This window comes from Neolamprologus multifasciatus, chromosome 17 (genome assembly GCF_963576455.1).
Source record: "Neolamprologus multifasciatus chromosome 17, fNeoMul1.2, whole genome shotgun sequence".
In the NCBI taxonomy this organism is placed as follows: Eukaryota; Metazoa; Chordata; class Actinopteri; order Cichliformes; family Cichlidae; genus Neolamprologus; species Neolamprologus multifasciatus.
In genome coordinates, this window is record NC_140455.1 from 197689 (window position 1) to 269777 (window position 72089).

The following is a 72089-nucleotide window of genomic DNA, read 5'->3' on the forward strand; positions in this document are numbered from 1 at the left end:
GTGGAATTGCTAGGCTGGCTTCTCTCACTGGGTCCGCCTCTGGGCAGCATTTCCTTATAGTTCCCTCCTTCGTACACCTGCTTCACATTTGCGATCGAGTGCTGGGTATATCTGGCTGGTGGATTCACCGGTTCTTTGCAAGTTTGTTACACATAACAGGTAATGAAGGTGGCTCAATGGGCGCCATGAGGGTGATGACAATCTGTTTGTTTCCTCCCAGTTTCCTGTCTTATCTGTTGTGGAAACTTTGGCTCTTTGGAAATACAAACCTCCTCCATGACTCCATTCAGCTGCAAAACAAGTAAGACTGACACAGTTTTCACCTCTGTCAACAGTGTCCCACTACTGGACTGCTTTTAGCTCCCCATTTAAAGGCAGTGCTCACTAATGAACTGCAGAACCTCCCGACCATCTATCCACTACTTCTTCATTCAGTCGTTGTCAATAAAATAAATCTTAAACTTCCCAGCTGTTCTTTGAGTCTGCTCTCTGGGTCTACAATTAGCCACATTATTACAGGAAGCAGTCATCTATAAAATTTAATAAATGTCATTCATCTTTATGATCCTGTACATTAAACATAAAAGTTTTTAATTAAACGTATTCGTGTCAAGGTGTCAACTTTTGCACCATATCTATAAACGGCATGTTGCAATTAGAACGTCGCTCATGTGTGCCGGTTTTGTTTTTAAATACAGAATGTAACCCGCAGCTCAAAGGCTCTCAAATAGTTGCAGCTCTGCTATTGAAATACATTTTTAGGTCAAGTCCCAGACATGCACTCCTTTCCATTAATCTGAGAGCATTTGATCAGATCAGCTTCATGTCCGAATGTGCACACTTGTCGCTCTTCTATAAAATTAGCGACTATAATCTTACAAGGTTGATCTGGCACAGTAAGACTGTAGCAACATTTATGTGTCGCTGTCAGCACAGCACATGTCACATTAATACGATTACAACTGCAGGTGTCCTCTGCTCAAACTAGTTTAAAGGGAGACTAATATTTTTTTTAAAAGCAAATATCAACAGATACTGCCCAGGACAAAGCCTGAACGTGGTGCATCTGGCCGTTTTTTCCACATTTTGGCAGCAGCATTGTTTCATAAACATAAAAGTGCAACAGTCTGGCACACGCAGAGCTTCCAAAATCCCATAACGGTAACTTGGCTTAGTTCATCAGTGTTGTAGGTGTGTTTGAACGAAAGCATGAGGAGCATAAACATAAACTATCAAATCCCTGAGCTATGCGTGAGTAAGTGTATAGTCTCTGAGTTTCATACAGGTGGATTCTGCCTGGCCTGCAGTGCTTGTTTGATCACTGAAAATGTGGCACATACTTTGAGTTTAACAGTCTTACTTGAACTGTTATCACCTAATGATGGTCAACATTGCAAATATATTTATGTAATATACATTACATTTACAATAAAACGCTTTAAATATATGGTACCAAAACTTTACTTCAATTCAACATTCGCCTCAAGGTCCTTTATACTGTACATTCAAGACCCTACAATTATACAGAGAAAACACCAACAATTAAATGATCCTCTATGAACAATCTCTTGGTGACAGTGGGAAGGAAAAAATCCCTTTTAACAAGAAGAAACCTATGGTACAACCAGGTTTATGGAGGAGCAGCTATCTGCTTTAAGTGTCTGAGGGTATAAAATATTACTATTACACTGTACTAAGTGCTGAAGTATTAATGATGAGTTGTAGATATAGAAGATTTAACACTCAGCTGGTTTCCTTATGATATGATGATGCTCACCCAAACTCCTACCTCTTATGCCGATGTTGTTGACATCTGCTCTGCTGTGTTATGTTCCTACCTTGTGCTTTTATTAGCTAATATCAGTAAGTTAGCGGCCACTCGTCTGCACTGCAAAGATGGCAGTTTTGCAGTGGCCATAAAGATGCATAGCATAACCAACATGCACAAAGTACAACAAACATAGCACTCGAACACCAAACGTCCAGAAATGCACACGGTGAATGCAGTCATAAGGTAGGTAGGCAATATTTATGCAAAGTTTCATTAAGATCTGACTTCTTCCTCGTTTGCTCTCTCCTTGTCTCCCCTCTCAGTGAGCATGAGCGTGTGTCTTCCAGGAATTGGCCCAGGCGCACCTGTTTTCCATCTGTAGTCACTGGCAATATTTAAACCCAGCTTTCATCTCCACATTTCGCCAGATTGTTAACCTACTTCATGTGGCTGTGAAGTGCAGGCCGCTTGCATTTCAGATTTATGTTCTACTTACCTGCTGTTAACCTGTGCTTTCACTTACCTGCTTCTCTCCTCTTAGTCTTGGAATAGCATACACATCTGTGTGAATGTGAGTGTGAATGGGTGAATGACTGAATGTAGTGTAAAGCGCTTTGGGGTCCTTAAGGACTAGAAAAGCGCTATACAAATGCAGGCCATTTACCATTTACCATCTACATACCTGCCTGACCCACTATCATCCCAGACTAGGAGTCGACCATGTATCATCGATAGAGGACAGAAAGGAAAGACACTACTGATTCAGTGACGAGTTACTTACCTGAACAAAACATTCAGGTGACTGCAGAAACCTGTCTGATTTTCTAACAAGAAGCCTACCTGGGTGGCTTATTCACGTTTCTGAGACATCCCAGGAGTATCACCTGTTTCTTTGTTGTAAAATTCTCACCTAAGTTGAACACCCAGCTTTTAAGAAGCTCCATGGTTAACTTCTGTTGCTTTTGTAAAACCATCTTGGCTTTTTTCATTAAACGTTGTGAATCTGTGATCAGCAATCTGCGTGTGTCCTCAATGCGAATAGTGACACTAAAAGTGATCTGCATGTGTTTTACCTGCACTTTAACAGCGCGGAGAACCCAGCAATGTTCTGTGCCTGAAAAGGAACTCGGAAAAAGTAGGTCATCTGGCTTCATGTTCATACACGTGTTGCACTGTTGGGATGTGCAGTTTATAATATCTGCCTGCAAATCCTCTGGTCTCAGATATAGCTGCTCCATTGACCAGCTATGGTGTGACAATAGTTCACATGAACTTGTTACCTGACAGAAAAAGCCAAAGTGATATAGAAGCGGGCGAAGATGCCAACTTTTGGATGGTTAACTCGTTGAGGTATTAGAGACTTCTTCAGAGGACCATAACTCTGGGACTTACTTACCTGCTGACAGATGCTCCGTCTAATTACTGCCAGTGTGGTTCAAGTATTCATAATCACTGTCAGCTGAAATGAGCCGACTCTCATGAGATGATTTATAGCATTTCTGTGCTGTTATTCAAAACATGAGACAACACATGACACGTAGCACCAAAAAGGGGGGAAAGAATGTCGAGCTGGCCTGTAACACCACACACAATATTTTCTGACCTCAGTGGGCACGTTGGCTAATAATAAGACATACTAAGAATAATAAGAAGCATTATTTTACTCCATTATTTTTAATGCAATCAATCACCCATGCTATTCCAAAATATTGTTCTGCCCACTGTTATCAGTTGTACTGCGCATATAATAAAGAAAACCATCACTTGTCAATGCAGAGCCCCTACGAAATGGTTTCTCTCCCAAATGAATGCCTGCTGAGAGGTGAAACCTGAAGGCGGATAAAGTCGAACCAACATCAGCTTCCTCTTTCCATCCTGTAAATACGGGGCAAGGATGTAGCAAAGAACAGCAGGTCAAAAAAGCACACTTGGAATGTTTTCATAAACAGACGTATTCAGTGTGTCGTTTCGGTGATGTATGAGCTTTCAAATGTAAAACCAAAACATGCACAAAGGTGCACAGCAACAAACTTGAAGTGACAGCTGATGAAAATCAGTTAAATGAAGAAAAACGGCCTATCTATATAAAAATCCCCACTCACAACTGTAAGCAGTCTTCCTTCATGCTCGGGTCCTCTACCATAAGCCTGGGAGGTTGAGGGTGCTGCTCAGTATCTTTGCACTTCCTAGGACTGCGCGCTTCTGGGCGGAGAGCTCAAATGTCATTCCTAGTATCTGCTGGAGCCACTCGCCTAGTTTGGGTGTCGAACAAGCTATAGGTTCATGTAACCCCTTCTGCTGGGATTACTTGTGTAGTAGCATTCCAACAGCTCCCTATTCCCATCTCTTGTCTACGTTCTTGTTCCAGTAGCCCACTTCTCATCAATGTGCCCTGATTTCTTAACACCTGATGTGGAACTTGTTAATCTAGGAGATGTTCGAGCCAGCATGGCATTCTGTGTGGTTTAGGTAGCATGGGGGGCCTAGCCAGATGGACATCATGGTCGAGATTGGAATCCCCACCCTGTTCTGCTATATATATAGTGAGACGGCATTGGGCGGCAGTGAGCGGCAGTAAGCGGCACTTCTCTTGGGGAAAATGTCTGGACTATGCCTGAGGTCAGAGGAGAATGGACAGACATATTTAAGCTGATAGGAAGGCAACAGTAACTCAAATAACAACTCATTACACCCAAGCCTGCAGATTACCCCAGCAAAGACCAGGAAACAGTTTGCACAGGTTCACAAGTTGGACAATAAAAAACCGGAAAAAACGCTGCCTGATGGGCTGAGTCTTAATTTCTGCTGTGACATTCAGAGTTTGCCATAAACAATATGAAAGCATGGATCTGTCTCCTGCTGCTGTAATGTGTAACGGTGTGGGAGATACTTTGTTGGCACATTTTGCCAACTGAAGTTTTGTTCTAACATGCACTAACCAGTGTCACAGTCACCAGATCCCAATTTAATAGAGCACTTTTGGGATGTTACACGGGAGAGTTGCACCATGAACGTGTAACTGATAAATCTGCAGCAACTCTGTAATGCTGTCACACCAAAATCTGCCAGCAATATTTCCAACACCTTGCTGAATCCATCCCACAAAGGCGTAGATTTCTATGCCTGCTGTTAAAACTCAGGACACTAAGATTTAATGTGTATTTGTGTAATATTTATTTCTTTTGGGGGGGAAGTAGTTAATGCAAGGCAGTAAAATAATACAATGGATAATAAATGCATGGCAAACAGAGGCGACAGTAAACTGCAGCTTCCTCTAACTTGGCCACCACCACAGGAACGCCCAAATGATAAGTCCGTTCCTGGCCCTGCTCGCTTTAAAAACAGTGAATTGCACTGAACTGGCAGCGTGAAGCTGTTTTTTCTCCAACAACGTGGTCAGCCAGAATGTAAACAACGACTCCCTGTCATTAAACCTGTATTTATCCTACCACTGCCCAAACATAATATTGAACACTCATTATGAAATGGTTAAGACTAAAACGCCTGTTTCAGGTGGAAAAACTGGTAAAAGACTGACTGAGCGACTCCACTCAGACCGTCACTTTCTGAGCTCTGGGCTGTTTAAGTGTCTCCTCAAATCAAATGAGGTAACTGGGGGAAGAAGGAGCCCCCAGCAGCGGTGGGTGTAACACGACGCTTAAAGAGTTGCTATCATCACATGGCAGATGGAAATTTCCATTCAGTGTCCTTGCTTGTTAAATGGGAAGGGTCTGAAGCGCTCGTTTCCAGTAGTCCGCTTCCTCCTGCGCCGCTCTTACACAGTAGGTAAGACCCCGACATTTCCATGAACATCTGCTCTTTACTTTAAGTTTGGTTTTTTTGTTTGCTTTTTTCATCCTTCTTGTGATTAGCTGCCTAATCATTACCCTCCCTTTCTGATACTCTGGAAGCGGGCAGTTTGACTCGGAGGGCTTCCCCCCCCCAGCCTGGTAAGCAGTATGGTGAGGTTTAATGACTAAAATTAGAACATGTAAGTCAAATCATAAATAATAATAATGACAGAGAGCTCACTTGTGCGGGGGTTTATTTGGGTTTGCATGCATGCTTATTCGTTGTTTTTTTTAAATTTCTTTTATCGGGTTTCTTTCTACAGTAAAGCGTGTCTTTAGATAAGGAGCGTCTGTGTGCGAGGCTTCCTGCAGGGTGGTGCCTGAAGTCAATAAACAGCGCCAAACGTGTCTTTATTTATAAGAGAAAATTGCGCTTTTTTCTTTCTTTTTTTGGTGTGAGCATTTATTGTCTTAACAAGATGGTTTCTCGAGCCACCAGTTGATCGCATGCAGCAAACGTGGATTTTGCGTGGAGCTTGTGTGTGTTTTGCGTGCTTTTCCGCGTTCACTGAAACCGCAGGAAAAAAGCTACACAAAGGCGGCTAATAACGTTTCAAATTTGCATCTCGCTTTTTATTTAGTATTTCCCTGCTTTTTTTCACTTTCCATAGTTTCTGTGACTCATAAAGTCTCTCTGTATATAATACAATTCCAGTAATGATTTTTGAAGCGGTGAGCAGCTGGAGAAGATGCTTAAAGAAAGAAAGGATTGTGGTTTATGTAACAGCGGAGCGAGGCACGCTCAGCGTGGCTTGAGGAAGCCCTCTGAGGACTAATAGATATGTTATGACTGCAATCACAAGCTCATACTGTCCCCATGCTTTGATGGGGATGCTTATATGATTAATCTCAGTTTATTTTGACGAGATTTCATGTCCACGCTTTTTTTTTTTTTTTTTTTCTTTGTCTGTCATGGTGTGCCCCTCAGTTTCCACCTAGAAGATCATTTTTTTGACTGTGGGCATCATAATAGATTACAGATTATAAAGAGTGAGGTTTTTATAATGGGATGCTTTTCACTACCCACTTTACTCTCTTGAGCGTCTTTTGGTTTGAAATTGGAGAACACTGGTCTTAGTGGCAGACAGCCAGGTGACAGCACAGGACTGAAAACAAAGACTTAGATTGAGCCTGGAGAATATGCAGGCTTGGGTGTATTTAAGTGGTGACTTAAGGTTCTGTCACTGCCATTCTGAAAGCTAAAAATACCCAGTTGCTACACAGTGACTGTACACTTTCAAACCAAGGCCTAGATTTTTATTTTCTCCCTACTTGCATAATAGAGGTCTGAGTATGACTCCACCTACATGGATATTTAAGTTTCTAGATGTGGGCGTGTTTTCTTTGAGGAATGTGGTGGTGGCAGTGGTAAACACTCGTGTCGTAAAGACTGTGGAGACGTAATGGTTATCAGTTATTGAAGAGAATTTATTACCTGGCTGCAGCTTTAATAATTACTACAGAGTAAATGTGTAACCTAAGTTTATTAGAAATTTGAAATGACCCATTGCCTCAATGGCAGTGGGTCATTCCAGCTCTTGAGCAGAAGTGCACTTTAATGAAGTTTGACAACTTCCTAAACTGTAACTTTTTTTAAAGAGTATGGTCAGAGTCAAAGGATTGTAGAAGCATAACATAAGCGTGTTTCCAGCTTGGAAAAGGTTTTGTGGATCACGTACCAACTGAGCAGTTTCCAACTATTTCACCAGCTGCAAACTAACCTAAACTAACCTCCATGTTTAATATCAGTGCAGTGTCTTTCAGTTTTACACCAGCTGTAAAGGTCCCTGTGAAAGCAGCCATTACAGTTATTTTAACTGCTTTTCCAAGATAAAGGTTGGAAGGAAATTCCTGCACATGTTAGAGTTTGGAGCTCGTGAAGCCTTACTCCTCACTGACTCCATGGATACCTGAATGACACATGTAGGTCAGATCCTGCTGCGCAGCTGGGAGCTGAAATATTGCCTGCACTGGCTGATCTAACTTGGAGTATGAGCAAATGATCCACAAGCCAGATGCCGTGTCAGTTTCAAAGGAATGGATATCATACAAAGATGCATTGAGCCAGTGCCACAAAGCCCAGAAGCAACTGGCAGTTTTCCAGAATGCTGTCGGCACATTCAATGGGAATGTGAAAAGGTATAATGTGTGAACTGAATGATTGCATAATTCACAAACCTGGGGTAACCACCTGCCTGTATGCAGTAATCCAGCTTTTTTCTAATGTAAAACTTAGCAGAACCCTGGAGGGAATTTCCCCCTTTTCTTTTTCTCGCCAACAGGGTGGTCAGGGGTCAGCTGCAGGGGTTCGGTGTCCTCTAAGCACTGTGGGATGTTTGCCAACACAGCTGCTTGAGCACTTTAAAAACTCCTGTGGAGGGAATAAGGTGTGATTCCTGATTAGGTTTTTTTTTGTTTTGTTTTTTTGTAGTTTTAGGGGGCATTCCTCAGTTGACTGATTGTGCTACAACTGGGGTAAATGTCAAGGAGAAAACCACAAAAGGAAAAGAAGGCAAAGAGAGGGAGTGATAGAAACTTGTAAACTATTTTTTTCAGCTAGCAAGCATATTAGGTGTCAGTCACATAGCCCTGGAGACCTGTCGACCCATGTATTTCCCGACCGTTTGACAAGTGATTGCTGGAGTTTGCTAGCTTTCACCAGGTGAAACTGGTCATAAAAAGGGTACTGCTTCAAAAACCTCCTTAATTGTTATCCATAGTTGCACACGTCTTTGCAACGCAATTTCATGGTAGTGACAGTGCAACCACTTGCTAAGCAGAATACACAGCAGGACAGGTGACTGCCAGCTCTCAAGGCCTGTGTGAATGGGGCTTTAGCAAGTGATATCACATTGACTGCTCTCAACCACTCGCAACTTGTTGGGGAATGTACATTTTCCCCTCATGATCAGTGGTTTCCTTGCAGTTAACAACCTGGTTATAGGCCTGTGTGACTGGGGGCTTAGCTAGGCTATCTGTCTCCCCATGCTTACTCTGCCTTCATATTTGTCCTGCAGACTTGAGAGTTTTAGAATATTCTCATCTAAAACCTCTGAAGAAAGGACAATATACAGACTTCCCAAGATACTTCTGCCTTTCCTAAAAATGTAGCATTTATAATTTACCCAGAGTAACTCTGAGTTTACCTAATGTTAGCAAGTCCCTAAAAAGGTAAACACGAGTTTCATGTAGGCAACACTGTGCATGAGAGAGGTAATATAATTAAATATTTTCTTTTTTTATCTGTCTGCCAGGAATCGGAACTATGAGTCAGTGCCTTAGCAAGAGATTAGTGCAGAGCACTTGATATGATTGTAGTTCTAAATATCCCACATAGCGCCTCTGAATAATCACAGAACACCGGGTTCATGGTCACTAAAATATTCTCCATTTTTCTTCTGCAATTCCTTCCTTAGACCCAGTTAATGTAATTAAAGTGACCTGAATTCATGCTTGTGTAGTGTAAAGACTATTTTTCTGTTTCTCCCAATTCAATATTGTATGCTTCAATTACATTTTATAAAGCTGCTAGGGACAAAGGTGTCAGCTTTACATAAGCAGCCAGAGTAGTTCTGTGTTAAAGTGAACTTAAAATGCAGACTGTTATGTGGAAAGTTCTTACTATGGCGTGATGAAGATATCCAGAGTTCAAAATGGTGCCAAGTAGAGAAACATGAAAAGAAGCGGGTTATTTTGTAAATGTGTTCTCCTACTGAGAGAACAGTCTGTCTCCTCTGTGCATCGGGTAGTGACGTCTTTATGCAGGTGACCTTACAAAAGTAATTGGCTCCAAGCTCTCAAATTACACCCACGGGTTATTTTTCATGGTGGAAAAGACCACAGATGGAACTGGTTTTAGCCTTTTAGCTTAATTTTAGTCAAACTGAAACTGAAGACATCGAGAACTGAGCCTTTGATGTAACAGGAAACAAAAACCCTTCTCTGGCCCATTAGCCCCTTCTGAAGTCATCGTCTACTCCTCCAGCTAGAGTCAACGGTGAAACCTTGAGCTTGTGAAGAATTACACATTGTTACAAAACAAAATGCTGTCGTCACTATTAGCAGACATGAGCTGGCAAATCAATATTAACTGATAAGATGGACAGAGAGAGAAAGTCTCCAGGGTTCAAACAGGTTTGGACACACCAGGTTTATGTCCAGAAGGTCAATATGGTGTTTACTTTGGGTCTAAGGTCAAAGTTTTTTGTCAATATGGGCTTTTTTTTGGTTGTTTTTTGTGTGTTACTTGTTTGATATTCGTCATAGAAATCTCCATCTTTATGTAACAGTTTCTTTTGAATAAATGAAACGATTTGTTCCTTCACTTCCGACACTGCTGTCACCTAACAGTGGACGCAAACTGGTATCTTAAATGTCACCGGCAATAAGAGCCGTTCCATATTGTGTTAGACATAGGTCACACCATGTGCTGTTTGGCTACGTCAAAAAGTGTTTGCAGTTGTTTTCAGTGGCCACATACGTCACTGTGATCGCATGAAATGACAGAGGTGCGTTCAAACCCCGTCTTCTTCTTTACCTTCACACATCTAGCCCATCACTGTGAAACGATAACGGGAAATGAACAGAAAATGTTGGAAAACAGTTGAGAGGAATTATCTAACCAGCTAACCTAGCACTTTGGATGTAGTATAAAGTTGCCCTTATTCAGGAGAGTCGTTGTATGTGATTATTTGTTCCAGACTAGAGGGAATACCTCAGGAATGAGGTTGAAAAAAAAGTTACCAGCCACCACACCTTTTCTGGGAACACTCAGCCCTCTGTGCTTACTTTACCCTACAGAAGCAGAACATTAAAAATCAAACTTCTCTATGGAACATCAAAATCAAGAAATAGATTCCTAACCCTTCCATATGGTAGCAGTTTCAAACTAGATATGAATAGCATGAACGCAGCCTTCCAGGATAGTCTGTTCATATGCACTCAACATGTGAAAATGTGATATTCGATTCCAGCGCAACAGCAAGGGAAATTTACAGAAGGGAGGAGGGAGTTGTCGTCCACATGTCACACATGATAAATTTGTCCCAAGTGCAAACAATGACAAACTGGATGATCTGAAGGAGCATGCGTGCCTCTCTCACACTCTCTCATATGTGGTTATAGTTCTTGCTGCAGGGACACAAGTGAATGTTAAGCCATCCACAGATGACACGCCTCACCAGTAGCTATGGTTAGGCTGTCATAATTCTTTGCAGATTCAGAACGCTTTGATTTCTGTCACTGTGCTTAGGCAGCAGAGGCAGATGGACTTCACTGGTTTAATGGACAGTTTGGTATTTTTTGCGCTCATAAAAAAGAACTTTTAGCTCCATGAGCTTCACCTGTCGTTATCTGTTATCAGTACATATTCGGATTGTTTACAAAACGAGTTGCAATCATAGCAAGATCTCTCGTTGGGGATTCCAGTCTTGGCTGTATGGCTTTTTCTCTTCACAGATAAGACTTTAGAGATAACACTTTATTGTTCATCCATCTATCATAGGATTTCATGTTTTGGCAGTTGTGAAATGACTGGGAAGTGTAAGCAAACCTAAGGTTAGCAAACCTGTTGTGTGTAGAAAGCAGGGATTGTCCGAGGTAGTAACACTGTTCTTCTAGGTCTTGGTGATATTTCTGGTTGGAATGTGGCGTTTGTTCATCGGGTGTCATCGTGTTACTTAGCAACCTCTGACCAACAAGTTAAAATGGCTAGTTTCTGGCATTTATGAATAGTAACACCTTATAAAAGTGTCATATGATACTGATTTTATAATAGTAACATCTAATTTAACAAATATTGAGTATACTCATTTTTGACATCTCCAAAGTGTGCCATATTAGTCCAGTGTTAGTATTAGTATTACATCATTTCACAGGGTAACTTAATAAGTCAAGTTAACTGTATTTAGGAACCATATCAAAAGGTTGTCAGATAACTATATACATGTATTTTAGGCTATGTGATCCAGTCCAGCTTTCAAAGTCACCTTTGTCTGGTGCATTTTGCTGATATGCAGGTAAACCATAATTAAACCATAACTTAATGAAAATTAAGGTATGAAAATCTCCTTTCCTACATGGATGTTTATTTGATTGAGGAAAATCTTGCATTCTAATTTTTTATTATGCACTCAATGGAGGTGGTCAGTGTCTGACTGAGTGTAGTAGTTGACCATTGATGCATGCATGCAGGTAAATAGAGTTTGCTGCATGTAAACATACAATGAGGCCCATATTTATGTCGATTTCTATAAACAATGTCTACCACCCTGTGGATCTGTGACAGACTGGCGACCTGTCCAGGGTGTACCCTGCCTCTCGCTCTATGACAGCTGGGATAGGCTCCAGCACCCCCCGCGACCCTGAAAAGGATAAGAAAAGGAAGCGAATGGATGAATGTCTACCACCCCTATTTTTTTCTATATGTGTTTTTCTATATGTGATTAAATATATCAATTTTCCAACAGACCAAACAATACTGTAGCATAGACATGTACTCCTGTATTAAACTCACCATACAGTTTGTTATTTAATCTGTTACCCAGAATATTGCTTTACCTTCACCTAGTGGCAGGATACCCAATTGCTTCTTAACAGTAAGTTTTGTGGCTGGTTGTAGCACAATTTTTAAAGCAAAGTGCATCATAAGAAGAACAGTTTGATTCTTAGAGACTCATTCTGTTGACCTGCAAACAACTAGCGGTCATTTCTGCTGACTGATAACGTTTTGTTCATTTTAATCGTTTAAAGCCCAAGAGAGGCTGGCAGACTACTGGTGTCAGGTACCAGCTGGTTCAGCTTCTCTTTAACAGCTACCGTTGTACATCCAAACGGCCTCATTAAATTGAATTTGTGGTTTCAGGTGGAGGAATGTGGTTGCAATTTGCAGCTACTGTGACGTGTGTGACTTCTTTTTGACGTAAGCACGCCAGGACAACTTTGCGCTAACTTTTAGAATGTTTACAAAAAAGTGTTGAAAGTAACTTTAGTCATTTGAATTAAGCTTATATTTTTAATGTATGTGTTATTGAATATTTTTGAGATTATCTTGAAGGGATCTCCACAAATATAATTGCTAAGTATCATATGATGTACATTACTGCACTTACTTAGAAACACGTGCTGACAGAGGGCAACTAATGATTTACTTGCAAGTTGTTTGGTATTTGCATCCAGTCACATGGAGTTAAGAGGTTTGAGCTTCACAAACAACAAAGATACAGAGAGAAGTTAAAGTTGATGGTGCCAACTAGGGCTGCTCGATTATGGCAAAAATGATAATCACGATTATTTTCACTGAAATTGAGATCTCGATTATTTGACGATATTTATTTAACAATAACAATGTGTTGAATAATGACTTTAAAGATTGTCAAAAATAATATAAAATAGTGTGCAAATACTGATAACAGTGCAAATGTTTGCAATATAAAAAATAAATGAAAAATGTAAACATCTATGTTTAGTGAACACAGTGTTGCTCTGTGGTGCAGCTGCGACACTGTAGCAAAGTTTACACACTGTCTACTTGATCCACGTCTGACTCCGCGAACCCATAATGTTTCCACACCACTGAAGTTTTTTTTTACCTCTCTTTTCAACCAACAGCAGTCACTCTCCTCTCCAAATAACTTCTGCTTAGCTTTCCAAGCTTCCCTCGGGTCCTCTTCATTGTTGTGACACGTGTTCGAAATGCAGAAAGGTGCGCTCGATTTGCCACATGGAGCAGCGCGAGAGTAAAGCACGAGGGAGGGACTAATAATCGGCTCAGTCATTTTTAATGATCGTTGAAAGCCCAGACCGTAATCGTGATTAAAATTCGATTAATTGAGCAGCCCTAGTACCAACGATGTTTTGGTCAAAAGGAGAGGTTAATAAACCCTCGATCCATGATGGAAACGTCCCTCGTGGCATCTTGTCAGCCATCTGATTTCAACATACTTTGTTATTCTCCCGCTACAGACATGCAATTAAAGTGGGAGAGTAACAACATGTACTCTCTAATCTGGAAGAACCACATGGTTACCTCATCTCTTATTTAGGCAATCACTTTAGCAAACTTTATGATGAAGAATTAGACAAAGAATAGCCAGAGTGTGGTGGCAAACACCAGCAGTAGGTGGGCTCTGCCAGTTAAATGACAAACTGTTCCCAAAACATTGACTGGGGACATGCTAATGGCTCAAAATGTGGGTGGAGATAACAGCGTGAGCAATGATCAACCTTTACTGAACCCAGTGAGAAGAGAACTGAGAACATGAACTCTTACACCCTGTTCTGCACAAACCTATCAGTAAACAAGTGAAGTTTCAATTCCAGATTGTTTATCATTATTACTATTACTCAAAAAAACACCTAAAAGAAAGAAGAATCGGAAGATTCAAAAAAGGATTTTTAGATACTGACATATTTCTGAATATGATAAATATCTGTATTTGTAGATGCTTGTAGCAACTTTGTAATATTTTCAGCCACATATTTCTTACCCCAATTTGGTAAACTTGTATAGAGACATTATAGTACATAAAGAAAGTTTTTGTTTTTGTACTTTTTATACTAAAAACCTTCATTTTAAATGAGCAGAGTTGGTGGACTGGTCCTTTAGGTTTATGTTTTTATAGTTGTAGGCTGGAACTGAGGCAGATACAGATCATTGAATGGATTGGCTGAAGCCAGCACGTGTCTTTGCCTCCAACGGATACTTCAAGTCTTTGTTTTGTTTGCGGTGCTAATCATGTGACCTCAAACTCTGACCTCAGACACTTTTGTTGCTAGTTGCGTTTCAGCTCAGCTCAGAAGTTTCTTTCCCAACCCCCGAATCTGTCTCTTCGGGGGTTGATGCTTAGTCACAGGGGATTAGCCGAGCATGTGTGTGAAGACACCCCCCCCCACACACACACACACACACACACACATCAGAGACTGTGGTGTCATATAAGGAAAGTCATTGTAGCCATGGGGCTAATGGTTGGGGGATACTGATTGCAAAAGTTTAGCTTTCACAGAAATTGTCTCTCCTGTGCATTTTTCTGGTTCATCATTTTTCTGATTTGTGTCAAACTTTTGGGATGAATTTGATTTTACCTGCATTTAAAGTGAGATTATTATTACTGCTTTCTTGCTCTGGTACATTTTGAAGTTTCTCACACACACATTGGTCAAGATTTGTCAGGTTGTGCTCGCCTTGCTAACTACTAGACGAGTGGTAGTGAAACGTGAAAAAGTGCAACAGAGACGGTAAAAAGTTGAGACGATAAGAAGTAAAGTTGTGCAGAGCTGCAGGTGACATATTTCAAAAGCAAACGGTCCCTGTTTCCCATTTTAGGTTATACTTTTCACAGTTTCACTACAAACTGGACAGCAGCTAGTCCTTATTTGCAGCCAAGTATTCAATTCAATTCAATTTTATTTATATAGCGCCAAATCACAACAAAAGTCGCCTCAAGGCGTATATATGCAGACTAATAATGGCTCGTGTGGGCTCAAGTTAATTTTCTGAATTTATTTAAACATTAAAACACAGTAAAGTATCGTATAAACGAAGACTTTGTAGCAGTTCAGCATTTGGAGTCTATATTTTAAAACATGTTTTCATGTTCAGCATTTACAAGCTCAATGCCTGATGTTCTGAGGAAGAAAATAGTGTCTTTATACCTTAAGTTATCTGTACATGTGTCTGTTTTCTTCTATTTGAACTGCATTACAAAGTTAAAAAAAAAAACATTTCTGACACAAACATGACCTTGGGCACGCCGACATCCAGACAGTGAGCCATCTGATTGGTCAGCCTGTGGCACGGCCTACTACTGAAAACACTGACAGTCGCCTATAGTATGTCTGTGTCTGGGCATCTGTGTGCCTGCTGCATGTGCAAGCAATTGTGTGTGTGTGTGTGTGTGTGTGTGTGTGTGTGTGTGTGTGTGTGTGTGTGTGTCAGAGACCAGTCCAGTCGGCAGTTTTCTGTGAAATCATACAGACCACCTGTGTTTGATCTGTATGATTTAGGTCCATTTATAAGTGGTCATGTGTCCTGTCATGTGGTCGTGTCTTGAAGCTGCTGAGGGTATTTAAGAGTTGGTGCACGCTGGTATCTTCAGTCCGATGCCGATGATCAAACTGGCCACGTTACAGTGTAGCTCTATCCGTCCTTCAGTGAGTGTATATAGTTTATTCTCCGTGTGCTCTCCTCAATTATATTTTTTGAGTCGGATGTGTATATACATGTATGCAAGTGGTGGTGTTGGTGGAGATTGGGAGTGAGCTATCAGGGTTACGACCCTGCTCATGACTGATCAAAAAAGGAGGAGTCTGAGCAAACTGCGCATCCTGATTGGCTGACAGAGGCCCTCCTTCCTCTCTTTTAAAAGCTTCCTGTCTTACCTGAGTCACAAAAGGGCCAGAGCACCTCACCCATCCACTCGTCTGTTTTTCTTCAAATCTATTCATTCAAAAAGAGAGGACAAACAAGGAACCTTCCTAGAACCGCTTTAAGAAACCTTTCAGTAAGTGAGCTTGTTTGTTTAGGGAGATTTTTTTTCTTGAAAAAGTGAGCCATGCCATGCACAGCAGGTAGGACCTCTGTTGTGCAAATGTTGAGGTGGGGGGTAAAACAGAAACACGTGTAATGTTTGCTTTCAAGGAATTTTCTGTGTAACACGTAGCAGTTTAGAGCATTGACTTCACTCACTTAGCTATAAAGGGGTGTGTTTGCTCGTGCCAAGACTTGTAGACCGTGGCTGATGCAACAGTTTGTGTGTACACTGAAGGCGAATGGTTTCAGACTAAATGGGTAAAGGGCTCTCATTCTAAATTTACAAATTACTGTATTTTTTTAAGCCTGGCTTCTTTTCCTTTTTTTGCCAAACACTTTAGATAAGACCAATGTCTTATCTTACCATGATTGCATACAATCTATAGCACTATAGCAAACATTCTATATATGAGAAGAAACTTAAAATGACTGCTGCTGTGTGATTTGCCTTGAAACATGTTGAAAGAACAAAGTCGGTGCTTGTTCATGTTTTTAGCTATTAACAACAGGAAGGGTGATTACTGATATGGCCATCTGGTGCCTATCTGCTATCTAAAACTCAAGGATTCTGCTTATATTAGTGAGCAGATTGATCATTAATGCCAACATCTTTAAATGCATATTGTATGAACTGTGTGTTTTCTCTGGAGTCTTTAAAAATGTTTTGGTAGCGGTTTGAAGTGTCTGTATGTGGCTTTACCTAGCATGGCCTCAGGAGTGAGATAGATGGTTCGGGTTTGGAAAAAAAATGAACAAATTCCAGCAACCCATAAAGATTAATTTTACCGATGGTGGGAAGTACTTAATGTGGGTTTCTATAAGTAATGGTTGTATCAACACATCATTTTAACCCAGCTTGACAGGTTAATCCTCTTGGCTGCAGAGAGCGAACCCCAGTCTCCATTTCCCACTAACAGCACGGCAGACAAGGACTTTGAGAGATTAGGTGTAGCAGCGTGTGTGATGTGGCTTTTAACGATGACACAGCCACCTAATCTCTGTTGGCTCAAAACTATTATGGCTTTGCTTCACAGAAAGTACAACAACCTGTCAGTAACAATAAGTTTTTGTGAAAGAAGGTCTCAACTGCATCGGCCAGGACATTGAACATCCCTGGTAGTGTATCCAAAAGAGCTCAAGTTTTGACTGCAAACACTTGTTTACACTTTGAAGTGGCTCAACCGCTTCCCTCTTTAGAAGCTGTTGCTTAAGTTGCAGGTCTTTGTATTTCTATCAGCTGTCCTTAAGACTGACCACTTTCGGATGGATGGTAGCTCAACTATGTTTTTACTGCTCTACCTGATCATCATCAGGTGGTTGTGGGAAGGTTTTTGTTCATCGTTGATGTTACAGTTGTTGTCGTATTGTGGCATTATCAGAAATTTGCATGAAAAACCCAATGATTGGTTTAAAACATAAGACCTTTTTAAACAGAGAGAAACACTGTTTGATTCAGTGCAAAGAAGCAAAGCTATCATTATGCATAAAGGTAATCAAGGTAGAATAAAGACCTGTCCATATCTACGTATTTGCTCATTAGGCTTTGCTTTTGTAACTGACGGTCAGGCACTGCAGACACTTCGGGTCTTGGTTGTGAATGTAATGTTCAATTGTATTTACTACCCTGATGTAAGTCAAATCAAACACTGGCAGTCACTCCAGTCATTCACCTCAAAATTGAGTCAAGTTTAACTCGGGATCCACCTACATTGTGTCGCAAGTGGTTTTTTCACCAGTTGTTGCTGCAAGCTGTTGGATGGGCTTTAGAAGAGCAGTGAAAGTGTTTGGGATATTTGGGATACAGGCATGAGAGTTGCATTTATTTTAATGTGTGTGCATTAGATGGTAGTGTGACTCATTCCCTAATCAGAAGGTTGGTGGTTCAGTTTACTCCAGCTCTTCCAGTCTGCATGTTGACTCATGCAAACTGCCACAGTTGCACATCAATTAATCCATTAGTGCAGTGGTTCCCAAACTTTATTTGCTGGGCCCCCTTTGTATTACAAGAAAAATGTTCGCGTGCACCCGCACACGCACGCACACATCCTCCAACCACACACGCCCATATTTTGCTCCATTGCGGTTTATTTCACACCTCAAACATTTAGTAAACAATTAAGCAAATACAAGTAATCTGCAATAAATTACAGGTAGTAAGAAAATAAACTACTAACTAATTTAAGCTACGTCCACACCTACACGCAGCTGTTTCGTCCACACGTAAACGACGTTTCAACTCCTTTTTTTGCGTTTACGTGTGGACAAGGAATACAGAGTTCATCACGCAACGTCAAAAGTATGTGCCTTTTTTCACGTCACGCTGTGCGCCACGTTATTGTTTACATGAGATGAATTGCACAATGGTAGATAGAGACAAAATACTGTTAACAGGTTTTACACGCTTACATATACACATGCAGTTACTGTCCCTCCATTTACAAAGGCAGAGGCGTCACAATGTGATTATTTTATGTGTAGTTGTTTTTTTTCTGTGTAATAATATTCAACATTGCTATCAATACATTTTTCAAAAAATGCCTCTCTGTGCAAAATGGGTTCAAAAACATAAACAGCTGTGGGATACTGTTTGTCCGTGATTTAGACGAGGGGAACAAATCGTGGCAGGATTAGCCTGATGTTATTTGTATCCCACTGTAACTTTACTGTATAAAGTATAGTATAGTATGTGTATCTCCAAAATGTCAGGAGTAGTTAGTCATTACAAGAAGTGTTTGTGAACTAAAAATCACGAATGTGGGAAACTGTTTTTCCGTGATTTGAACAGCCCAGCGCTGCTCCCGACGAAGGGAAAACCAATCCTGCAGGGAGACCTACCTCGGCACTTGTGCAGGTGAAGCCAAAGGGAAGATATGCTTCACCATATTTTCTTTGGCTTAGAATGAAGTTGGTTTGGAAACATATTCAGCGATGCTTCATCTCCTGCTTTGCGTTTCTGTGGGCGCCCGTGCTAGCAGTGTCCAAGCGTTTTGTTTTTTTCCTCCCCCTTTTCATCCCGCGCCCCCCCTGCCATGGCTCTGCGGGCCCCACACTTTGGGAAGGTCTGCATTAGTGTATGTTAAGTTCATGGCAGAAGAAAGAGCTGTGTGAATAGGTAAATGTGGTTTGCCGAGCTGTTCCTTTAACTTTACATTAACATATTTGTTCTTCTCAATGCATTACACCACATCATTACTGCTGCGAGTGCCGTGAAACAAAAGAGGATGTCAGAAGTGTCCTTTGTCATGGGTTCATCGGTGTCACGGCTCTGGCTGGTCCTGTACACGTTGCATTAGTTTTTCATTAGTGAGTCGCCCTTAGGATCTTTTCTTCCAACTCAGTCAAAGAGCTCTTTGTGTGAGGGGGGAAAACAGCACTGTAAATCACGTTGCTGCTATTTTCGTTTATAATCACGTCTTCTTTCAGTGTGTTGACCTCCTTACATAACTTAAACACTACAGAAATTGAAGGTGGTGCCCCTAAGTGGAGTGTCATTTCTTTTCTTTGATGTTAAGGGTTAAGTTGTGTAAACCAGCTCATGCATTATCAAGGGGGCAGCTGATGGTGGTCCGACGACCCCACGGACATGCTATATCCATGACCTAGTTTCACTTCACTGGAGCTGACTCCGCTCAGCAGTCATTATGTACGTCAGCACTTGGTTGTGATATCTTCCTAAAGAGACAAGAGATACAAATAACTTTAGTCATTAACACAACTAATTGAGCCTGTGTGAAAGTGTGGGTTAGGGTGAAAATGTAAAAGGCAATAAAATAAACACAAGGTCACCCTTCCTGGTACAGGTGAAGCTGCATAACAAGTGCCAAGGCACATATAATCTCTTAGGAAGCCCCTCAGTTCCAGGAAATGGTTTCCAGAGTAGAGGGCTCCATTTTTACCTTAAAGGATTTTTTTATTCTTGTGGGAGTGGTCTTCCCCCGGGGCTTTCTACAAGAAACCCTTTCTGCCATAAAGTACTTGGACAGTTAAAGGTTAAACATCATGGTTAACCATGTTTAAGTTGAAGTTTGCCTTCAGGGCTTTCTGCCAAAAAGGCTTTCTGTGTGCCTTCCTCATCAAGGCCAAAAACCTGATAAGGGCAGATAATAAAACCACTGACAGCCCCTGTAATCAGTTATTCCAGTTCTTAGAACAGTTTAAGACCAGCAAAAAAAGGAAAGCAACATATAAACAGACAAAAAGCCAATTCTGTTACTGAAACTTTGTCTTGTTTCTCCTTTATTGTTTCAGGACTTTTCTCAACGGTAACAAGATATAGCTGAGGTAATTGACAAGGTTTTTGTATCCTGTGCCGGTGAAGTCTAAACCCTGAAAATCCTAGAAAGGTACATTTCTCTGCCTCTGGTCCTGCTCTCTGTACCACTATGCCGGGAATTGTGGAACGCATGGAACTGAGGAAAGTCTCCACAGTGGCTGACGACGACAGCCTTGATGAACAACTCACAGAGCCCACCGACTGTGAGAAGGCCACCATGAGCAGGTCAGTGACCGTGATGTCTTTCTTAATATCAGTAGACTAGAGAAGGCTGGATTTTTGTGGGCAAGCCTCTAGTTATGGCAATCTAATCACAAGCTGATCTCTGAACTCCTGCTTTACCATGATTGGGTATAAATTGGTGTGCATTGGTGCGTCTGTAAGAATAAATGACAGAAGTTGTAAATTGGTGTCAAATAATCAGACAAATCTTTCACCAACAGCACCAAAGCCTTTGGTTTGCTGCACATTGACAGTGTAAACTTAAAGCTAACACTAATGAAATAAATATAAGTCTTTGTCTGGTGAAGGTTGGTGTGTTTGAGGACAACCGCTTGACAAAAGCTATAGACTCTACTTTCTTTTCTTTTGCTTGCACTTAAGACTTGCATTTAAACATAAACACTACAACAGCTATTGGCAGCTGGTTACAAAAAGATGTACCACAGTTGACGTATATTTGAACTGAACCATTAGCTACATTTTCATCTCCTAACGTATAACTTTCAATTCAATTCAATTTTATAGAAGACCCTACAATAATACATACATACATTCTGTTGCTTCCTCTATTCTGCCAGTGAACATGGATGATATGTTCCTTCCAAATGAGATACAAAGGAGGAAAAAGTATGATAATAAATAGTTTTTCCTTCTATCTGGCGAATCTTTCACCACCAGCAGTACCAGGCTTTGGTTTGCTTGCACATAGCATCCACTAATGAGTCATAGAATAAATATAAACATATTTTATTACTCATTTTAGGTTGGTTTATACAGATTATTACAGATTCTTGTCCATTCTTTTCTTTCTGGGCATAGGTTGGCGTCCAACTTCTTTTCTGTTGCTTCCACTGACACTTGCATTTTAACATAAAGACTACAGCTGATGGCAAGTGGTTAAAAGCAAATTGTGGGGCAGAAAGTTGATACATATATGACATTAACCATTAGCTGTGTTTGCATGTGCTAATGTATATCTTTCTCAATCCTCACAGTCAATTTATGGATGATAATGAAGACGGAGAAGGACAAAGGTGATAATAAGAACTTTATAAAACTAGCACAGGACTATGGGAGGGTGGATTTTTCCTTGTGTCTGACAAATCTTTCACAGAAGGTTTAGATTCATAACAAATAACCAACATAGACAGTCCAGTACCTTTTCTGCTCCCTGCACTTGTGCTTGCACTTGTGAAGTTACTCCTCATTTGGCATGTCTATCTTTTGGCTTTAAGACGGCAGATTAATTGCATGTAAATAATGTGTTTATCAGGGTGAGGCACACTGGTGGTTATTGAATTGGGAAGGTGTTTCAGCCCAGCTAGCTACTTTCTGCTTCTCCCTTGCCACAGCGGGTAGCTACTTTTTTAAAAAAAAACTGAGTTGTTAGAGTTGATGCGTTTTTAAGAACAAATGAAGAAAGGCATAGATTGGTGTAAAGAGGTGCAGTTACAATTTTTATGTTTACATTTAAAACCCTGACACACACAAATGTCGTCAGATAACCAGCATAAACAGTCCAGCTTCTTTTCTGTTGCTTGCATTTACACTCGCACTTAAACGTAAAGACTACGGCTACAGATTTAGGTAGTTAACAGTAAATTGTAGCACATAAAGTTGATACAGAGGCTGCATGTGCTAATGTATATCTTTCTCACAGTCAGTTTATGGATGACCATAGTCCTGGATGGAGGACTATGTGTTGGTAGATTGTTTTTCTTGTATCTAACAAATCTTTTATAAGTGGCACCAATGTCTTTGTGTTTCCTGCACATTGCCAAGTCAAGGTACACTGAATGCTAACACTAATAATTTGCAAAAGAAAATCTACATATTTCATCACTCATTTGAACTTGGTTCTACTTCAAAGGAAGTCTCTGGGTTGAGAGCAGGGTAGATTGGTATAACCAGTATAAACAGTTGAGCATCTTATTGCTTGCACTCACGCTTGCACTTACGCACAAAGACTGCATTTGATGACATGCAGTTACATCATAAAATATAGCACTGAAAGTTGATACACATTTGAAGTGAACCTCTCACTGTGTTTGTCCTAACGTGTATCTTTCTCAATGTTGACAGCCAATTTAATGGGGATGATAATGACGATGGAGAGAGCCACAGGTTCCTGTCAAACGGGATACCAAAGAAGAAGAAATATGAAGAAGAATATGTAAGGATTTAGTCACATCAACTATGTAGCTCCTTTTGACTCCCAATATAATCTGTTATATTATTTTCATATTCGGTTTTACTCACCATATAATGCATATGCACATGTCAACATTTCATCATCCTGTCTTCATAATTCAAGTAAATGAAAAGTATTAATTATACACACGGACGCACTTACTGTTCTACATAAATTTTTCATGTGTTCAGTTCACTGCTCATTATTTTAAATTAGACCACATGGCAGACCACAGTCTCTGAGATGTTAGCAGTTATGAGATGCTGTAGGAGAGTGAGGTCAAAACCATAAGAATAGTGCAGAAGAACTGCAGCTTGTCTCCTAAAGCTTCTATCTGTCTGTAGGTGGCTTGCTATGCCAAATGTTTAGCTCTTTTCTTTTTCTAAAACAGGGCGCATATGATGCTAACATTAATGATTCATGTAGTAAATATCAATAGTTCATCACTGAACTGAAGATAGTTTTACCTTAAAAAGCTCTTGTCTTTTCTTTTGACTTTGGGCAGCATCCTGGCCACGCCTCATTCGGCATGTCCGTCTTCAACTTGAGCAACGCCATTATGGGCAGCGGCATCCTGGGCCTGTCCTTTGCCATGGCAAACACTGGCATCATTCTCTTTACGTAAGTATGTTTGGACTAGCGGGTATATAGTGCATTGCGTTACATGTTTGATAGAGATTAGGTGTTAATTTGGTTTCAAATGCCAAAAACAATGATTGCTCCACAGGATATACTTTGAACAATTATTCAATTTGAGTTCAACTTACTTATCAAATTACAAAATGACAACAACAATAACCTCAATGCACTTTATATTGTAAGGTAAAGACCCTAAAATAAAGCAGAGAAAACCCCAACAATCAGACCACCTCCTATGTGCAAGAACCTGGCAACAGTGGAAAGGAAAAACTCCCTTTTAACAGAAAGAAACCTTCGGCAGAACCAGGCTATGTCCACACGTACCCGGGTATTTTTGAAAACGCAGATTTTTCTATGCGTTTGCACCTTTCGTCCACACGTAAACGCCGTTTTTGGTAACTGAAAACAGAGATTTTTAAAAACTCCTGCCAGGGTGGATATTTTTGAAAACTCCGTTTTTGCTTTTAGTGTGGACGAGAAAAATGGAGAAAATGCAGAAAACGCAGTGTCAAAGGTGTGCGCATTTTTTGACGTCACACTGTGCGCCACGTTATTGTTTCGGTGAAATGAATTTCTACAATACTGTTACTGTTAATTGTACTCTCTGCAGTGTTTAAATGCTCACATATACACACACAGTTACTGTCCCTCCACACATACGACTCGGTTCTGCTTCTATGCCCCATATTTGTTTACTATTTCCCACCGAGGCTTCTAGACTTCTGATTGGCCAACATTTCTACATGGTTAGGAATATATCACCACCTGTTGCTTTGGCATGTTCCTAGCAGCGTTTTCCTTCATTTCTGCCTTTACGTGTGGACGGGATTATTTTTTAAAACAAAAACGGAAAATCTCAGTTTTCAAAAATACCCGTGTATGTGTGGACGTAGCCCCAGTCTCACAGAAGTACCATGTGCCAATAATAACTAATGCAATTATAAGCTGAAGCTTGTTAGAGCTCCCTGTCAGTGTCACCCCTCCTTACAGTCCTGAAAAGAGACCTAAAATAAACACCGGTTAGCATTACATTGTTCTCCACAGATTAATTCATGTCTTCTTAGAATTTATTGTAAGGGAGTTTAAGATGACAGAATTATGGGTTGGGCAGGAAAGACAAAGATTTTCTGCTGCGTCACTAGGTGGAGTGTTTAGTGTGTGTACTAACTAACTTACGCCAAATGATGGCAGTAAGTTCTTTTCACTTTTTGTTAGAAAAGGTGACAATCGCGTGTTGATATAATGCTTACCACAACAACCATGACAATCCAGCATTTTGGAATCTTTTGTATGGTATAATAGCGTGATAATTATGGTACAGCTAAGGCTGAAGGGAATGTCACTAATTTGTTTGGAAATCAGAGTGTCTGATTATTAATCGTTGCACTGACAAAATAAAAATGATTTTTAGGACTCTTTTAGATATAGACTGTGGTCACGTACCACTCGGATTAAGGGGCACCTCTTCCCCACGGGGACATCTGAGCTTCAGTGGTCAGTTCCCTCAGCCATCTGGTCCCGTGCATATGCATTATTGGACTGTGGATGACTTCCATCACCCAACACCCCCTAAATGCCCCCAGTGTACCCACCGCAACTCCCTCTGTCATCCACTGTCCACGCACATGGCTGCAGTCCAGAGCCTAAAAATGAGAACTAGCTGGGGGTGTGAAATAACTACAGGAAGCTGTACAACTTTGTCCCTCTTCCGTCATAATCTCACTGCTGACACACAGTATGGTATTTGAAGAATGCAGCAATGGATGTATTTGTAGCATTTACGTGACACAGGCATTAGTCATGCTACAACGATGCCAAAGTCATTTTGAAAGGACAGAATGTCCCCCCCCCCCCCCCCCCCAATAACAGTAAGGGGTAGATACTCAGTTACACCGTACCAGTTTTTCATACTTCTACACCTCTCTGCCTCTCTCTCTCTGCGCAGAGTCCTCCTCATCGCTGTAGCCATCCTCTCCTTATACTCTGTACACCTGCTCCTTGTGACTGCTAAGGAAGGAGGTTGGTATTTGCTCTTCAGACCTTTAAACATTTTTAAATGTTACAACATCAAATGTTATGACTGCTTATTAAGGGATTACAAGTGTATGTTTCCACAGATGACAACAATTTATATAAAGTATTTAATTGGGAGGTTACTGTAGGTCACAGGGAGGAGTGTGACGCATGAGAAAATGCCCGGACAAGTGATTGTAACAGCGCCAAAAAGTAATTGCTGTTATGCCAACTTTCATTGTAAATCTCCACGCCCTTCCCTAAAGGCATTTGAAGAAATGAGTATGAAGTAGTTATTGCAAAGATTTTTTTTTTTTTTTACAAAGAAGGGGCTAAGTAAGAATTGCAAAAGAGACTGTGTAACATACACCTGATTGTCTTGTTAAGGCCATTATCCTTAGTCACTCTCTGTTCTGGCAGGATCCCTCATCTATGAGAAGCTTGGAGAGAGGGCATTTGGCTGGCCCGGAAAAATGGCTGCATTTGGGTCAATAATCATGCAGAACATTGGAGGTGGGCCCTAAATCAGTGTATTTCAATGAAACATACGTGTTTTTAATTGCATTACTGGAGCTACAATAATATCTGTAATGTGCACCTCTAAAGAAGTATTTGTAGTTTGCGTGAAACCTGAAGTTGCCCTTGTTGTCCTCTTGCAGCGATGTCCAGCTACCTCTTTATAGTGAAGTATGAGTTGCCAGAAGTGATCCGAGCATTCCTGCACTTAGAAGAAAACTCCGGGTGAGAATGGGCTCCTCTAAAGATGAAGCAAACTATTGTTCGTGTGCCATCTCTTGTGGTCTAACCTTATGTTGTGTTTGCAGTGAATGGTACCTAAATGGAAATTACCTGGTGCTGTTTGTGTCCGTCGGCGTCATTCTGCCTTTATCCCTCCTCAAAAATCTGGGTAGGAACACAAGTGAAAACCATCATATTTTCTCCTTCACATGTTTTGTAAACGTTATCCACTTGCTCCCACCACAGACTGACTTCCAGTTTCACTAAAGTTTCTAAAGTTCACTTCCTGCTATGTCTCGCCAAATTCCTCAGTGCCTCCATGTTCTTGCAGTTGTCTGTAAAACATACAGAGACTTGGTTGGTGCGTTCCTTTAATAGGGCTGACAAGCAAGAGTGACACATATAATAGAAAAGGCATCAAAATGCATTAAGAACAGCTATCTAGGTTCAGAGTAAGAAAGGAACTCACTTTTTGTTTTCCCGTTTCTTTTTTAGGCTACCTGGGCTACACCAGTGGTTTTTCCCTCTCCTGCATGGTTTTCTTCCTAGGTGTGGTAAGTTGAGTGTGAGCAATCGTAATATGTGTTAATAATAATGTGATTAAGAGTTGTATGTCAAGAGATCAGTATGAACATAAACCATCTGTACATAGGTGTTTGTCACTTGGGGTATGTTAGCATCTTTCAGCTAATAGTTTCTGTGTTACGGCCTGTTGCCAGTTACTCAGATTTCCGATTTGCCAGTGTCAGGACTACTAACAGAGGAAGTAGATTTTTCTTTCTTTTCATATTTACTTTCCCAGGTCAACACTCAACTTGTTGCCTAAAAGAACAAAAGTGGTGGGGAAAAGGGTCAAAGATTTTTTTTGTTACCATGTTTTAATAAATTTTAGTTGCAACTTCTTATTCTTGAAGAAGGTGCAACTAAAACCTAAGATACAGCCTCACACCTCAACTAAGCAGTAAAACAACCGTCCCTAAATTATTTGTTTTAACCCTTCAGTATGGTTGGCGTTATAATGGTATCTTTTGGCATTTTCTTGCTAGGTAGCATGACAAAATGACGCTAAATGCAGATTACAAAGATGACATTTGTTTAACAATATTAAACTCTTGATTCACTGTCACTGCTCTTGTGCACCTTCTTTGGTAAAGGAGCCTACTTCAGTGAACAGTCTTGATAAACCCAGCATGTGCTACCTCCGCAGCATCAAAAACAGATAATTTTAGCTGCTAACTGGAGAACTCAGGCAATTATTTAGCAACTAAGTTGCCAGTTATTTTTTCTATGGAATTGAAGGAAGCTAGAAAAGAGCTAAAAGGAGTTTGAAATCACTAAGTTGCTGAGATGCTAATGTTGCTCCGTATCTTTTGGATGTCGTAATAAAAAACTGTTAGCTAGTACGTTAGCATGCAATATGTGACAATTCTACTTTGAAGAACACAGTCAGACTTCATGTCAATCTTTTTCAGATAATATACAAAAAAACCCAGCTACCCTGCCCTCTGCCTTTCCTCTATGGCCACTCATCCAATCTCAGCATAAATGGCTCGGACATGCCAGGCCTCTACGCCTTACAAAACAAGTCGATACACATGGATTTCTCCCACGCTGACATTTCCCCAGCAATCATTGGCAGCCACGATACCCAGCACTCCACGGGAATACACTCTGAACCTCACCCAGACGTTGAGGAGATGTGCACGCCGAAATACTTTGTCTTCAACTCACAGGTTAGTTCGTTGTACTGGTGCAGAACCTTTGATTGCCTTCACAGTCCATTGCTTGTTTGTTATTTTAAGAGGTTTTAGCTTCTGAAATGGAGAACTGTTGGGTTTGTCATTGTACATGTGCAAATATTCCCCATTGATCAGTTCCCAATTAATTAGACACTCCAAGACTTTAGTAAAGTTGAAGATAATCTTGTTCCTGGGGTAAAGTCTTGAAAACATGTACACAATGTATCATGGGGCTGTAGGGGTGAATAGACGAGACACCAGTATGGCAAGCCAAGACATGTTTGACATCTTTGGTGCTGTGTTTTCAGCCTTTGAGTGACAAATGTTTTGTTTAATCTGTGGGCAAATATAATCATAAATCAGGGTACACATTTTAAACGTGGCATTATACTTCATAAAAGCGAGTTAATCCAAATCCAAACTTTGTGTAATAACAGCTCTTACACATAAAATTTCACGATGATACCTTTCACATAATTTAAGTAGAAAAATGAGACTGTTCAAAAGGTAGCAGCTGGTAGAAGTAAAGGTCATTATATTGTCTGCATGTCATGCTTTGATTGGAGACAAAGAAAGGAAACATATTCCATGTCTTTTTATGCATACCAGTTTTTATGACCTGAGCAGACAGCAGTGCAGCACTGCTGTGTTCAACTGTCCGGTGCATCAGAAGTCTTAAATGCTGAGGAAAAGGTTTTATAGTGTATATATATATATCAGCAGGCATTTCTGTTTTACAGCTACTTTACCCAGTAGAAGAATACTTCTGATATATATTACATCATGTTAATGGCTCGTTTCCCTACTTTTTTCATCCTTCCTTAGACTGCGTACACTGTTCCCATCCTGGCCTTTGCTTTCGTCTGCCATCCTGAGGTGCTGCCTATCTATAGCGAGCTTAAAGAGTAAGTATGCTACTTACATTTACATCATCACATCCTGAAAAACCATCAAACATCTTATACATACATTTGAATCATCATACGCTGACCCGTTGCAATGACGTCTTCCAAGAGAAAGGAAGCAAAGAAACAGTTAGTTCTTGATATTCTTGATGTGTTCAAAGCAAAAAAAAAGTTGATTAGTAATTCTGAGATGGCAAAAATTGTGGTGTCTGTGTGGGGTACTCCTAATGTGGATAAGTGGATGCCTCCTAGTAGTGGACCTCTGCCAGAGCTGGTATTGTTTACATTCATCTGGTTTCAGATACCTCCCCGTGCACTGCTGTCAGGGACTTTAACATGGATTTCTAATTAGCATTTTTCAGTAATACTGTCATTTGGGAAGTGCTAGTTGTGAGCTAGCTCCCAGCTACCGCCTCCACCTTATTCGGGGAAACACCAGGGCATTCTCAGGCCAGTCAAGAGATATAATCTCCCGAGGACACACTAGAGAGAAATAGGGGCCTCCTTCCAATAGGAAATGCCTGGAACTCCTCACATATGAGGTGTCCGGGAGGCGTACTCGTCACTTTCCCGAACAACCTCAACTGGCACCCAATCGCTAAGGGAGAGGCAAGTCCTTTGGAGAAAAGTCATTTCTGCCACTTGTGTCTACAATCTTGTTCTGTCGGTCACTACCTAATTTTAACAGACCACCTCCTGCAGAAGTGGCGTGATAATGGTGCTACTTCTGCACGAAGTGGTTTGTTTTCGACACTTCCTTTTGTGTTCACCCTACAAAGTAGGGAAAATCCTTATATTTCGATCGTGAAGTCACCTCTCTAAAAGTCTGTGTGTTTGCCATCTACAGTCGGAGCCGGAAGAAAATGCAGAATGTCTCTAACCTGTCCATCCTGGCCATGCTCATCATGTACATGCTGTCGGCACTCTTTGGCTACCTCACCTTTTATGGTAAAAGCAACAGTTTAACCAACAGAAAAAATGGCACGATTGGTTTTTGTTTGTTTTGTTCTGCCCTATTTTTCCATTTCTTCAGTCTCAGTATTTCTCACAGACTGCTCTTTTATCCCTCTGCATCACAGACAACGTGGAGGCAGAGTTGCTGCACACTTTCACTAAAGTGTACAAGTTTGACACGATGCTGCTGCTGGTGCGTTTGGCTGTCCTCACTGCCGTCACTCTTACTGTCCCCATCGTGCTTTTCCCTGTAAGTACAACCTGCATAAACACAGTCTGTCTCTGTCTTGTCTTCTGGAAGCTGAAAAAGTTGCCTTTATGGTAAAATATCATGCCTAGAGCTTATTTCTAACCTCTTTCATCACTCGCCGTCATCATTTGGAGCCTCGTTTAGGCAGCAGTTTAATTTGATTTACGTCAGAGCACACGAGCACAAACACCACGCCTGTAAATGTTGAACATTGCTGCCACTCTCTGTCAGTCTGCTTACAGACTGTGTTTTGTATTCACTGCAGTCATTCAGAATGTTTTGGGGTTTTTTTTGTCATTTTCTGGACACAGCTGCTTTTTCCCGCCGTTGGTAAAAAAAGAACACACTGTTCAATTTGGAGCTCCAGCTTGTGCCGTCACCTCAAAGCTCAAATGCACAGACGAAGGCTCTTTAAAAAAACAAAACTTTTTTATCACATTAACGCAAACAGGCATACACACTGTAAGATTTCAGCAGTGAGGCCCGACTCTTTTTTACACCCGTTTATGTTGCTTTCTCTCGGCATGAAGTCAAAAGTCTGCATGTGTGTGATTTCCAGTCACCACAACTTCACAAGCCACATTCATTCACACGTACGCTTCCCCTCTTACTTGCCTGTCCATACATGGTCAAAGACTAATTTTAGCTTGACCTTTATCTGACTTGAGGAGAACAAGAATGGCTGCTAGATAGAGGAAGTTTCCTGACCCGTTTTGGCTTCCAGGCACTCACGCACACACACACACACACACACACACACACACACACATCTAAACTGGGTTTAATATAGAGAAGAGCAGCTGGGGCATTCATGAACTCTTCTCGGAAATACTTGAAGTTACAGCAGACTGCCACCAGGAGGCAGGAGCATTCAATCAGAGGAAAGTGCTGATGGAGAATGATGCAGCAAGTGATGGCATGTTATGGAAACACACTGCGACACCGCACTCACACATACATTTATACAGACATTTCTGTACATCGGTGCTCTCTTACATACAGCCTACACATTTTGTTACATTTTAGACGCATGGATGGAGCTTATGCCCGCACAGTGCCACTTCCCCTCAGTTCCTTTGTTGTGTTTTGTTATGTTAGAGGGGAATCCCTTCAGCCCCCTCAGTCTCTGCAGTGGAAGTTTACAGACTCGGAGTGGACAGTGGAAAAACCCCGACTCTAACTGCTGCCTTTCGGGCGATAGAGAGGTGGAGCCAGTGAGACGAGCTAGAGAAGAGAAACAGACACAAACCTCTGCCAGGACCGCACAGTCCTCCAATTGTGTAGTTTTGTTGATAAGAAATATGCATCTGTACCCACTCCGTCAATGAAGAAGACAGTGTAATGGACTTACTTTGTTAGCATTATTGTGTTATCGTATTGTATTATTGTAGGGTCTTCACCTTCCAATATAAAGTGCCTGAGGCAACTATTGTTGAAATCTGGCACTATATAAAATACATTGCATTGAATTGAATTGAATATTGCAGCCATATGTGAAATTATGTCCAAATCGTATCAAAAAACGTAATCCTGGGTATTTATGATCCATGTCTAGTCACTGTGTGAAACATATCCAGCTGAGTCCTTCAAGAGAAATAGAGAGTTTGACAGAGGACATAGAAAACTGATAGCGACAGAGGAACACGAGACTGAAACGGGATGCTGTGATGAATTAGGAAAAAGGCAGCTATGCAGCCTTGGCTTGGAGTTAAAAAACGAATGTGCACATGGCCGTTTTATCAGCGTTGAAGCTGTTACAAGTAGATTTCTTTTAGTTATCCTGCTTTGCACACTGGTTTTGGATTGAATATGCCTGCATGTAAAGACATGACACATAACATTAGTCAGTCTTGGGTGTAGTTTTAACTGGTGACAGTGTGAATGAAGTGACTGGGAAAGTTGATTTGATAACAGCGTTCTGATTAAAATACACAAAGTTGGGGAGGTTTTAATTAACTGGCCATAACTATTCCTGCAATTACCGTTGCCATAGCACTGCCAGAAGACTGGCTAGATCTAGATCCATGCACGGCGTCGGATCAAAAGAACTGCTCAGTCGCAGCAACGCTTATGCCAAGTTTCCGTGTGGCATTTGAGAATCTTGTCTTGAATGCTGCTGACCTTCATTTTGTAGGAAAATGTGGCCGACCTTCAGCTAGAGATTAACTTTAGCTTTATCTGCAGCTGTCTTTGACTCCTGTAGAGGACTATAAGAGACGAGACAAGACTGTATGTGTGGGAGATAAATGTCCAGATAAACGTTCAAGCCTGAAAGTGTGTGTGTGTTTGTGTGTGCATGCAGAGGGCGGTGCAGTCACGTGAAGGATAGATGCTTACAGAGGCCACATCACATAAGGCTTTGCCAGGATCCAGGATATAATGAAAGGGTTTTATGTGGAGTCAGACGTGCTCCAGTTCTCAGGCTCCAGCAGGAGATGGAAACCACAAAAGACGGCTGTAAGAGAGCTGATTAACACTTACAGCCAGTAATAACTTACTATCATCAACATAAAAACGTTCCTTGTGTAGCTCTGGCTTAAATACATGTATGTAAAGGCTTGTATGCTACAGCTAGTTTCTCTTTACTTCCTCTGCTCCTGCTTTAGTAATGCACATGTGACTGTGAATATTTGCAGTTAGCCACTCAAGCTAAATATATTTAATGTGTCATGAGTGGTCATTTCTGGTGATTAATGCAGGCGTGTGAATGTCTTACTTTTTAATAGGTGTGCTCCTGTAAACAGTCGTGTTATTTCAGTCCAGATGTGCTGAAACGCTTCCAAAAGAGCCGAGGGCAAACGAGCCTGAGGGGTCTTCTATTGAATTTAGGTTAAAAGGATGACACTGGTGTCATGCTGGAGGGGGCAAACACCACCCAGACAGAAATTACACAACCTCAACACCCGAATGTTGTTCTTGCTGAAGTACAGAGCGTGTTCTGTATGTAAACCTCTGGGAAAGCAGGGCAGTCTGTGCCTCACACAGTGCAGTTGTTGTCCATCAGGATCGGTGTCACCGCTAGAGAGCACGGTTCCCAAGTATTCTTCTTAGGTTTGCTTGGCTGCATTAAAGCCTTTTGCCTAGAGAAGAAGTCATGGTTTGTAAAGCTTCAGTGGTTCTACAGCGAAGCAACACTTTTTTTGCATATATATATATATATATGTGTATATCCGAAGGGGCTTTCCTTACTGTGCTGCTTGTAGTTTCAGTTCACACTTGGTTTTGTCAGTCACACATTTAACTTTGCTCAGAAAAAGTCACATATGCTTGCCTATTTATTACCTTAGATCTTCATCTGTGGTTTGTTTTGGACTGACCGAAGCCTGGCCATACTGATAGGTTAGGAGTGTGCAGATATCAAAGGGTGCACTCCCAAGAGTCATAGTGCCAGATGACAGTCAGATGCTGAATAACTTGAAGCTTTGGAGTGAAATGCTGCGTCCAGGCTCTAGTTTTCCAAGCAGTCCTAATTACGCTGGTGGGAGTAAAGTGAAGGTATGGGTTGGGGCGGTGAGGAGGGGCTGTTTTAAAACGGCTAAGAGAGAAACTTGGGTTTGAATCGTTCATTTTATCTGTGCTGTGAGCCACTAGTTTGTCACAGAGAAGAAAGCACATGCTGGCAGCAACAAAGAAAGAGAAAAGGCGTAAAGACACGCCTCCCCCCCCCCCCCCCCCCCCCCCCCCGGGGCTGAGCCCGCCCTCCTCTCTGCACTGGCTGATGCAATCCCATAGTTACATTGCGCTGCGGGAGATAATCCCAAGCAGTTTTGAATGGGCACTGTAAGCAGGGCTCTTTGTGACCTCTCTCTCAGAGGCTTACGGGCTAAAGGGGCCTCAGGTTTTACCTGATACCTGCGACCTTTCACCCAGTTCAGGCTTTAACAGGTTGCCTGTAGCTCAAGGATCTCCTGGTTTTCTCTGACTCTCACACACACACACACACACACACAAGTTCATAACTCTTGACACACTTCAATCACTGGCCAAGTGTGGGGAATCGGCTTCAGTCGCAGGCTGGCAGCCATGCATATTTGTTAATGATTCGGTTCTTTGACGGAGACAGGAAGAGAGCAACTGACTTTAGTGTTGGAATAAATTGTTTTTATCAAACAAACGTTTATTTCTCTATTTACAAGAAAGCTGAAAACACTGTTTCACCACATTCACCACTCTGTCACTGTTTCTCCTAGATCCGTTCATCCATCACCACGTTACTGTTCAGTGGGCGAGAGTTCAGCTGGACTCGCCACTTGCTGATTGCCGCCCTCATCCTGGCCTTTAACAACGTCCTGGTCATCTGTGTCCCCACCATCCGGGACATCTTTGGCTTTATCGGTGAGTCCTGACACTGAGTGTGAACAGAGAGCAACATTTCTGCCCTTTCAAAAAGACACATGAACCCAGAGTGAGTCAGTGAGGTTTGCCGGTTCACGCCTGATTGGCACCTTCAGATGAGGGATTGTTTAATTGGATAAAGCCGCTGGAAGTACAGAGAAGCTTAAAATGTCAGGTTAAATCCTTACCTGGTGAGGATTCTCAGGTTTAAGATTGTCAGGAAGAACACTTTCCTACTCACCCCCTTTTTAATAAAGAGTTGCCAGCAGATGCCTGTGCACATGTTCTGTTGGAGGAAAGACGATTAGAAAAAAAAATCAGCTTTGCAAAGGTAATCAAACCGAAGAGTACTACTTTGTAACTGAGTACCAGCACCTCAAATCAATAGTTAATGGCATGCCTATAATATATGAGGCTTGATGCTTTATTAAAGGTATTTTAAAAGCTTATGTTATGCACCTTAATTATTAAAAAGTCTAAAAAACACAGCTGTCACTCAACATGTCACTTAAAGAATTCCTCCTCATAGTGATTGGTCTGGCTGTTTGTTTCAGTTGCTGTCACCTGATTGGCAGATTCAGTTTTCCTCTCGGTTTAATTGCAGGCGCCTCTGCAGCAACGATGCTCATCTTCATCCTACCCGCTGCCTTTTACCTGCGCCTGGTAAAGTCGCTGCCGTTGCGCTCCCCACAGAAGATTGGGGTAAGTGTGCAGAAACACACTTGCAGTCACACACAATGCTTTCTGCTGCTTTCTCATTGTATTGGCTTTCTCCATGTATCCACTGAGGGCCAGATGAATGTGATCTGCCAGAAATTTCCACAGACCCCTTCTGTATATCTCATCAAGCTGAATCCCTTCTTGTTCTGTCTCTCTCTCTCTCTCTCTCTCTCTCTCTTCAGGCAGCCATCTTCCTGGTCGTGGGAGTCATCTTCATGATTGGCAGCTTGACGCTTATCGTTCTTGACTGGATCCACAACCCCCCAGGCTCTGGGGGACACCATTAAAACACTTTTCTACCTTCTTCAGTTTCCCATTTAGAAGTGTAGCCACTTCTTTGACTGCCCCACAGCAAATCACTTGTTTTCCGTACCCACTGGTTTCCTTCATTTCATCAAATCATTATAGAACCTCAGGCTATAGACATGAGTGCAGCACTGGGTTAAGACATCTTCAATATCCTCCCAGAAAGTCCCACTGGAGGGGATCCTTTTAGCTTAGTTTGTATTTTTTTTTTCTTTTTTTGGATGTGAAACGACACAAATGAAAGAATCACAACAAGAGGTACCGGTCTCTGGTTTAAAATGCCAACATGCCACCGAGACAGCCTTAGGTCACCATCATCTTGATGGTCATTCTTTTCCAGCTAAGAAGAAACAACAATGAACAGATACTCTGCAGCCTGTACTTGAAGCTGGAAGGGCTGGAACGATGATGTAGGTCCATCAGTCCTCTGTGAACTTTAAGGAGTCTTTTGGAGTGTGCCATCATCCATGGAAAAAGGAGCACATCTAGCATGGTGTTCAGTAGCTGTGTAAAGAGCCATTACTATAATTATTATTACTATTTCCTAAAATTCCTGCGGTCGATTAAGCATTCATCTCTTCTCAAAATGACGGTTGATGAGCAATTTAATTCCATTTTTTATTTGGGAAATTCAACATCGATTTGCTGCTATGTTACGTATTAACAATCAGAAACTTTGCCAAAGTTGGCACGCACAAACAATTTTCTTTAGTAGAGTTATGCTAGATATTTTCAGCTCCAAAAAGTCAAGGATCTTCCTTGCCGGTCTTTTTTCATTTTGGCTGTGCACACAAGATTAAGTGGGTGCTTTCAGTATTACTGTTCACAGATGGATCTAAATATGCAAGATACGAATGTACATAATTAAGTGTATCTACTGACAAAATGGTTGTTGTATATAATATCTTACTTGGCCTCTTAAGGCTGTTTCCCATTCAGCTGGATGATCATTTCCAACTAGCAGTATACATATACCTGCTGGAATCATTATTAAGGCACATACAATAGAACTCATGAGATAAACATTGAATTGTTTTTTTTTTTTAAATAATTAATTATACGGGGGAAAAATAAGTATGCATTTTAGAAAATTTTTAAAAAAGGTCAGCTAAAAAAGATTTTAGGTTGACCTAAATATTACAATTATTTTAACTCGTGCCATATTATGCTCAAGAAGACCTTTGCCCTCTGCAGAATGTTATTCGAATGTATGTCCTTTGTTTTGTTTTTTTGCATAATTATATGCTATTCAGTTTGAAGTAATTGTTTGACACTTTGTAAAAGTTATGAGTTAGATGCGAAGATTGATAACAATCTCATGTAGGCATGTTAAGTAGGAAGCTAACCTTTTATTGTCAGGCCATTAGTGTAGGGATTGAAACGCTCCATAAAAGTGTGACGCGATGCTTAAACATTTACGGATATATAGAAATTAATTTAAGGAAATATAATATTTCAGTTATTAAGCTTTAGAGGCTGTGGTAGGCAAATTTTAACTTTACGCCAAACCATGCTAGCTAGTCAGTCAATATGCTAGCGAGGGCTAACAAGTCTCCAGGTTCCTTTGTTTTTACTTGGCATATAAACGAGATTGTTATCAATCTTCACGTGTAAGTCTTGACAATTAAGCGAAAATGTTCCCTTCACAAACAAAATATCAAAGAGCAGTAATTTTTAGAAGTAAGGGTGCGGTAAATAATAACTAACAAAGAATGCTTCAATACCTAGATGACCATGCTAAAGGTGTCAGCCATTTTTAAGTATGTTGTGAAGGGTATCTACCAAGATCCCAAGTTGCAACTCCAGATGTTTTACCTCAACATCTAAAGCTAAACATTTGGATATCCCCTAGCAATATATTTTTTTATATATATAATTCTTGACGGGTTTTTTAATTTAAAAGAATATTATCCAACCGGTAATCGTATTCATTATTTTATTGTGCCTTCTGAATTCTTGGTATTTTAATTGGCTTTTGAAACAGGTGCCTTAAATGTAACAGTGAATGGCGGCATCACAACCTCAGACTTGTTCCGTTTCACCGCTTCTCCCGTGCCATTGCGAGTCACACGCAGCCAAAGTGGACAGCATTTATAGATCCTTTGTGGATCTACATACATAAAAACAAATAGATATTTCAAATGAAATAGTATATAATGTGCATGTTTTTGGCCTACAAACATGGTCTTTTTGAACAATTGTATATGCTCTGTAAATAATCTTTATTTTATGGTACACTGACACTCATTGCTTGTGAGCGGGTTGATGGATGAATTCTACTTGACTTCTTCTGCAATCCGTGTTTGTTTTAGTTTCTAAGTATGTATTAGACCTTTTTTTTCTCTTGCTGTCAGACAGTAGTTTGTTCTGGGGTTTTTTTAGTCCTATATTTGAAGCTTGTATATTTGTAGAAAAGTTGTTCGCTATATATCTGTTTTCATATTTTAACATTAACCAGTCGTCACAATGCATTAACTCAACAGCCTACTTCCCAACACGGTTTTCCCAGGAGTCTCAGAAATAAGGCAACAGGGTTTATGTCACTAGCTGACCGTCACTGGGTTGAATGTTAAAGCCACGATTAAGCTGTGTTGATATTAAACATGTAATTTAACACTCAACAAAATTAGGACGAGACAAATATTTTATGACCACACTACAGGAAGTTTCTTACGAGACACGTTAGTCATCTGTTACAAGACCAAGTGGTTCTTTTGCTATTGCACTGTGCAATGCAATGTAGCCATCACTTAAGCTAACATGTACTGTAAGCGTATACCTTTATGGATAAGAACCTTCCACGTTCACCAGCTTAAAGCTTCACCAGGGCAATCATACACCATTGCTGGATGTATGTCAGTGGCTTGTGACGCATTGGTGTCATAGACATCTTTAAAAAGCCCAGTTTTTGGTCAGGTTTTATTTGCAAGGCATTACTTGAATATTTTTACAGCCTGATAAAGTCACCAAGCTTCTCGACTAAAGGGTCACTTGACCTGTGCAGTACTCACTATCAATATTCAATAATAGGTGTTTGAAAATCTGTCTCACTCTCTCCTCTGGGTCTGTTACTAATGTAAGAGTTTTTCTCAGTTCCTCAGGATGAGTTTTGTCTTTTCAAGCAGCTCATCCAATAAAGAGAAGAGACAGCAGTTTTTTTTATCAGAAAGCTCTTTCAACCCACTTTAGTATCTCAGGTATTCAGTCTGGCTGAACTTTTCTTCTCACTTTCGGATAGACTTGTATCATATCTCTTTTCCTTTTCTGTGTGATCGAGCCAAGCTGTACAATGCTGTTATAAGCCGTGCTGGTCTAAATGACAAGTCTTCTCATGGATTTGTAAAACAGACAAGTCCCCAGAATGTGTTTCGAAAGAAGGTGTAGAAAAACCACCTGCCTTATTTTTCTATGGACCCTCAGCCATGTAGAAGCACTGGCTTAATGTTTCTGCTGTTCAGTGTTCCTATGGATCAGGTTGGACATTCAGATTTGTAATTTTACCTAAACAAAGGGGATTTTTTTTTCTTTTTTTTTTTGTATCGGTGATGCTGTTTCATTATGATGAACAATAAAAATGTGAAATAAAAAACCATGTTTTTATCATTTTTTAACTTTTAAAATCATAGTTCTTTAAAGAAAACCAAAGCAAACAAATAAGTGGTAATAATAGAAATGCAGTATATTATAAAATGTTTGTAAATGTGGATATGGGAAAAATCCCTTTTGCCGCTCCAGATTTTATATAACATGCTGGGGGGGGGGGGGGGGGGGGGTTCTAGTTTGTGTCTGAGAAGGTAGTGACCAGAACCATATTTCTGTCATAACAATTAGATGGTATTAGGCCTATAGAAATAAATCTTCAACTTCCTGGATACCTAGCATCTGCTGCTGACATGTAACACCTGCTTGTAATGTCCCAAGAGTCCCAGTTATAAGTTATCTTTCCATTATCTTATCTTATAACCATCTTATCTTATCTTTCCATTTTTTTCTTTCTCCAAAGAGTTTTTCTCCTGCATTTTGCAAATACAGTAATAAAAATGCATAAATATCATAGATCATAGTCATGTCCAGCAGAGGTGTGTGGCACGTGCCCTGCCACAACACTGTTGAGCTTGAGTAGTACCGTGACCAACAAAACTTCATAATGGTTTGGAGTGACTGAATGTATCGATGCTTGTACACTTCTAATGATTTTCTTTTTATCTATGGTTTGGATTTAAAAAAATAATTTAAAATTTACACTCCATGCAATTTATTTTAAAAGGTTTTGCAGAGCTTAAAAAAATCCACTAATACTGCATATTTTCCTGTGCCAATGAATATAAAACTACTTTAAAAATAAATAAATAAATGCTCAACAGTTTATAATTAAACTCATCACCAGCTGGAGCATTAAAAATGGCTATACACATTAACAAATCAATAATCCTAATTTAATATAGCACTCAAAGGCTTTTAGAGTACAAGCACGTTACCATCTATCACACATTGTGTCCAGTTTAGAATCTCTATTATCCTAACATGCATGCTGCTGAATTGTGGACAAAGGAAACCCACAGAGGCACAGCAGTCTCCACACAGAAAAGGCCTCAGCTAATATTTAAACCAGGAATCTTATTGCTGTGAGGCAAGAGTGCTGACCAGTGCCATATGTTTCTGTATGAATACTCTTGTTGCTGCTTTTCTTTCTACTTTCTAGTTGATGCTAAAACTTCCTGTAACTTAAGTGTCATTTTGACTTTCACTGAAACAAAGATTATTCTTAAAATAAAAATTCTTTCACTTTGCAAAAGACATAAAGTCATTTTCTGACATTTCTATGCTCAAAGCAAATAACTGTATTGTACTTACCATAGTATTTTTACACCATTATTTTAACAATCATTAAGAACTCATTAACAGACTTTAATTATGCAAGGACCTGGTGGCCCATGCTTCAGTTTTTCATCAATGCCATGCCTCTATGAAAAATTGTGTTGTCCAACTGATATTTTATGTGTGAGCACGGCATCTTTACAAGACAATGCAGATTCCACCACATGGAAGTTGTAAATCTGGTTATTGCCACACATGGCCTCTGATTGACAATCTGTAGAAACCTCCCTTCACCTCATTGTGCTGCTCCTTTGCCTCATATACCTGTTAAAACATTTTTGTTCTCTTCATACATAAATAATGAACCATGTGCATTCATAGATTAGCATCCACAAAAATAGTAAGAATGTCTTTCAAATGCTCCCATTTCCCAGAAGTCCAGCTTGCTGCAGTGGCAAAGGGAAAGGATAGGATGCATGAGTAATAAACTGAATAGCACATTTATCTTCCACATTAGATATGTTAAGTAAACACAGGATATACAACAAATATGACTCACTCTACACACCCAAATCCATTGTTAATGGAGCTTTTTATGAATAACTTAATTTATAAAGTTTAGAACTGTGTAACCAGTCAGTAAGCCGTAGCTTGCTGTTGCTATTTGTTGTTTCTGAAGAATGTAAAGCTTTAAATGTATTTAGATGGAAGTGTAATTGAAAAAAGGAGCAAATAAAACTGGATCAAGGTGTGCCACTCCAATGTAAATAATCAAAACAGACCTGCTTCTTGTGATTCCTGTTGCTGTTCTCTTCTCTTCTCTTTTTTCCTCTTTTGTGATTCACCATTCTCCACCAAGACGTTTCTTCTTCACTATATTCTTCTCTCTTCCTCCTCTTAACTCTTTACCTTTGGAACTAATAGTCCCCCCTTTCCAAAACCCTCTTCACTTCCTGCCCCCCTCCCATACCACCCACTATCTTCTTTTTATGAGGATTAGCTGTACCGTTCTGTAAATTCCTGGAATACACTCACCGTTAATAACCTACTATCTGTGTGGGAAAGAGGCTCAGCACAGCACCACTAAACTGCTGAGAACTGAAGTCACGTTACCCAGATTTTTTGACCTGAGAAAGTACCTGGCCATAATTAAAAGCTCCCACCATGATCTAATAAGAATTCCAGTTCTGATCATCAAATTCTCCTAATGCAGCTTATAAACCACAAGGTGATTTATCTGGTATGTTGGGTGTGTTAGCAAACTCTTACAAGTGTACTAGACCCGATCGCAAATGTGTTACATGTGAAATATGCTACTTGGCTTCTGTTTTGTGTCCAAATATTTTGTAGCAGTAGCTGCTAAATGAGTCATCTAGTAGGTGATTAGCTATGTCAAGCTAGAAGCTAATTTTCTCAGTGCTCAGGTAGCGCAATTCGGGTTTTTATGTTTGTTGGTTGGTTTGTTTGGGGTTTTTATGTTGAAAACTGCCTGGCTGCTAAAACCATGACAACACTCATGAGAATGCTGAGAGAATATTAAAGTATTAGATAACATTAAACCAAAACAATCTGTTGAAACGGGCTATAACTCAGGCAGGGCTTTTCAGCACGTAGTCATTTGTGGCGCCTTCTGAAAAATTTAGCATGACTGAAGTTACAAAGTAACGTTATGTTGTGATGTTAATTATGGTTGAATTTGCTGAAAAAAAGACATAAAAATGACAGGAAAATGCACTAATTTGGGTCAATGAGGTAACATATTCTCAATGCTTTTACTATCAGAGTATAACCACCCCCCAGAAGTGCATTCTGAGCCAGGAAAAAACCCTGGCAATGGGTAACTGGAAAGCTATAAGATCATTTCATTTCAATTCAATTCAATTTTATTTATATGCCGCCAAATCACAACAACAGTCGCCTCAAGGCACTTTGTAGGTGTAAAACTACAAATGTGTAACACCTTTACAATTTCAGTATAAAAACTAGAACTATAACCAATCAAGTTACAATTTACATCTATGTGTGTCCAGATTTACATAATACTTGCTTCATACCAGGGATGGGCACCTCATGCAAAACTACTGTTCCTTATTTGCAACAATAATCCCCAAACCACTCCAGGTTTGTGACATGCTAGCTGTATTTGATAGAATTTGTACTGGGCCTTCAGAACTTTCTGACAACTTTATACATTTCTTTTGCATTAGCATCTAATCTCACCACTGCACACACCACACCACTAGTGTTTTTGTTCCATGTGCAATACTCTCACACTCTTGGCAGGAGTAGTGTATTTCCAGTATAAGGAAAAGGGTTTGTTTGGTTTTTTTTTTGTTTTTTTAAAGAAGCTGCATAAACTATTGGAATGTTTTATAATTGAATTACTATGCAATTATATAATTCAAAATGCATGATCATCGCCTTCACAATCTATTTTGTGAGTTCACATTGCCTTGAGAACCAAAAGATAATCAGTTCATTAAATCAATCGGTTCATGTGAAAGTTTGTGACAAATTTGAGGAAATTCCCTCAGGATGTTCCTGAGATATTTTGTTAACAACTGAACAAAAGGACAGACAACTGAGAACATAATGCCTCCTGGCTATAGCTGTCGCCAATGTGGAGGCATAAAATCCCCACAACAGCTAATCTGAGTCATGTGGCAAAGTTGTCACAGTAGTTTTCTTTCTAGCCACATCCTTCAGATTCTCCTGGGGGAACACAATACTAAGGTCTTAGCCCAGCTGGGTCTATGGCTAAAAGTTCTTTGCAAAGATTTACCAATACCTCCACGACAAATGTGAGAAGCATTTCATTTGGGAGCTTCCATTTGGCTCTGTTTACATTAAGATTCTTCCAGATATTTGACCCCCCAACATGCCATAAGGATGAACCCAGAAACTAATTCTGGACATTTGTGTCTGTAGTATAATCCTTGCTGAGGCCAAATCCAGGTCTAGAAATCTGGAGACTCCTCATCCTGTGTATGAAAGCTCCTTGTAATAAAACTGCTAACATTTAAACTAAAGAAACAGTAATAATACTATCTTCTATCATAACCAAGGACACCTTATACAATGCTACACAAATATGCAGTACATGGAAGCTACAGTATTCATTTACATAAACTGCACAGCATGAAATCAAATAAAAAATAGTGTACAAAACATATGTCATGATTTTCAGGTTTATATGCAGCCCTATAATGATACACTGATCCTATTTCAGGGGGAGCCGATGCCACCTTTCTGGACATGCCCCTGGGTGTGTCTGACTGATGAGTCATTCTAATTACTCATATATTACGGTCAGTGTGTTCAGAGAACTCGTTGTACCATGTGTGGTGTGGAGACATGTTACGCTGTAACATGTCTCCACACGTTTTTGATCTCCCCACTGGGTTTGCTCACTTGCAAAGAAATGAACGGTCTCTTTTTTTGACAGTTTTATGAAGGAATATCAACCAAAAGACCAGAAAAAACATAAACATATAAAAGTTATAATCTAACTTCCGTGTCATTGAGTAAAATGAATATTTGACAACCAAACCAGACTCCTGGCTCACTGGCTGTCTGCCCATGTCAATCAATCAATCAGTCAGTAGCAGATGCTCCTGATCTCAAGTCGTTTTGTGTATATAACACATCTATTCACAGAATCAGTTTCTTTTATTTCAACCTCTCCATCACCATGGGCAAGATCAAAGACTTGTTGAAGGATGCACTACAAGACCATCAGCAATAAGCATGGTCAGAACCCCTTCTGACTGTTGGGGAGATTTTATGGAAATCTAAGAAATATAAAATGACCATCACACGACCTCGGTCTGGAGCTCCATGCAATGCCTTGTCTCATGGGGTAAGAAAGGAGCTTGTTAATGATATGAAGACAGCTGGGACCATGTTCTCCATGAACACCATTGGTAACACACTGCACTGTAATGGACTGAAAACTTGCACCCCACGCATGGTCCCCATTTCAAGAAGCTGCATGTGCAGGCCCATCTTAATTTTGCCAGTGAACATATAATTCATTCAGAAAAGTGCTGTAGTCAGATCAAACTAAAATTAAGCTCTTTGACATCCACTGCATTGAGGGGCCAATGGACAAGCCTATATGCCATAAAATCTTGGACGAGAACTTCCTTCCCTCAGCCAGAACACTGTAGATGAGTCATAGATGGGTCTTCCAGCATGGCAATGACCCAAAACATACTGCCTGGGCAATAGAATAGAATAGAATAGCCTTTATTGTCATTGTACAAAGTACAACGAAATTGGAGTGCCACTCCCTTGGTGCAAAAGGCAAAATAAATATAAATGTAAAATATAAAAAGTACAATAAAACAACTGTAGTGCTCAGACAATAAATAAGTACAATATATACAGGATAGCAGCATAATATAATGATAGTATGAATAGCAGCATAGTATAGTGACAATGGCAAGTATGGTTAAGCAGGTTTAATTGTTTTGTGCTTATTTACTACGGTGATAGCTCTGGGAAAGAAGCTATCCCTGAATCTGTTTGTCCTGGTTTTATGTGACCTGTACCGTCGGCCTGACGGTAATAGTTCAAACAGTTGATTACTGGGGTGAGAGTAGTCCTTAATGATATTGCCAGCTCTGCTGAGGTATCGGGAGTTCGCAATGGCCTCCAGGCTGGGCAGAGGGCAGCCAGTGATCTTCTGGGCTGTGTTGATGACCCTCTGCAGTCCATTCCTGTCTGCAACTGAGCACCCTGCATACCACGTTGTTATGCCGTACGTTAGGATGCTCTCTATGGTGGCTCTATAGAATGTCACCAGCAGCCTCTCCTCCAGGTTGTTCCTCCTGAGCACTCTCAAAAAATGGAGACGCTGCTGGGCCTTTTTTACCAACGCCGTGGTATTTGCAGTCCAGGAGAGATCAACAGAGATCTGCACGCCCAGAAACCTCATGGAGTGTACCCTCTCCACACAGTTCCCGTGAATGTAGAGTGGGGCCGGGTCTGCTCTGCCCTTCCTGAAGTCCAAAATAAGTTCTTTAGTTTTCGTGGTGTTCAGTTGGAGGTTATTAACTGAACACTACTCAGTCAGTCTGTTAACCTCATCTCTGTAGTCCGACTCATCCCCCCTTGAGATGAGTCCAACCACTGTGGTGTCATCCGCGAACTTTATGATGGTGTTTGAGAGATGGGTAGGGGAGCAGTCGGATGTGTAGAGCGTAAACAAGAGGGGACTCAGAACACATCCTTGTGGAGACCCGGTACTGAGTGTGATGGTGCTGGACAGGTGGGGGCCGAGTCTGACAGACTGTGGTCTATTTGTCAGGAAGTCCTTGATCCAGAGACAGATGGAGGTGGAGAGTCCCAGGTTAGACAGTTTCTCGACCAGGATCTCCGGGATGATGTGATTGAATGCTGAGCTGAAGTCCAGGAAGAGCATTCTCACATAGTTTCCTCGGTGCTCCAGGTGACTCAGCGCAGTGTGGAGCGCTATGGTGATGGCGTCCTCGGTGGATCGATTTGTCCTATAGGCAAATTGGTGGGGATCCAGAGTGGGAGGCAGACCGGCCCTGATGTGCTGACAGACCAGTCTCTCAAAGCACTTCATCACTACAGGCGTAAGTGCAACAGGCCTGTAGTCATTTGGGCTGTCCACAGCCGTCTTCTTAGCGATGGGGATGATGATTGAGGTTTTGAGGCAGGGTGGGACGGTGTTTAATGACAAGGAAAGGTTGAAGATTTTAGTGAAGACTCCGGTCAGTTCGTCAGCACATGCTCTGAGAACCTTTCCATGTATTCCATCAGGACCTGCCGCCTTCCTGGGATTCACTGACCTTAGAACACGCCTCACTTGATGCTCTCCAAATGTTAGTGTGGCGGTGCTAGAGGCGGGTGGAAGTGGTGTAACAGCTGAGGGCCTGGACGTCTCAAAGCGGGCGAAGAAACGGTTTAGATCCTCAGCCAGCGAGGCATCAGTCCTAGATATCGCCTGGTTGTTTCTTCTGTAGTTGGTAATGTGATTGATCCCCTGCCACATTTTTCTGGGGTCGTTGTCGACAGCAAAGTGATCTTCAATCCTCCTCCTATAGGCAGCCTTGGCTTTCTTGATGCCTCTACTCAGGTCTGCCCTGGCCGCCCTATACGCAGCCCTGTCCCCTGACTTGAAGGCGGTGTTACGGTTTTTTAGGAGGGATTGCACTTCGCTATTCATCCAGGGTTTTTGATTTGGAAACACCCTGACCCTTTTGTTGACAGTGACATTGTCAACACAGTTCCTGATGTACGAGAGTACAGTGTCCGTGTACTCCTGGAGGTTGAGGCTGGAGAATAAATCCCATACAGTTGTTGAGAAGCAGTCCTGCAGTTGAGAGAGGGCTCCTTCAGGCCAGGTTTTTATTATCTTTGAATGGGGCTTTGTTTTTCTCAGCAGGGGGGTGTAGGTGGGGGTGAGAGACATGCAGAGGTGGTCAGATCCAGCCAGATGGGGGAGGGGTGTCGCTCTGAAGGCATGCCTGATGTTTGAATAGACATGGTCCAAAGTGTTTTCTCCTCTCGTAGCAAAGTCCACAAACTGGACAAATTTGGGAAGCACAGTCTTTAGGCACGCTTTGTTGAAGTCGCCGGCGACAATAAAAACCCCATTGGGGTGGGCAAGCTGTTGTTTATTTATGGTGTTGAGCAAGAGGCTGAGAGCCATGCCCACGTTAGCATCCGGTGGTATATAAACAGCTATCACAATAACTACTGTAAACTCCCTCGGGATATAAAAAGGTCTGCACGAGACTGCCAGAACCTCCAAATCAGGAGAACAGTGTGTGTGAATGATCCTGCTGTTACAACACCATTCGTTATGCACGTAAACACATAGCCCCCCTCCTCTGCTTTTACCTGAGTTGCTGTTTCTGTCATGCCGGTGTAGCGTGCGGCCTGCTAACTCAACTGCAGCGTCGGGAATCAGCGGGTGAAGCCACGACTCCGTGATAAGAATAATGCTGCAGTTACGTGCAAAGCTCGTGGTGGCTATCTGTAGCTCCAGTTCGTCCAATTTGTGGGTGATGGATCTGGCGTTCGATAGGAAGAGGCTCGGAAGAGCTGGCCGGTATGGTTGTTTACGTAGCCTAGCATCTGGGCCCGACCGGCATCCTCTCTTTTGCTTTCTCTCCCAATGACCCAAAACATACTGCCTGGGCAATAAAGGAGTAGTTATTTAAGGAGCACATTACAGCAATGATGTGGCCTAGCCAGTCTGAAGACGAGAGCTAGGAAACCTAAAGGATTTAGAGATTTGGCCTTTCTCAAAATTCCTTTTTGAGATGTGCGCAAACCTGGAGACCAACTATAAGCCATACTTGCCAAAAAAGGATTCTCCACCAAGTACTAATGGATCCTTTGCTTTGGAAAAATTAGTTTCAAATTTCTTTATGGTTTAATTTGTTGAAAAGATATATATACACAGGAAAATGCATTAAGCTCTGTCAAATAAGATCTAGCCACCAACCAGAAGCCTGTTGAGCCAGGAAACCCTGGTATAGGGTAACTGGAGACTCATAACATAGTTTATTTGTAGGTGTAACACAATATGTGCAATACCTTTCAGAATTTCCATATAAAAATGAGAATTATATAACCATTTAAGTTATAGTTTCTATCTATGTATGTCCAGATATACATAACATTTGCTTCATACTAGGGATAGACATCTCATGCAAAAGTGCTACTGCTTCACTATTCTTAAACAATTGGCCCAAGCCTAAACAATGCAAATTCTGTCCTGAGATCTGTGCAAACCTGGTGACCAACTACAAGAAATGCTTACCAACAAGGGTTTTTCCAAGTCATGTTTTGCTTTGGGATCAAATATTTCTTTCACTCAACAACATGCAAATCAGTTCATAACGTATTTAATGTGTTAATGCTTGATATTTGGTTGATATACTATCTTACTTCATTAAAATGAAACTACCCTAAAAAGAGACTATCCAAGTGTAAGTGAGAAACTTTAACAGGAGCTCAAAGACGTGTGGAGACGTGTTGCAGTTTTATGAGTTCTCGGAGCACGCTGACCTTACAAAGTGTTCTCATTTCAGTGTCAAGTTTTATGACTGCAGCTTGCATAGCTTTGATGTTGATGTCTTGATAAAAATCTTTCCATAGATAGACAGACATGCAGTACAAACATCTGTTCTATTACAGCTGGTAATTAGTAAAAGTAGAGATTTAATTCAGAAGTCACTTAAATTAATACCGAGTACCACAAGGAAATAACTCAATGAGAAAATGGCAACAATAAGCATATATCTATATCTATATCTATATCTATATCTATAGATATAGATATAGATATGTGTGTGTGTGTGTGTGTGTGTGTGTGTGTGTGTGTGTGTGTGTGTGTGTGTGTGTGTGTGTGTGTGTGACTTTTATGAAATACAATTCAATTTTAGAACAGCTGAGCAGAGTCAGGAAAAAGCCCCGCTCTCATTGATTGAGTGCATCAGGGAAATGTCAGTGTCATCACCACTGATCGACTTTACTAAATGACCTTAAATGAATTAAAACTAGAATTAGAGGACGTAATTAAGCTCGGGGTCCCCACCATATGCTGATGACTCATCTGAAAGCAGCATCAGCACAACACACACAGCATACACACATTTTCCATAGCCACAACAACATGGAAAACCACACACACACAAACACTATCTCTTTTTAATCACTTAAAGGATGTGCTCAGGGGAGCAGGGCTCAGTCTCTGAGATCAGAGATGGATGATTTTATGTGTCTGACTGTAAGGTGCTGCATGACACGCCTACAGTGGCAAAGATGGCAACCCTGTGACATAAACTACATTTAGGTGTGAGAAATAACCACCTCCAACCACAGACATGCAGTACACTACGCCTGCAAAAAGGGGGGGGGGGGGGGGGGGTATTGATTGTGACCTCTTGGGGACCGTGTAGGTGTGGTGGAGCAAAACCTAGGTGTGTTAAATCTGCCTGGGAGGTTATGCTAGCCCCGCATGTCTGAAAAGAAATGAAAGTCTTTATTCCTGAGAAACGAAAGAGATAGAAATTGCTTACAAGCGCAGTTAGACATTTCTGAAAATCAAACTATGAAAACTGAATAAAGTGTGTACTTAACCTAAACACACAATGAGGTAAAATACTGCTACAGACTCAGCGGCCTGGGAACCGGTCCAGCCGACGGCCTTCACTCATGTGTTTCATTAGCTCTGTGTTCTTCACCTGCTGTGATGGAAAATAAATCTGCTTTACTAACAGTCAGGACAGTGAGAGTACATCACACCCTTTCTAAGAAAATGAACTTTTGCTACGTGTGCAAACACTGAGCTCGATTTCTGCAGTTTCATATGTCTGTGCGAATCAACCTCAGTCTATTATATGTTGGTTCAGTTCAGTTCTGGGTACATTCTGTTCCTCAGTGTGTTCACACGGAGCACAGTGCCATCCACTCCATGTTTGTCACTCAATGTTTGTCATTAAGAACAATAATGTTTAACTGGCATATTATATACATGAAGTGTTCAGTTTAATTCAGTTTTATTTAAAAAAACAAACAAACACCTAAACAACAGTAATTTCTTGAAACAGAACGATCTTCTCTACACCAGGGATGTGACATCACTCATACAGCCTACGTTGATCTCAAGTGGGCTGGACCAGAGAAAGTACCTATGCTAGGCATTACATCGTAAAGATATTTTAAGTTCAGTAACTTCATCTGGAAGAATTGAGAAGAACTGATGACTTGGAAGAATTAAACATGATTTATCAAGATATAGAAATTAACATATTTTCCCATTAGACTCCAATGACCCCTCACGGCAGAACAGAATCCCAGCCGTGATAGGACTCCCCCGAGTCTAGACGCTGGTGGCGGTAAAGCTGGAGACCGATGGATGGAGCCCTGACTGAGGTGCGTGAGGTGGAGATGAGGAGGAGGTGGGCTGCGCGAATGAGAGTCTGAAAGGGAGAATGATGGAGCGCACAGATTTAAACCATGCAAAGCAGAGGCTGATTGGCTCAATGGTGGACGAGAAGATGATTGGACTGGAATAATGATGTCAGTATTGAAACTGATAGCGTGGGAAAGTGGTAGTTATGTAAAGAACAGAAAGCAGCCTAACACCCAGGAAAGCAGGCAGAAGAGTGATTGTGGATCTTCCTTTGAACTTATAAGCTTCAGTTGTTTGCTTTTTTCACTGTGAAAAACTAAAATTTCTACATTAGATGGTCAAAACAGGAACTTTTTGTCATGTAATTGTTTATTTATTAGTTAATGACTTTATCATAGTATGAATGTTCATGGGGAAGGTGTTTATCAGCAGGAAAAGCTACAAAACCTCTGAAAATACAGTTCAAAAGTCCAAAACATATGCTCTCTGTCACTTGCTCCAAAGCAATCTGGAGCAGTCCTTTTGTTTGAAAGCCCTACTACTACTAAAGCCTACTCTACACCATTACACCACCACCAGCAGCCTGGACTGCCAATACAAGGCATGAGGGATCCATTATTTCAGGTTGTTTATGTGAAATTCTGAATGTTGCAGCAAAATCGGGACTTATCAGACAACATTTTTCTAAACTTCTGTTGTCCAGTTTTGGTCTTCTCTGCTGCTGTAGTCCATCAGCATCAGCCTTTTTTGGCAAAAAAGTAAGTATATCCTTTTTGTTGAAGTTCTTGCTGTCTGTGATTATAACTGTCTGTGATCCTTGTTGTTTGGCCACCATAAAACACTTTCTTGCAACAAAAATCCAGAGTCAGTCCATCTATCAGTTCTAAACCTGGGGTGTCAAACTCATTTTACACTGTCATCCATATACAGCCCACTTTTATTTTAAGATATATTAATCCTTGCAATATCTCAGTCCAAGAAAAAGTGCAATTTTAACAATATATCTCAGTTTTTCTACACAACAAGGAAATGTTGCTGTAGTTAAACAAATCTGTAAGCAAGAATCTTTTGGCTTAAATTGTAAGAAATAAATCTTTAAAATTACAGAATTGAACCGGACAAATAGACAGGTCACACATGGAGGCACTGGTGAAAGTGATTTAAAGAACTTTTATTTACAAGTACAAGGAAATAGCAAAGGCGACTTGACTGTGAACTGTTAACTATGAGGAATAGCATGAGGCCTTAACAACAATAACTAACATGAGTGACACTAAATTGCGTGGAATACTAGATTTACTAAAAGCACTTGGGAGCGGTGACGAGGGGAGTAGGTACAAGGTCTTGGATCAGGTAAAGCAAACAGGAGGCTCTGAACACTAGAATGAGAGGAGACAAGGTTTAGTGGCTCAGTCTGTGAAGTCCTGGTGGATAGGAATCATAATGGGCAGGTGGAGAAATGGCAAGGGAGGGCCAAGTGGTCCGGGTGAGGCAGCGTGGTTTCCAGGAGTACTGTGACAGGAGGGCAGGCAGGTGAGTGAAGCCGATGTGAGCTGCCGAGTACAGACCAACGTCTGGATGCAGGTGAGTATAGTCAGAGGATCTAAGTGGAAGTTGACCGGATGGCTGAAGGTAGAAAGCACAAGGTGAGTAAATGCTACTGTGAAATAATCTTCTCCTTTGAAGAGCTGTGACTTTCCAGTCACCTTTGTCACTCACTATGTGTTAACAGACCTCTCTGCATTGAATCATACCTGTTATTAACCTCTGTCTCTCTTCCACAGCATGTCTTTTATCCTGTCTTCCTTCTCTCACCCCAACCAGTCACAGCAGATGGCCCCGCCCCTCCCTGAGCCTGGTTCTGGTTCTGGTACATCATTGTCAGGACTGTCCTGTAATTGGACACATTGAAATGAAATTGAAGTTAAAATAGATTTAATTGGCCATCAGCGAGGTGTAAAATGTATGAAAATACAGTTTAGTCTAAAACATATGCTTCCTTCACATACTCTAGCAACGTCCAGTATGGGAGTCTTTTCCTGGCTGATTAAGGCTCCCTGGGCCTTATGTTGGACACCCCTGGTCTAGATGGAAATCTCTATAGCAATATTTTTTTCTGTGAAAATTGATACAAACTTACAGCCAAGCTTTATGTTTTAATCTGTCAATTTCTTTGATTTTTGCCGTCTTCTTACAGCCTATGTTTTGTTGAACTCTATGCGAACTATGAAATCAACCATTACTAAATTTACTAGTAGTGCAGCATTTCATAACTCTATTAAATAGAAATGACAAACAAATAAAGTATCCATGATCAGCATGTAGTGGTTGCAACACAGCCTTGTGATGATGATGATTCAAAGCTGAACTATCCAAACAACCTACACTGATTACTCTTCATCTATATGAGTTTATCTTAATGGCCACATCATAAAACAGACTTCAAACGCTGGCTGTTATCCTAATGTTGTGAATGATATCAATCCTGTAAGTATTTCCTGTGGATATAATAGATATTCCTGACTGTAAAAATATTTGTGACTCACTGTGTTTGATACAAACTTTGCATTCCACATTAACAGCCAAACAATGACAAAGCTTGCTGTGCTGGTAATCATCTCTCTATGAACACATCGTACAGTTCAAAGGTCAGGTTTGTTTAGTATTTCAACTCCAAAACTATTTTAGGAAATGACATGGTTCTTAACATTAGCCTGTGAATGTTTTTATTATATTAATTCCCAGATGAAATAGGTCAGTATTTTTTAATATTGGGAAATGGAATTTGAGTTTTGGACAGAGCTACACGTTCCCTAATTTCACACAAAAGGTCACGTTTCAACAGATGATAATACTGATAATCATAGGTACGGTTTAGCTCATCACTCTGGTTCACAAAGAGACAGGTTCTTTCTTCTTATAATGTGGCAACATTCATTCATTTTGGGGAAAGTTACAGCAAGCACACACGAGGAAATAGCATCTGAGCCTGAGTCAGTGTCAACATTTGTCTGTGCTATCGGCACACAGAAGGCAGCGGTGGTCCTGTTCCCCCGTGTATCTCTATATCCTCATAACTTTCAGAGTATACCAAATGTTTTCTCGCTCAGTTTGGTTTACAATAATAAATATTTCATTAATGTTTTAACCCGTGGCCAGTGGTCCAGTAAAGCTTCAGCTGCCGAGCGTATTACTACGGACTCATGAAACTCTTGCAGGCATATATGAATGTAATGTTAAACCCTTTTGATGTGAAAACAATCTTTTTGAAGTTGTCATGTAAAAAAGGCGTAGTTGTGTTATTTTCATGTCACAGCCAGAAGGAAATAAACAGGTTCAAAATAAGCAGGTTCAAGAGGCTTAGACAGGGTCAGTATGGAATTCACAATGTAAATACACAATGGGACTGACCCTCTGATGGCACCTCATGAAGAGGAAGAGGGGGGGATAAATCATACACAGACAATCATACAGTGTTCTGGAGTTGTGTTTGTTCAGCTGGAGCTGTTTATTTTATTCCCACCCTCCATGTGATTTTGGATGTTCCTGTTAAGGTGCTGTATTTCCTTCAGGCAATTTAACCCACGTACTGCACGGCATGACTTTTGACAATTTTCACGTGATAACGGCTGTGATAGAGGGAAAGGATAAGTGAGAACTGGGACTGAAACACTGGATGTCAAAGTGAAATCTTTGTGCTAGCGTTTATTTGCCAGTCAAATTTGTCATTTTGATGTCTGATGATGAACTCACCAGCAGACATGAGAGACTTTTGCAGCTAATTAGCCAGTTAGCGTGCTAAATTCAGTTGCCTGTTTTTGGTGTCTATGCAACACAACATACAGACATCTCCTTATAACTTCAGTTTTGAAGACTCTCAAAAACTACGAACCCCACAAATTGCCTTTATTCTACAGGGTGGGCCATTTATATGGATACATTTATATGTATCCATATAAATGGCCCACCCTATATTAGTCTGCTGTGCATTTTACCTAAGGAGGATTTTTGCTATGTCATCATGCTTCATCACCTGCAAAGTGCATGTGCTAAGGTGTGTGCTTATATAATTGATCACAAGCTACTTCATCTTTTAACTAACAATGCTTAATCATTGTGACTACTTAGATTAAAAATTGGAGCTTGCATGCTTCTTAGTTTTTAACATTAGCCTGTGAATGTTTTTATTATATTTATTCCCAGATGAAATAGGTCAGTATTTTTTAATATTGGGAAATGGAATTTGAGTTTTGGACAGAGCTACACGTTCCCTAATTTCACACAAAAGGTCGCAGTAATGTGCAAAAAGAAGAAGTACTGAGCCAGTACTTTTTGTTGAGTAACTCATTTCTTTATTTATATAGCAAAATGGTAAATGGCTGCAACAATGTATTGGAACATGTGCATTCCTCTTCTTGTTGTATGTTGCTTACCTTTTATTCTATTCTCTGTCAGGTTCAGTGCTTTAATGTTTTAAATTAAATAAATCCCAGGTGGATTCACACCATTCATACCTGAGTCCTTATAATTTGTCAGAATTTTGAGGGAAGTTTGCTTTGTCAAGGTGAGTGACAAAGCCTGTCACTCTAAAAGCCTGCTTCAAACTTAACTAATAAACTGGACGAGGATGCATCACTCAGGATATCATGGAAAGGAATAAAAGAACACATTTTAATTTTGTTGTAAAACATGTGAAAAGTAAAATCTATCACTAATTACAATCAAAACCACAACATTAGACCATCATGTCAACATCGAATTAAGAGCTAGAACATCACATACAAACATATAAAGCTTTGGACACGCATATTTCACAAGAATAAAAAAAAAAAACAATGGCCTTTTTTTTTAAGAAAACATACTTTACTGTTTTCCAACTTGGTCTGGACAAGGCAGAAATACTTGTTAACTGGCTCAAACTATTGTAGCCATACTGGTGTCTTTAACTTGTTAAATTACAATTTAAGAGGAATACACACACACAAACTTACATATACATATATATATTTATACATATATATATACATATATATATATATATATATATATATACATATATATACATATATACATATATATATACACATATATACATATATATATATACATATATATACATATATATATATACACATATATATACACATATATATACACATATATATACACATCCACATTAAGGGGACGGCTGTGGAGCATGTGAGCAGCTTCAAGCTCCTGGGAGTCCACATCTCCGAGGATCTCATCTGGACGACCAACTGCTCCAAGCTGGTCAAGAAGGCTCACCAGCGCCTCTTCTTCTTGAGGACTCTGAGGAAGAGCCATCTGTCCTCAGACATCCTGGTGAATTTCTATCGCTGCACCATCGAGAGCATCCTGACCAACTGTATAACAGTCTGGTACGGGACCTGCTCTGCCTCGGACCGGAAGCCGTTGCAGAGGGTCGTGAAAACTGCCCAGCGCATCGCCGGAGCACCACTTCCTGCCATAAAGGACATCTACAGGAAGCGGTGTCTGAAAAGGGCTGGGAAAATCATCAAAGACCCCAGTCACCCATCACATAGACTCTTCACCCTCCTGCCCTCTGGGAGGCGCTACAGGAGCCTCCGGACTAAGACCACCAGGTACCGGAACAGCTTCTTCCCCACAGCTGTCAGACTCCTGAACTCTGCCTCCTGACATCTGACCCACGTTAAACTCATGGACTGAACATACACACACACACAACCACCTACACACACACACAATGGACAACTGTACCCTCAAACACACAATAATAACATGGACTGAACCACCACTCACAACCACTAGCACTTTATATAGCCTCTGTAGAAATTATCCACATATCTCACTGATCTTAACTGCACTACTGTATAGCTCTGTGTAAATAATCATTCTGTACATACGATAATTTTTAATCCTACAACTGTTTATAACTTGCATAGTTCACATTTCTGTATAACTGTATATCTCAGATTTCTGTATAGTTTTTTATTTCATATTTATATCCTGTTCATAGCCTGTACATAGCTCGTACTCACTACAGCCTGTACATACTTATAGTTAGTTATAGAATATTCATAACATACTTCATACCGTGTACATTATAACATACCATAATAGACCCATTTCTGTAATATACTTACATATCTATATTATTGCTAATATATATTGTAATATATCTATATCACTAAAGCACTTCTGGATGGATGCAAACTGCATTTCGTTGCCCTGTGCATGTGCATGTGCAATGACAATAAAGTTGAATTCTATTCTATTCTATTCTATTCTATTCTATTCTATTCTATATTTTCAATTTTATTCCATTAAATTGATACAGTGGGGAACTTCTGTTGAATGAGTTTGTTCACTTACAAAGGAATAAACAATCTCTAAACAATAACAGAATATCAACCAAAAGTCAAGAAAAAAACCACGTTAGATAAAAGTAAAAGTAAATTTATTCATGCAAAACATGAATTTTAACGACTGCGAAACCCTTGTTGACAACCACACTGGAAAGATGTTTCATGGTCACTGGTCCCAGGTTTGCACATAAGACAGGTAGTCTTAGTGAGATTAAGATCTCTTTGTCACGACAGACCTATACAAAAGAAATGGAGCCGACAACCACATTCTGTTCTATAGGTCCATATTGCATACGGAAGCAAAGTATTTGCATCCACTTTTGGATGGATGCAACTTCAAGTTCAGTGTGAACAAGAACTGCAGCGAATGTTAAAGTGTACTGTGATCTGACATTGTAACTACTGTGTTTAAAATCAGTCAAGGACCAGATGTAAGCAGGCAGTCTTTGCAGAAATAAACACTGTACAAAGTTGTTGCCTTTTACCAGTGAACAGATTAAAGAATACCACCTAATTTTTCCAATAAAATGAGTAATGATGATGATGATGATGATGAGCAAGGAGAGAATCACCTTTGATAAATCGTGATGTGCTGTTTTACACAGAATCAAGAAGCTTCAAGGTGGATGTAAAAATATTCATTTAACGATATCACCATAGTCAAGCGCAGAAAAATTGCATTGTACAATCTCATGATCTTTCGACTTGTGAAAGCGAAACAAGATTTGTTTTTACATAAAAACCCAATCATTGGCTCAAAGGTGTCTTTAAATACAGATGAAGGAAAGGCAGATAGATACACCGTGACCTTTATTTTACAAATATTCAACATTTGCCCTTTTTTACTGTTAGTAACTGATTAAAAAAGAAATGGGTGGGCTTGGGGTAAACATCTATCCAAATAAACACAGGCTAGTCGAAGAACGTCAAACACTGACTGCAAAGTGATTAAAAAAATTATTAACTGACTCATTTAGTTACCACGTACATTTTCTAATGCACAGAGCATTCCCAGCTACTAGAGAGGACAATGGCCAATCACAGAAGACCTGACCCTCTGTCTGACTGACCTGGCAACAACTTGTTTAACAAATAAGTTTTCCACATAGAATTTGTTTCCTGGCAAGCAGACGTTGAAACTCTGACTGCTTCTTGTGAGTATGTGTGATCACTTTTGTTGTGAAAGATGCCACATTAGCTCAATGACGTGTCTTCTCCACGTTGCAGGAAGTGCTGACCATATTGAGCAGTCACTTATGAAATGAAATCTCACTCAGCAGGGTTAAAATATCTGGCTTAAACTAAATCTTTCATTAAAATGCCGCTGTCCTGAATCTGACTTATTCTGTAAATGCCGTTATTTATGAAAAGGAATGCTTAAACCTATGATCCTCTGAGTATTTGCACCATTCTAACCAGGAAGTCAGTCTGGGCGCACACAGTGCAGTTTAACAAACTGTGCCCTTCATGCAGACTTACTCTTCTCATAAAATACAATTTTTATCAAGCAATGAAATGCAAATGCTTGTGACACATTCAAATGCAGATGAAATTTGACTGTCATGTTAATGTTAATGTATGTAAATTGAACAAATGCTCAAACATTACTTTCGGTAGTTTGAGTCAAAAGTAAGCAAGCAAAATCATAGAAAACATTCGGGAGTTTAGTCAAAACTTATGATGTGTTCTTTGAAAATTTCAGTTTCAGTATGATTTAGGATTACTTTTTTCTTTTTTAAAGCAAAAAGTAAAAGACGCAGAGCAGACGGCTTTACTGCTGCAGCTGCATGTGACTGCCGCTGCTTTGGGATCACTGTCTGTACACTGAGAACTAATGAGAACAGCAGCAAAGCCTCTGGTCCTGTACTACAAGGAAGTCTGGCATATCAAGGCTATTTTTTCTATTGTCTGGTTTCATTAACCCAGATGATGCAATAATGCTAAATGGTTGAGCGATAGTTGGTAAGTCCAACCAGGAGTCTAGTTATGAGTGTGTTCTCATAAAACAGGTGGTGGTGACATTACATTACTAATCACTAGCTGACAAGCTGTTAAATAATAATAATTGTAAATATAATGCAGAATTAAAGAAACAGTAATTCTACAGCCAGGAAAATATTGTGATAAAATGTTGCTTAATAGTAGTACTGACCCACTATTAAGGCAAATACATCTCATATTTTCAATTTTATTCCATTAAATTGATACAGTTGGGAATTAATGTTGAATTTGTACGTTTGCTCACTTACAACGAAATAAACAATCTCTAATTGTATGGCAACTTCATTTTAATGGAGATAAACAGAATATCAACAAAAAATCCAGAAAAAAAAAACACGTTAGGCAAAAGTTAAAAAATGTATTCATGCAAATTCATGCAAAACATGAATTTGAATGACTATGAAACCCTTGATGGCAACCACACTGGTAAGATGTTTCATGTACTTCACACGGTCACCAGGTTTGCACACGTCTCAGGAGGGACTTTGGCCCTCTTTGCAGAAAGTCTAAGCTCCCTCCACAGATTTTCTATAGGATTGAGGTCTCTCGACCGACTGGGCCCCTCCATGACCTTTTTAGCCAATCCTTTGTTCCCTTAGAGCAGGGGTCCCCAATCCCAGTCCATGAGGGCCGGTGTCCCTGCAGGTTTTAGATCTCACCCTGGGTTAACACACCTGAATCACATGATTAGTTCTTTACCAGGCCTCTGGAGAACTTCAAGACATGTTGAGAAGGTAATTTATCCATTTAAATCAGCTGTGATGGATCAAGTACATATTTAAACCTGCAGGTTCACTGGCCCTCATGGGCTGGGATTGGGGACCCCTGCCTTAGAGTAAGTTTTGGGTCGCTGACATGCTGCAAGGTCCGTCCACAGCCCTTTTTCAGCGTCCAAGATTTTATGGCCCCTCGGTGCAGTGAAGTCATCCGACCGAAGCATAATGTTTCCACTTCTGTGCTCGACTGTTCATTGGCTCATACTTGAAATTCTCGTCCTGCAAACATGGCGGGTTGATTTTGGTTTCATCTGACCACTTTTCTGAGTCATTTATGTGTTCACTGGCAAACTTAAGCCAGGACTGTACAGGGCACTATTCGGGCACTGACAGTTTTCAATCCATTATGGAGTGGTGTTCTTGGTGATTGTGGTCCCAGTTGCTTTCAGATCATTAATAAGCTCTGCCCCGTAGTTTTAAGCTGATCTACACTGTAAAATCTAATTAGTTCCCAGAACTCAAAAAAAATTAAGGAAACTCGTTGCCTCAACAAAACTAAGTAAAGCTTACTTAAGATGACTGTTAGGACAACTTATACAGTGCAAGTCTGCAGTATTAAGAATAACTTAATATTTCTGACTGTACAATACTAATTGTTTACCTACTGACAAACATTTCAAGTTCAACTAAATGAAAAAACAATTTGTGGTAACCTGAATATGATTAAAAATAATTAACAACACTTTTTGTAATGATGTTAAAATAAACTTTTATTTTCAAACACAACAAAGTATAACAGCCAACATACTGGACACTGTTCTGCTGAACAACAAACAATTATATTGCCATCACTGTTATAATCTTACAATAAAACAAAGTCTCAGATGTAATTATTCTGAAAATAAGTTTAGGTCTACCACAAGTTTGTTTTGTACTTACATTACTTATATGATCAAAATAAAATATATTTATTGTTCTGTCACAAGTGCAGTCTCTGATTTAAACAACACATTTGTTTTTCATTCCAACACATGAGCTGGAATGTTGTAATGTTTTAAGGATGGCTTGTTTCCAGTCCAGGCATTACTGCCTGAATGACTGTCATGGATCAAGGTGATCCAAATGTAGGTGCAGAAGAAAGTCTTTAACTTCCCTTAAGTACAGTGGCAGTGGATGTGGGTTGGAGATGCAATGAGCATCTTCACTGACCACACCATCTGTGACAGAGGACTCATCTCTCCTGGTGTCCTGCAATCAAACAATCATATTTTTTGGAACATGAACTTAATTGCTTTCTTAAAACATTTTTTCTGCATTTGGTATAAAACAGACTCAAATTCAGGCTCCCTCCCCACCGGAGAGGTGACATTCAATGTCCCAATTGTCAGTCTGGATAGCCGTGACCACCACCCTACACACAATAATGTCATGAAAGCATCATTTTAAATACAATACAATATTACATTTTACAGTGTACAATATAAACACCTGCAAGGAGCAGGACCCTCCATGGAGAAGGAGACTAGGCCAGACTAGATCACAAATACTGTAGATTGCACTAAAAGGTATAGAAAAAAGTGCTTGCTTAAATTAAATTTTGGCACACATACTAGACGAAGAGAAGTTCACTAACTATCAGAACTGCAGAAAGGTGTGGTAAAGAAAGAGGTTCTTTAGAAATACAACAAGCTGAGGCCTTAGAAACTGCCAAGCAATGACTAACAGCCTTGGCTAGCTGCTTAAAGAGGTACCGTGTTGGGAAGGTTACTTTTAAAATGTATTCCACTACAGATTACAGAATACATGCCCCAAAATGTATTCTGTAACGTATTCCGTTACGTTACTCAATGAGAGTAACGTATTCTGAATACTTTGGATTACTTAATATATTATCATGCTGTTTACAACTACATAAATGTACTATTGCTGTGATTTATTACTGTTACTGAAGGTCCGCGGCTCCGAACCGTAGTAAAGGGACCTCTGGCTAATACGGTGGGTTCTGTGTCGGGCTTGTAGCCGAAAACTAGCTTTACTATGTTGTCTGGGTCAACTTTGCTAGCGAGAGACAGAGAGAGGCGTTGAAAGGCTGCTCCAACGGGACTTATTGTTTTTGGAGGAAAACACGAACACGGTGTACAGCCAAGTCGAGCCTGGGCTCGTCAGGCATTCTTCTTGGCTGCAGTGGTTATTATTATATTTACATGCTTCCAGCAGTTTTTGCTCGATGACAGCTCGTACTTTTCCTTTTTCTCCCTCCCTCGCTCAAAGACACATAACGTGTATGGCAGTCCATTCTCCCTGCAGCACGGACTACACTGCCCATGATGCTACATTCTTTAGAGCTATACCTGTAGCATTCTGCCTATTAGCTTAGCACAACAACAACAAAAAGGCCTCTCTCACCCAGGAAACACGCAGAGAGAGAGCGTCACCCCGTAACCATGGCAACCGTAACGCTGCCACCTGGAACAACAGAACGTAGCTGTCAAACAAAACCTAAACAGGCCTGATCCGCCACAATATGAAACAGGAAAGTACCTTCTTCTTGCTGATGGTCTTGTAGTCCAGTGCAGCCTTGTAAAGGTCCAAAATCTCTTCCCATACATCCTTTGACAGCTCTTTGGTCTTGCCCATGATGGTGGAGAGGTTGGAATAGAAGAAACTGATTCTTTGGATAGATGTGTTTTATACACATAATGAGTTGAGATCAGCAGCATTGATTGACTGTAATCTGTGGGCTCACAGCCAATTTTTGAGAAACCCGGAATTCTGCCTGAATTGTAGAAAATCAAATGCTTATTTTACTAGATGACATGTAAAACAATTGTAATGTAATGTATTTTTTCTGGATTTTTGGTTGATCTCACGCTACTAAAATGAAGCTACCAATTCAGCAGTGCGTCAAATAATTATTTCCCCTACTGCATGTCGCTTTGATGTATTCTTATGGCGTGGATGACAGTCTTAGCTTTATGCTTTCAGCTGCAAACCAGGCAGTGTTAAATTTTTGGAGCAAATAAAGAACAGAAATAAAAACATAATTCACACAGGAAAGTAGGCTTACTAGCCGAGCTTTTAAGGCCAACAAGTTCAAGCCTATGGTGCTTTAATCAGGTTGTCCTCAGGATTAACTCACTTTCCATAGGCCTAAAGAAAAATGAAATGGTAGATTTCTCCATAGAAGGTTTTGTTGGACTTTAGGACTTGCACACAGGCACATTTGCATAGGTTTCATATCCCTCTAACTGTAGAGTTAGAGAAATACCTAACTACAAACGACAAGAAAGAAAGACAAGAAAGAAAGTACCACCTGAGCTCCACCCTGATGCAGGTGAGAAGCATTTGTGATTTGAAGGATAATACAAAAAAGAGCTGGAAGAAAGCCAGTAATTAAATGCACTAGCCAACATGCTTAAAAAGTCATTGTTTCTCAGACCTTTTCTGTTAAATTAGGCTTCATAACAGATTTGTAACAGTCAAATTTATCCACCACAACTCTAATGGCAAGCTGCATGTGTCTCTAAGTGCGGGGATCGCAAGTTCAATTCACACCCGGTATCCAGTAAGGATCCTGGCTAAACTCCGCATGCTAAAAACCAGCCCTGAAATGGCGCGGCTACGTCTGCAGCCTGTCCACAATTCAGGACACAAGCAGTTCATTATATGTTGTACTGTGTATGTGACAAAAAAATATTTGTAAAAAGTCTCCTCCTTTGACTTCAAAACATGTGATAAATTAACCGAATATTTAGACGTGATAAGGCGGCACTCCCATGCATTGCATAACCACATCAAAACATTGCAGAGCTTCTCTGCACCTGGAAGCCCAGCTTTATTTTCTCAGTCCCCTTGGAGACTCAGATCATCGGGTCCCAGACTTTGCCCCACTCCTTCACTTACAAACCTTGAAAGCTAAATTTTCCAGTCACAACCAAGCCGACCTGCAAGGAGCTTTGTACTGATTGTGTGTAGTGTTATGATGACAGGGCAGACTACACATACACATGAATGTCCCTGTGAGATTGCAGCAGGTGTTTGAGCAGTTTGGTTTTTCTCTTTTTTTTGACCATTGCAACATCACTGTAGGGCAGGCACGTGGTAAACCAGTCATGGTTGGACAGAGAAGGGGACACAGCGTGAGCATTTGGTAACATTTTGCGTAAAGATCGGTTTAGGAATTGCTGTTTCTAAGTCACATGATTAGGTAATAATATGACAATCACAGCACAACAGGTAAACTCAAGCATGAGGCACAAAACTAAATTACTCCATGCTTCGGTTGTCTTTGTTGCAACACAGTAACAAGTTTTGCAGCTTTATAATTACTTTGCAGAAAAAAGCAACATTTTATTATTTCTATATTGTATATAATTTAAGTGCTGTTCATATATGAACTCTGTTTTATTTTATTTATTTAGCTTAATTATGCATATATTTCATCCTATATTTCCATATTTCACACAGTTTTTGAAAATAATACCAGTAAGAAATTATGCTTTTTAATACTAAATAATAGCACATACAAATGTACTCATTAATATCAGGATTGTGCACGTTTTTTCTACTAAATGACAGTTAGCTATAGCTAACTACTTATGAGAAAAATGTATCAAATCCTTCAAATGTCAAAGGGTTAAAGGAGTAAATTAAATCTGACAGCTACAAATAAAACACATCTACTTCTGTGAAGCACAACCAGGCTCATAGACATGCAGGCCTCTGGTGTAACTGACTGGAGGATGAAAAAAAGAAAAAGAGAAGCACGGAGTACAAAGAGGAGAGAACTTACAGAAGCAATAATTTAATAATTTTGCCAATTTTGCTGTCTCTGTTTACTATCACACTGTGTGCAGTATTGCATCACATGTCATTGTCCTGGCCTTTAACTTGTGGGGAGGTGTGTGTGTGTGTGTTTTGGCTTCATTAAAAAAGAAGTCTTGGGTCATTTTGACAAGGGTCATGGACACGCAGGTTGAGTGAAGACAACACATACTCATTTTAACAATTCTATCCATAAAAACTATGCAAGAAATAACACTTCATATTGATTCAGTGAGGGACAGTAACAGTTCATTTAAAGGATCTGTTACCCTTGCTTTCGTCACGTTCAAAAAGTTTAATGTACATTACACCAGGCTGGAATAGGGTCAGATAACAAGAGAAATGATGCCTGAACTCTTGTGACATCAGGCTATTCACTGCTAAAAGCTAAGTGCTGCTCCTTTTCATATTTGCTTGGGAAAACATTACATAATTTCAGTGTCTGGTTAAACCAGGACATCTGTAGCTAGTCCACACAACAGGCCTTGAGATAAAAGAGCAGGTTAACATGCACACTTGAAATCAGTCGGCGAGTTGTACTGTCACACTACTCTGCCAAATAGCTGCACTCATAGTAACACACATGCCCAACAAACTGTGAGGACCTGTAGTTAGTCACTTTCAAAAATGGCTTATATAATAAGACTAAAACAATATTGCTTGTGCCATAAACACCATTTGCCATTTGCTATGTTGCAACATTAATGATGTCTTCAAATGAAAGCACAATTCATGTTTGCTTAAACTTTAGTGACACCAAAATGCAAATAAAAAAGAGATACATTAACCATATGAAGTTAGAGCCAAAGGAAGGTTAGTTTAACCTTGACAAGGAATGGCTGGCTTGGTTCTATACAAAGACTGGCATGAATGAATAAATACTAACTAAATGAATTACATAAAAAGCAAATTAATTTTAAAAAGGAACATAAAATCAACTGGCAAACTTGCAGAGACACAAGGTGTTGAGCTGCTAGCTAAGACTTGCACATAGCTAAAATATGCTAGTTTTACCTTTTAACATTTCATTTACTGGTTAAGGTTAGTACAACTAATTAAAGAAGTCAGTTGTAAAGGTATAATTGGTGAATTATAGTTGTGCTATATTTGAATGGAGACCAGCCCGGCAGTTATACCTGCTTGTTTTTTCTTTGCTACATTATGCTAGCTGTATCTTGGTTTTAGCTTTCTATGTTGGACAGACATGAGTGCTAGACTTTATTCAATGGATTAAGTTGTTTTATGGTCGCACTGAATTATATCTTCATTGCCTATTCTTAGGTCTTAGCTGTTTTAGGTAGGGTTTCTTTAAATATATTTTTAAATATTTTAATATAAACCAACTGTCCAGATGTTTCTTCTGCAATATTTAATCATAGAATTCAATTTAATTCAATTCAATTCAATTCAATTTTATTTATATAGCGCCAAATCACAACAAAAGTCGCCTCAAGGCGTTTCATAGATACAGAGAAAAACCCAACAATCATATGACCCCCTATGAGCAAGCACTTTGGCGACAGTGGAAAGGAAAAACTCCCTTTTAACAGGAAGAAACCTCCGGCAGAACCAGGCTCAGGGAGGGGCGACCATCTGCTGCGACCGGTTGGGGTGAGAGAAGGAAGACAGGATAAAAGACATGCTGTGGAATAAAAGACATGCTGTGGAATAGCAGTAGATGTTCTTAGTAAGGATGTGGTACTTATTGCAAAAGTGAGGGGGGGCTGAGGGACTAGGACTTGATGTCTAATTCTTTTTATATTCTTGTGTTAAGAGCCTCCCTTGAAATAACTTCCTGTTCTTAGAAAGTGGATGCTGTTGTAGGTCTTTTCCAAGTAAGATAGACGATTCATCAAATAGTGTCTCGGGCCTTTTTATTTTACCTAAACTACAGCAGACCTTTATTCTTACTTTGCAGGTCTTTCCTTTTTACTCTCTCTGTTTGATTGGTTTGCTGTATTGTGTTAGCACAGTCCCACTGCTCTGTCAATATTTAAAACTGAAAGCCCTCTTGAGCTTCATTGTGAAACTTTGGCAATATGCTGCAACAGCTGCTCAGAATAAATGTATGAAACTGCATCACTAAGCCTGTGGAAGTTAAGTAACACAACTTACTTTCAGAATGAAAATCCCACTACTTGTGGTTAATTATAGGGACATTTTTAAGAAGACACCTCTTCCCAGCATCAGCATACTGACTGTGTACCGTTAACTTCAGTTCAAACAGGAAACTGTCACAGTGAAGGCATTTCTTTAGTTTCCTGTGTTGGATTGAGCTGAGCCACACAGACCACACAGGAAACAAGATGCTCTCAGCAAGCTTTTTTAGCACTCTTGAAAACTTTATCTCAAATTCTGACGAAAGGAAACGACACTTTCACCAAATCTCGAGGTAACAATAACAGTCAGATCACCACAAAAGTACTACACACATGACTAGGGCTGCACGATATTAGGAAAAACTGCGATGTGTGATAACTGTGATCGATACTGTGATAACGATATGACTTGTGATAAAATAAATAGCAAAAAAAAACAAACAAAAAGAATACATAATTTCCATTTTACTGCAACAGTTTTATTTAATGAAAGCTGCTGTATTAGCAATCTAACAACAAAGTGCACTTTAACTTTAACTTGCCCCCATAAAAAAAAAAATTCTAAGGCTTGAATTCTGAAAGACATCCTTCCCAGTCTCTATAATTAGTTTTAAATAAACATAACTTAAATTATACTGCAAATTATCTCAATGCAGTTGTTCATCATTTTACCACTCACCAAGTAGTTATGATCTAAGTCAAAACTGGAGAGGAAACTTTACTGTAGGGCTTGCGTAGTTTTCAGCTTGGCTCAGTTCAAACATGGCCTGCATTTGTATAGCGCTTTACTCAGTCCCTAAGGACCCCAAAGCGCTTTACACTAGATTCAGTCATTCACCCATTCACACACACATTCACACACTGGCAAGAGCAAGCTACATTGTAGCCACAACTGCCCTGGGGCGCACTGACATAGACGGCACTGACATAGGCGGCACTGACATGATGGTCTTGCGGCATGTTTCGTACATTTGTGGAATGGCGACATGGGAAAAGTAGTTTCATGAGGGGATACGGTACCTCCGGTCCACTCAAAAAAATGTGTAATGGCCTCTGTTATTTCTTTGTAGCGCTTCGACGTTTTCTCGTGAGTTCCACTTGAAAAACTCAGATACAGAGACGGCTGTTGGACTGCTGTGCTCTTTGTCTTAACATTAGCAACCTTTGCTTGGCTAGCCCTATCTTTCTGGAACTCTTCAAACAGTTCTCTGTGGTTGTATTGAAGATGATGGTGGAGATTAGTCATGTTTCCTCTGGTGGTTGCCACGAGTGTTTGGCAAGTTTTGCAGAGTACCTGTGTTTGGAGAACGTCGTCTTTATCAAATCCAAAGTACCTCCAAATAAGCGAGGTACTATTTTTTTTTAGGCACGAGTTCATAGTCAGTAGCGTTCTCGTCATGTGTCTCGCTCTCAGCCTTTACAACTCTGACTCGTTGCTGCAGTGTTGTTCGCTCCCCACCTGCGTAGGAGGCGTGCCTCTAATCCATTTGATTGGTTAATGCCGTGAAGGGCTCTATTCGACTGGTCAAATGTGTAAAGGGGTTTCTTTGATTGGTAAATTCTTTAAAGCACGTGTGTAAACATTATAAGGTACCCAACTGTCGCAGTTTACGCCGTCTTTTGCGATGGGCCCATCGCACAGGCTGATATCGCGATGACAATAAATTTTCGATTTATTGTGCAGGCCTACACATGATTGTGTCAGTACCCACCCAGTACCCACCCAGACAACGCAGTCATTAAGTTTGCAGATTATACCACTACCACAGTGGTATAATCTGCAAACTTAGCCCCCAGACATGAGCCCCACCACGGGGCGAATGAGACGGCATACAGAGCGGAGGCTCAGAGGCTGTCAGATTGGTGTGCAGACAACAGCTTGGACCTCAATACCACCAAGACAAAAAGAGCTGGTAGTCGACTTCAGAAGGAGGAAGTCTAAGCTGCAGCCCATCTGCATCAATGGGGAGCTCATGGAAAGGGTGTCGAGGTTTCAAGTTCCTGGGTGTGCACATAGACACAGACCTCCACTGGAGCTCAAACACCTCAGCATTTGTAAGGGAGGCCCAACAGGGTCTCCGTTTTCTGAGAATCCTCAGAAAAATGGACCTGAAGAAGGAGCTGCTGATCGTCTTCTACCGTTGCGCCATTGAAAGTGTGCTGACATCTCCATGGCACTCAAAAAGGCACTTCAGAGGGTCATTTATACAGCCCAAAAAAAATCATTGGACATCATCTTCCCTTCCTGAAAGACCTGTACAGCACTCGCTGTCTCAAGAGGGCACGCAGCATCCTACGGGACTGCACACCCCCAGAAAACCGTGTGTTTAAGCTGCTGCTGTCTGGCAGAAGATTCAGGCTGCTGAGGTCACGGACAAACAGGCGCAAGGACAGCTTTTACAACAGGGCAATAGCCCTAATCAGTGCTAACGTGGAAGGCAGTGGCGGCGACAAAGCAGGTCCGGAGGCCGGCCACGCGGAAGGCAGCGGCGGCGGGGATGACAGAGCTGGTGGCGCTGCAGGCGATGGCGTGGAAGCCGGGAGGCGGTGGCGCTGCAGGCGACGGCGTGGAAGCCGGGAGGCCCCTTGGATCTTCCAGCGGAGACAGGAGACGAAGGCCGGATGGCCCCCTCGGACCCTCCAGTGGAGGCTATCCCGAAGCCAGCAGGCATGGAGTCCTCTGGCAGACATGAAGGCAACTGGCGCTGCGCTGAGCACTGGCTCTGCCCAGACAGCGCTGACACGGTGTAGTTCTCTGGGGGCTGCTTAACCTTCAGAGAGAGAGAGAGAGAGACAGCCTTTATTTGTCAGTTGCAGGTCTTTTGCCCACAACCGAGATGACAGACCTTGACGACCGTACATACAATACACAAACATCACATTGGGGAGACAGGTCAGGCTAGGTAGCGAGGAAAAAAAACATCAAAATGTGTAACACAAAAGGATAATACAGGAATGCACAGATATCAACACACCATAGCACAATAAACACAGACAGCAACATGGGAAAGAGTTCCAGTATGTACATCTGATCTGGGACCGCTGCAATCTTTCGACTGCGCCTCCAGCTGACCCGATGTCCGCATCAGAGGGGAGGTAAGCGTTGGAGGTGGCGTTGGATCCGGGGTAGGGAGGGTGATGCATCAGTGAGTGCTTATCAGTATCAGTATATGTATGTGTGTGTGTGTCCATAGTTCAGCTGAGACAGTGTCCTTCGCCCTGCCAGGCTAAGTAAACAGTCTTCCAGCCAACCCAGGTGGCCTTGCATGGAATGGGAAGGAACAGACTAAACACAGTCGTTATCAGGGTGTTTTGTTCAGCTCCGGCCTTGCAGCTGGCGCCAAAGGGGTATCCGCATAAGTGATGGTATTTTTTACTTTAGTGCGAACAACTCATATGAATTTCAAAGCAGTTCTACAGTCCAGCACTGGTCTCTCAATCTCCCGTTGGAGAGCCGCGAGCTTCGCCATACCTGCGTTCTGTAATGCTGTCATTTCTTGTGCTCAAGGAGCAAATTTCTGAGAACTCATGGCAGTGTGCCTCCCCGAGATGTCATCCAATTTGCGCCCAGAGATGTTATTCGGAGCGAGCCCTTCCGAGATTTATCCGGTCTGCTGTCAGAGATCTTATTCTGAGTATTCACAGCAGCCGTAGCCTCTCCAAGATCTTATCCGTGCTGCACTCAATGAGCCCATTTTGAGAAACTCACGCCTCTCCCATCGTTCCAATCCCAGCGGGCAGCCTTGTGGGGGTTTGAACAACCGGTTCCGCTTTCTTAATTCTTCGATAAGTCAGGGCCAAGCCAGCTCCGATCAGCCAGAACCCTGTTACCATGGTTCCGAATAGGTAGATATCTTCAGCACTCAGGCTCACCCAAGCCCAGACTTCTCATTGAGAAAGGGGTGTCAATTGCATTTAGGGACCAGTTGATCCAATCCATAATTCCTCTTTTAGGTTTTAGAGAACAGACTGAGAGAATGTTCCAGGGAAAATACAAAAGAAACACGAGACTAGACAAGGACATAAGCAGGGAAGATAAGGGAGAGGAGAAAAAGTGTGTCCGCCTCCTCCGAAAGCCAAAGAAAAGGATCAGGGATCCAGAATTAGCTGGGGACTGACCTCTGGGGAGGCCCTGGAGTGCATAACTGTGCCCATAGCAGCTAAAACGCGAGAAACACCCTGGGTGGAAATTAGATTTTCTCCCTGCATAGAATGAATGAGTGAGACTGGTGACAGAATGAGTGACAGAGCTAGCGGTGACACTGGAGCCTGGGCTACGGGTAGCGGTGACACTGGAGCCTGGGCTACGGGTAGCAGGGACACTGGAGCCTGGGCTACGGGTAGCGGGGACACTGGAGACTGAGCTGAGGGCGAGTGAGCAGCTGACACAGGAGACTGAGCTGAGAGCGAGTGTACAGCTAGCTGGGCCGAAGGCTGCTGGGCAGCTAGCTGGGCCGAAGGCTGCTGGGCAGCTAGCTGGGCCGAAAGCTGCTGGGCAGGGGATAAGCAGTTCTTATTGCTCTCTGCCGCACAAAACACAGCCCCAGAAAAAACAGTCTCACAGTCCGAAATAGAAAAATTGTCCGTCTCACTCACCACAGTCGGCTGCACAGAAATCCACGGGTTTGACTGTGGCAAGGAGCATCTGCGGCGTGAGCGCCGCTTTCTTTCTGGAGGTTGGACCAACGGGCCGGACAGAACGTCCTCCGGTGGGTCGGGTAGCGAAGCAATTGTAGCTTGGAGAAGGTGTGGAGTGTTCCGGAGAAAGGCCTGCATGGTCGGGGGAAGCAATCCAAACAGCCACGAAAGGCCAGAAAAGAGCCGTTGTAGCCGGTCTTCAACTGCGTGGCGAGGCTCTTCCGGAGGGTGTTCCAGCCACAGCCCAAGGAGAATCTCCACATCGTAGATGATGTCATCTTGGAGCTCATCGGACGGATTGAATGCCGCAGGGTCCATGCTGGCTGGTTCGTACTGTCACAGGTTGCTGGGGCAAGCGTGTGTGGATTATTTGGGACCCAAGATGCAGATATGCAGTGAAGTGAGAGGGCTTTATTGACACAGAACCTGAGTGATAACAAAAAAAAGGTGAGTGTGGCGAAAAACAGAACTTAGAAATAAACTACACTAGGAAAACTAAAACCTAAACAACAAACCTGAACACGAGAGAAAGCAACTTGCAGGGAGAATTCACAGGATGACGGAGGGAGATTCACAGACAAGAAAACACCAAATAACACAGACGAACCAGCAACAGGCAGGAGAACACACAGGGCTTAAATACACACAGCAGTAATCAGGGGATGGGAGACAGGAGGGAAGCACACCTGGGTGAAATCACAACGTAAACTGAACACACTCACATAAGACAAGGACCTTCAGAATAAAACAGACACAGAGAACCAGACAAGACACTGAACTAACAGACAGACTCACAAGCAGACACAGTGACACCATGGACAGACAGAGGGAACACAGAGAAGTGGGAGCAGGCAGGCACAAAACAAAACCCTAACGAATGGCAAACCGAACCCAAAGACATAACAGAATAAACAAGAACACAGAATAATATAAAGAAACACAAAACACTGAGTCATCAGACTCAGGACCATGACAGAGGTTTTTGCTTTATCCTTATTATTGTACTCAAGTACTGTACTGAGTACAGTACTGGAGACCTGGTGCCAGGAGAATAACCTCCTCCTAAACATCAGCAAGACTAAGGAGCTGATCGTGGACTTCACCACAAAGCAGGCGAGGAATTACAAACCCCTCATCATCAGTGGCACGCCAGTGGAGAGAGTGGACAGTTTCCGATACCTGGGTGTCCACATCACTCAGGACCTGTCATGGTCCTGCCACATCAACACCCAGGTTAAGAAAGCCCGTCAGCGTCTCTTCTTCTTCAGAAGACTTAGAGACTTCCATCT

The 72089-nt window shown here is 41.0% G+C and overlaps 1 protein-coding gene and 1 long non-coding RNA gene across 7 annotated transcripts; one reads left to right on the top strand and one right to left on the bottom strand.

Annotated features, from left to right (window-relative positions):
- The first annotated feature begins 5318 nt into the window (after positions 1 to 5318).
- slc38a4 (solute carrier family 38 member 4) lies at positions 5319 to 36479 on the top strand. Of its 6 annotated transcripts, none has more exons than XM_085137569.1 (17): positions 5319 to 5557; positions 20402 to 20651; positions 21644 to 21682; positions 22731 to 22821; positions 23345 to 23460; positions 25424 to 25497; positions 25912 to 26004; positions 26151 to 26232; positions 26316 to 26398; positions 26725 to 26783; positions 27702 to 27962; positions 28794 to 28873; positions 29721 to 29821; positions 29953 to 30077; positions 34268 to 34412; positions 35017 to 35114; positions 35315 to 36479. In XM_085137569.1, exons 2-17 carry the CDS (start codon positions 20536 to 20538, stop codon positions 35417 to 35419), a joined length of 1668 nt encoding a protein of 555 aa, XP_084993695.1. In that variant the 5' UTR covers positions 5319 to 5557; positions 20402 to 20535; the 3' UTR covers positions 35420 to 36479. The 6 variants fall into 6 exon arrangements, with proteins under 6 accessions (XP_084993695.1, XP_084993697.1, XP_084993698.1 ...); XM_085137571.1 differs by having other exon boundaries at positions 5319 to 5553; XM_085137572.1 differs by lacking the exon at positions 5319 to 5557 and adding an exon at positions 15096 to 15774.
- A 26568-nt stretch (positions 36480 to 63047) lies between these two features.
- On the bottom strand, positions 63048 to 68646 carry LOC146498619 (uncharacterized). The gene is made up of 2 exons (XR_014870037.1): positions 67365 to 68646; positions 63048 to 66749 (listed from the first exon to the last, which is right to left on the bottom strand). It is a non-coding gene; the product is annotated as an uncharacterized LOC146498619 (long non-coding RNA).
- Positions 68647 to 72089: the final 3443 nt, after the last annotated feature.

Excerpts from the sequence above, each read along its gene's own strand:
- slc38a4 (XM_085137569.1), top strand. The coding sequence starts at position 20,536 with ATGCCGGGAATTGTGGAACGCATGGAACTGAGGAAAGTCTCCACAGTG. Across the intron at positions 26,399-26,724 it reads ATCCCTCCTCAAAAATCTGG|GCTACCTGGGCTACACCAGT; the intron begins GTAGGAACACAA and ends TTTCTTTTTTAG. Across the intron at positions 26,784-27,701 it reads TGGTTTTCTTCCTAGGTGTG|ATAATATACAAAAAAACCCA; the intron begins GTAAGTTGAGTG and ends AATCTTTTTCAG.